The sequence below is a fragment of the Scatophagus argus genome, chromosome 2, assembly GCF_020382885.2.
Source record: "Scatophagus argus isolate fScaArg1 chromosome 2, fScaArg1.pri, whole genome shotgun sequence".
Classification (NCBI taxonomy): domain Eukaryota; kingdom Metazoa; phylum Chordata; class Actinopteri; family Scatophagidae; genus Scatophagus; species Scatophagus argus.
In genome coordinates, this window is record NC_058494.1 from 10,091,534 (window position 1) to 10,163,622 (window position 72,089).

The following is a 72,089-nucleotide window of genomic DNA, read 5'->3' on the forward strand; positions in this document are numbered from 1 at the left end:
AAAGGGTGTGACAAAGTGCCAGTATCTGATGACCTGGGAAGAGGACAAAATTTCCATATCACAGATTTGAAGTAGCCAATCAGGATAGCTTGGGTGCGGGCAGCTGCAAATTTAATGCAGGCATGTTGGGTGGTTTTTGTCAGTCAAGGCAAGAGATGAGTGACTGATTGGACAACCAATTAAAATGCAACTCGGGTGACTCAACTGTTAGGCCACGGTGAAATACTAGTGCATTCAGATAGCAGTAAGACTGGGCGTTTAGCAGATGCCTTTTATAAGAGTGATAAATATAAATATAAATCAAATCAGGAGAACACATAAGTGAGTGAGTTTTACAGGTCAGCATGATATTTGATCCAGCTAAACTAGATCTAAACACAACCTGGATGTATTTGGGTACAGTATACTCTGCTGCTCAAATTCTTCTAATACTCTCTCACTAACTAAAAACTCTTGAACCTTTGAACTTGTGAAACACAACTGGAAGAAAAGTCCTGAGGAAAAGTTAGCTACTCCGGCCCTAATAAAGACTCTTCATGTGGTCACATCAGATAAGGCAAGGAGTCAAAGGCACACCTGGTTGGGTGATAGATATTTGAACCTGCAAGGCCCACAGGCTTAATTGGATTTCACTTCACTGATCTCAGGAGGCGCAACAATTGTCCAAATCCTGCTAGATAAATAATGTGTGTTGCGTGTGTATGTCATAGCTGCACTAAATACCGAGGTCAAATGGCATCCTGAAAAGAAGATTACATGATTGCTGACAACTCCTTAAAACACTGTATAGGTTTCTTCTATCTCTCTCTGTTCTCGGGTCATTTCTTCCTTCCTTTCTTTCTCTATCTGCCACACCCAGTCAAAGAAAAAGGGTGGGGGAGGAGGGAAGACAACTAAGACAGATGCCTAACTCCCTTACGAAGGAGGTACATCTGCCATAAAAGGGGTCAATAAGGTACAACCAGGCTGCTGTGAGTTGTGTCTTGCGGGCTGATCCTCCTCTTTTGCGTTAGCCACTATCTCTACAACACAACGCAAATGGGAGGCTTGGATTTCCCAAAGTGACACTGATAAATGACTGAGAATGTAGGCAGATCCTGCTCCTCCTTTTCACTAGCTTTGAAGTATGAAGTGAAGTGTGCCTTTCAAGGAATGTTTTGACTTTTTGGACATTGAATGCAATAAGCAATAAGCTATGATCACAAAATTAACATCACTTTAGATGTTTATGACAAATGTTTGAGCAAATAGCTTTCTGTTTACACCCAGCAGACAGGCACCAACATTAACATTCATTTGTAGTCGTTTCCAGAGTTAGCGTAAAGTTACTTTTAAAATTCACTTGTTACCTTACAAGATTACAGCCATTAAAAAGTAAGTTGTTATATTACAGCATTACCCACCGAGAAAAGTAAGTTGTTGGCGTATTTTTGCATTACGTAAAATGAAAACAGAATAAAGCAGTAACGTTGTGTACCATAAAATCATGACAATGAGCTGATGTCAGATCTCTTCATGAAGATGAGGGGAACTGTACAGTCAGGTGATGAACTTCTGTGGGTGCATGACTTCAGGTGACACCTTTCGCATTGCACATAATCCCTTCAACTATTGTTAATACAAAAATAATTTTTAGAGCAGCTTTAAAAATTTCCATTGGTGTTTTTAATATTTACGTCCAGCATTCACTCCTGACAAAAATCTCTTACCTGCTGGACGCTTGACTTTCTTTACAAGCTATTACATAGCAATTTTGTTAATGTAAAAATGGACTGATGCCCTTCTTAAAATTCATGCAGAATTATTTGGATACGCAGTAGCCTGTATTTCATTCAGGGATATTTTTTTTTAAATTTTATTTTATTTTCTGTCTTATTGGAACCAAACAAGAGACAAATAGAAAAACTTTGAAGCTCACTGGTATTATTCATTTCAGTTGATACCGATATCACTGGGCAGCATAGACATAATGTGTGTGAGTGTCATAATGCTATTCATTTCCAGCACTTAAGATGTGTGTTATGTACACACAGACACCGTATCGTCCCCCTGGGAGCCGCCAATCGTTTTGTCTGGCCTGGATCACTCTTTTGTCTCTCTGCTTCTCTTTCTCTCTCCCCACCCCTGCCTCCTTATCCTCTCCCACCCCCCCTTGTCCCAAACCCTGATATTAAAAAAGGATTACTGAGAAACAACACGGGTAATTTCCTGCCGCCCTGAGAACTATCCCCCTGTTGAGAACACTCACAAACCTCTCTCACCCTCCTACCTTCCCTCTCCATCTCTCTCTCTCTCTCTCTCTCTATCTATAGCCTGCCAGTAGAGATTTGGAGAGGTGACAACAGTGGGGGGATGGTGAGGTGAGAATGGTTGGGATGGGGGGCAGAAGTCTATTTCTTTCTGTCTGCCTGTCTTTCTCTCTCCATAGTTTGCCAGCAGAGACTTGGAGTGCAACAACAACAGCAGTGGGGGATTTTGAAGGAAGAGGGGAGGAGAAGACAGAAATGTGACTCCCCAGTGACTAACTCTCTGCTTAGGCAAGAAAGAGAAAAAAAATAAGGTGGATGGAGGCAATGAAGGGCACGAGGGAGGAAAGGTGTAGCAGACAGAGGAGAGATGTGAGACATGGAGAAGAGCATGAGGACTGCAGCCAGGGGAGAATATGGATTAGGTTAAACTCTCTGCTTGGTTATATCTTCATGCTATCAAGGAATCCGAGCTGCTGCTTGCAACGTGAGAGGCATCATGGAAGAGCACAGTATAGGAATAAAATTGACAAGGCAGAGGAGAGACAGGAAGATGAGAAATTATATATTTTCTAGAAAACCTGCACTTCTAAATGCCTCACTCAAGAGATATAGATATTTCCATCCAAATAATATCAACAATAACTTGAGCTGTTCACTATAATGAATTTTGCAATTACCACTTTTCAAATAGATATCTCGTTTTGACAGCCAAAGACTCAGAAATGAATACGAATGCACCAGATTCAATTTTCCTCCCCAGTACATTTTCTTGTCAATTATCCTGACTGTGAACTGTTGTGGAGACACCATGATGCAAGAAATATACAGGCTGACACCACAAAGGCAATACAATAAAATGAAAAATATAGGCAGCATTTTTCTTTTTTTTCTGTACTACAGAAAATTTAAATAATACAGAAAAGAGGTTAGGTTAAATAGTTTAAATATTGTAATTGTAGTTACACAATTTGCCTAATTTCATGCTACCCACAGAAGATATCATCATTTACTGATGAGACCACTTTCACACAAAAACACTGTTTGATATGTTATCATGCACAGGCTTTTAACCCACATTTTACCAATCCCACTGTCTCATGAACCGTTTCATACCAGAGCTGAGTGCTTAGTGACCCACATTACACACAGGTGTGAAACACGGTCATGGTTCACTTTGAAGTTGACCCCTTCACACCGTTGTCAAACACTCTGGGTCACCCACTCTGACCTGAAAGTGGTGCAAGAGCTTGCAGGACTTTGATTGAGTGCTTATTGATTCCCTTGACATTTTTAGTTCGGTTTTGTTATGCAGCTGCAAAATTAAAACGCGACATGTTAATATACTGATTATGTACTTACTAAATTTGAGTTTGCATTTCTGTTGGAAGATCCAGCTCACATTTCTGTATATGTGGTGGATCTTTCAACAGAAACTCACAATGTGAGTCGTGGGTAGAAGGTCAAAGTAATGTTATATTTTACGTCAGTTGATTATTTCCAGCAGCAGCAATCCTATCCCTATAGTTACTACAATAATGCAATATAGTAACTTTCATTTAGTTATAGTGTTTTAATGCATTTGTAAATTTATGCACACTGACATGTAGCAGCTAAACAGCAAATTAACAGTCTTCTACTGCTGATCACAGAGAGGATCCAGTCTACACTGCTTTATGACATGGCTGTGGCTGGAGATGAATGGAGTGGAGAGTGAAACGGGGGAAGGGAGGAGAGCGCTGTTGATTCATCCTCTATCTGTCACGTTACTCTCTCTTTTCCCTACTATTCAGGAGTCACACTGACCTCCATTCACCAGCTACTAACGAGGGCTGCACCCCTACTCACTGTAATGCTACACTCTGGGACTTCACACACACACACATATGCACACACTGTACAACTGCAACACTAAACCTTTTCTTACTTGCTTCTACTCCCGCTTTCCAGTTACACACAATGTTTTCACACACACAGCCTTGGCAACAATCCATCCTTCATCCAGCTCAATCTGCAACACACACACACACATATGCATGCAAACATACACCTTATGCATCATACACTGCGTGGTACATAGGATTGCAAACTATCTGCATCTGGGTGTACATATGTATAAATGTTTAATATGTATGGGCATGTCCTCCTTTCGCATCAGCAGAACCTGGTTTAAACAAGCACGTATGGACACGCACACATGCACACTTAAGCTTTTAGACATGTAAGACTTCTCCCTTTTCTTTACATTTTACATACACACACACTCACACAGATGCCCACCGGCACACATTTAGACAGTATATGCTGCACATCACATGCCCCCTTTGACTGACAAACAATATTGTCTCCCTTCTTTTCTTTTTTCACACACACACACACACACACACACACACACTTAGACTTGTAAACATTTTGCCCTGCCTCCCTCTCTTTCTGCCTCCACCATCACACACACCACTACTATATTTTCTGTACAGTGTGTGGGACAGCTGCCAGGGAGCCTACATACATCCCACTGCCCATTATAATGCACACATTGTGGTCAAATCCCTCTGGATCAGGAGTGGGCTGACAAGCGTCTCACTGTGCCTGAGGTCCCTCCAGATAAGCCATTGTAAGCCTTTCAGTATCACAATATAGGCTCCCCATTCTACAAGACAGGATATGGGTCATTGGGTCAAAGGGACTAAGAGCTGTGTATTACATAGGAATTATGAATGTGCCTCCTCTCTCCTCTACCCTCTCTGCCACAGATAATCACCTGCAGATTATCCCTCATCGAATGCTGCCCTTAATCGAACTCTGCTTAGAGAAAGTAGACACTGTATGTTGACATGTTTTGGTGTAGCCTAAACATGAGCAGGATCAGATCACTCCTAATCAGCCACATTGAAACGGTCTGATCGCGTTATCGCAGCTGACCTGGGAGATCTCCTGAAACAAGAACGAGCTATCTGAAGTGGGTTAAATTAACAAAACAGAACACCCAAGTGCTGTGGGTCAACATAAGGAGGGATGATTGTGAAATGAACATGAGCACACAAGAAAGCCAGCTCCTCCAAAGATAAAAAGTGCAAGCATGGAAATGATCTTTCAAATCTTATGTCATTTTTCCTCTTCCTCCTCCTCTCTTTATTGTCTCCTCGAGTTTTTCTCGGTCAACATTTGTCTGCCGTTGCTCTTTGCTGATGCACTTCGTTTGACACACCAGATAATGATTTTCGACATTTTTCTCCTCTGCATTGTGTCATTATTTTGCATTTTTAACTTAGAGCTTCAATAATTTGTTACATGTTGGTTGAGCATACAGACAGGAAGCAGGGTGGAACAGCCAGCCTGGTGGAAGCTCACCATTTAGCGTATTATATATGTATCTTATTGTTTGATTTCAATAAATAAATAAATAAAAATGTAGCACCATCAGCATGTTTCATTAATTGTACATAACTGATGAATAAGGAACTTCTCGAGGACAAGATGAAGTTGACAAAGAGAGTATTTTTTTGTCATTTTATCAGGCTCATATCCCTCTTCCAATATATGAAAAATGCTATTATTAGTCTGGGTCACAGGCACATGCACAGTCTGTCCTCAGTGTAAGATTAGACAAGTTCTTAAACTATCTTGTTTTTAAGGGCAGGCTGTGTTCTCCTTCTTGTTCCTTTTCTGCTTATTCTACTTTGGCATTCCTCACACCTTCGTAACTGTGCATGTGACCTAGTGAGGAGCAAGGGTCATGGGCCAGCGGTGAGGGGGCGTTGGGGTTTTTGGGAGGGGTGGCAGTGGTGGTAGTGCAGGGGTCTCTAAGCCCTTCTTGTTATAAGCAGGGCCCCCCTGTCCGCCGTCTCTTTCAGTGAGGAACTGAAATGAACTCCATGGGAGGGCACAGCGCTCCGTCGCAGGCGTCTGCTTGCACCACCCCACCCCAAAGCTGAGGAGGACCAGCCATCTGCGCCCTTTGTCTAAGGAGGGTGTGTGTGTGTGTGTGTGTCTGTGTGTGTGTTTTTTGGGGGGGTGGCTTCCCCATTTCTTGTCTGTACACTCCATCACACACACAAACAGCTACAAGAAGGAAAGCTACCAAGAGCCAGGAGGAATTACAGATTTTCTTCAAGGCTCAGGAGATCCTGCCCCTCTCTTTCTGTCTATAAGTTTTCCAAACTTCTCTCCATCTTAAGAAAGAAAGACGAATTTACAATGAGGCGGCCATTTCTTTTCCTCTTGCTCTGTTCTGCCCCTCCCCTCCTCTTGCTCACTCAGTATGAAATATCAACTTTTCCCTCTTCTTTCTTCTCCTCAGTGTCTCCCATCAGAGTGGCACACAATGAGAGGCTGTGTTTTCCTGGGAGTTGCCGATTGACTTGCTGAAATTGTTCACATAGCTCATTGTCTCTGCCCAGACTTTTTGGGAAAAAAAAGACCAGCAACCCCCCCCTAAAAGACAATGTTTGAATTATTCAATGGGGGAATAACTTCTCACCAGAGTCATTTTCAAGCAGCAGTGGATTAAGATTTGTACATTTGAATATCAAACATGTTGCAAAGGCAAGAGGAAGAAAGAAACGCCTCCCCTCAGACAACCGCAGGATAACTCATAACTCATATTAATGCCCAGTGAGAAGCAGAATGGATGAAATAGTGGAGAAAAAGAGACATGCGACATGTAATCAGCCATGGAAATGGGATTCTAAAGGCCTATTCCAGTTTTTTCAAAAAACCTCCCTGGGAGTAAAATATGACAGAGCAGGGTTCACGACCAGAGGGTCTAACAATACACATCAAAACACCATTCAGGGGCCATAAGAGTGGGAGATGAATGGAGGAGATCCGTTTGTTTTTGGTAAAGCACAGATGTTCAGTAGGGACATGTATTTAGACCGCAGAGGACCCATAACCACATTTGCAAGGCTTGGCTAGAGAGGCTCCTTCTGCTTGTGCTTGTGAGCGTGATCTTGTGTGTGTGTGTATGTGTGTAGCTCATGCAGATTTGTTGCTCTTAAAGAAAGCAGAGCACACACACCTAAAAAATGTATACATGCTCAGCATACCCATGAAGTCCTCACTCACTCACCCACGCACTTACTCACCCCGATCCAGCCCCCATTGTCTGTGCAGAACAGCTCAGTGAATGGAAGACCTAGTTTTGGCTGTAGAGGTTGGAGGACCCTCTCCACCTCTCTTTCCCTTTGGCTCCCATTGTTTGGCTGGGCCTCCTCCTCGCTGGAGGCCCATCTCAGACCTACTTACCCAGAAACAGCCAAGGTCATCCTATTTTCATTGTAGGTCAGTGGGTGAACAGAGAGTGTCTTAGTCTGTTAGTAAAGTTAATATGTCGAGTCAGGAAAAAACCCTTACAAATTAAGATACTTAAGGTATTACTGCTGTAATCAGTCTCTGTCACTTGCATAGACCACAGAAACATTATCTTTAAAATAAAAGGTATCTTGTTTAGTTAATATACTATCGACCAATGTTCCTACTGATGGGACTACTACTGAAAATTGTGGAAACAAGGACAAGGCTCTCAAATTTGGTTTTATAAATATCAGATCATTGTCTACCAAACCCTTACTGATAAATGACCTGATTCTTGTCTATAACCCGGACATGACTGGCCTAGGTGAAAGATGGCTGAAATTAAATGCTCCTCTATTAAATGAAGCCTTTCCATGTAACTTTAATGCCCATGTTGCTCAGACTACTAAGCAGGGTGGGATTGTTGCCCTCATCTATAAATCTATTTTCAATTTAACCTTCCCACGGGATATTAAATTTAATTCATTTGAGTCTCTGGTATTAAAACCATCTCTATAAACTACAAACTGCCTTGTTTTGGGAACTGGATTTCAATGTGTGGAACTCTAGAGACCACCAGGCCCCTACACCCAATTTGCGTTTGAAGATTTTATCTCAGAGCTTGTCACTCATTCTGATATGATCTTAGTCATCAGTGATTTTCATATTCACCCGAATAAAACAACCCTCTAAGTCTTTTGGCACTTTATACCTTTGGGTTCACTCATTTTATTTATGAACTTACTCATTCCAACAACCTGGACTTGATTTTCTTCCAAAGAACAGGAGTGTCAGCTCTGAATGACCACTTTCTAATTCAATTTGAAGGGACTGTAGCTTGTCTGTGTAACGACAGCACCAGTCTTTTTACAACTCGTGACTTTAACTGTAACGTTAACTACAATTAGTGATCAATTACCTGTGGTCTTGGCTCCTTTCATGACAGAGCCTGTGGAAAATTTCACTGCAGACTTAAATTCAGAGCTTAACCATAATTAGACAATAAAGGAAGCTGGCACCCTGGTTTACAGAAGAAACACAAGCCGCAGCACACATGCAGCAGAGTGGAACATAAACACCCAAATTAAAACTGGTATTTTTCTCCCTGTACTGAATGATACACGATGTTTCTCCCATCTAATCAGTAACAGTAAGTCTAGAACCCTCTGGTGAGTGAGGCATTGTGATTTTAAGTTATACATAGAAAACTGACTTGACTTGTCTCGTCCTAAAGTACATTTTACATTATCATTTTGCAAATTGCTATGGGTCCTAGTAAAGTTCAGTTTCATTGTATCTACTTCACACCTGCTGGGTGTTGGTGGGGATCCAAGGAAGTGCAAAACTGTGCCAAATTTGGTGCATTTTGGACACGACACATCCAGTATTAATAACCTCTACGTAATATCTAGAGGTTATTAATATTGAATTGTCAGCACGAGCACACTGATTATTATACGCCATATGTATTCTTATTAATTGCGATTCAGTGTTAATATTTTGCTATGCATGCAGTGTGAAGCAGTTTGGGTGAGTCATGCTCAGGAAGGCTGCAAGCAGCAATGCCTGAGGCCATGCAACTGCATATTTTGAATGTGCAATGCAATAACAACAATTAGGAACTTGCTCTCATTGGCTGATAGCAAAGCAGGTCTAATGGCAGTATGATTAGGTTACAAATGTCTTTATAATTTCAGTTAGGTTTAACTTTTAGCTTTTTAGCCCTGAGTTGGTCTCTACCGACGCTTCAGGGAAATGCCTGGCTCTTTGGCAGCTCAATGCTCACCAGTTCTTGGTAAAATAGTCTACTTGCTACCTAAAATGAGGTAAATGACAGCTTCATTTAGACTGAAACAAAACCTAAACACCAAGAAGACAGGTGCTAAAACACTTCAAAAAATAAGGAGAAATGCTTTGTTGGGAGTTAATTCTTTGTGGGTTCACCACTAGGAGTTGTCTCATTCACATTACTCACAGTTACTTTAGCAGACATTAACCCACACATAGTCCTTCCCAAGTGACAACCACATATTTAATTAGTAAAAAGGACGAGCCCGTCGGTAACTGGGTTTATGTGTTTTCTATTTTGTCATCAGTTTCAGTACAGTTAGGATTTGGGGTTGTGGTTTAATTCTGACTAATTTATGATTTGAATAAGGGTTTGAGTTTTAAATGTAAAACTGATGGTTGAGGTTTTTAGGGCATATGTGAATGAGTGTCATCAGTTAAGGGTCCTCATAAGAGTGGACATTCCTGGTTGTGCGTGTTTGTTCACATAGTTGTGACACTTGATCTTAATCTCCATGGTTACCAAGAGGATAACAAACAGCATGTTGCAGTCTCAACTCTAATTTCATTACTGAGCTTTTATCTGCATGCAGCACCAGTCTTTTCTGTCCTATTTGTATATTCTCTTGGACTCAGATATCACACTGAGCTTGACACAGCAAACACATATTTTCCTCTGATCATCACTTGCATGACACAGGCACCATGTAACCAAGTTTGTGGCAGGAGGGTCATTTATTTTGCTGACAACAACACCAAAGTATAATACTTAAAAGGATTTAGTTTCTGCAGCCATGTTTAGGGGGCAGGACTCTGTTTGTGCCAAAGGCAACTATTGGGTTTATGTGTGCATATATGTGTCTGTGGTAGTGAGGTTGAATATGCCTAGTATGTATGACTTTATCTAGTGCATACATACATGTTTAAATGAGCCCCTCAGCCCTTCATCTACTCCTGCTCCCCCTGTACACATGCACACACACACACATCCTACAGAAAGGGCACTAAATGGGGCATTAAAGCTGTCAGGGTAAAGGGTGTAGGGCGGGAGTTCGGCTCCAGAAGATGATGTTGTAAGGAGCCCCCCCCACACACACACACACACTTTCGTGATGAGTTATTGCCTATTGCGCTCCTCTGCTCACTCTGAGCTTCATCAGAGACATGACTGAGCTAAAAGATGTGGTTGTAAATGATAGTTAAGAGAAGAATTAGCATTGCGTGCAAGAAAATGAAAATAAATATTGTTCACACTTTGAGCACTACAGTTGTGTTATAAAAATGTTCTGAAAAATTTGTTATTTTTTTAGTATAAGACTAGATACAGTGCTGCTAAGACATATGGACCAGAGAGATGGTTTATTAAATAAGATATTTCAGATAAACTTTCTCACCATGAGACATCATCAGATGACAGACAACAGGCATGTGCACTTTATTGTATGCTGCTGGGTGAAAATTCATTCATGTTAACTGAATTTGACTGACCTGTCTTGTCAGATTAACCTAAATGCTTTTCACCTGCAGCCACACTGCTTTTTCTGTTCTCTTTTCATGGGCACCATGGAGAGGCTCTGACAGAGACAAACTGGCTGTCGAAGAGATTGTACACATATCTGTTCATTTATCACATACCAAGTTGTACTTCAACCACTGAGCCAGCCATCAGTGATTAAGAGACAGCCATTGGGAAAGCATACTTGATTCTCACCAGCTCATAAAGGACTTCATCAGAGGTGGTAGATGGTATGTGGTGGCATCGCTGTTAAAGGTCCTGCACACCCAGGTAGCTGTTTTTAATTACTTTGGCTCATTAGACGTCTTAAGTTGGGTGGAGTCTTGTTGAACATTGTGCGATGTCACACAACTCTACACATGATGGGATGACCGGTAGTCCTGAGCAGATGTCTAATCAGGTAACATAAGTGAAAATACCTGTGTGTGTACAGGTGTGTACCGGCTTTAAAATGATGACTTCACGAGTATTTCTCCAGGTCCACTTTTAGGACTAGGTTCAGGGACACTGAAATAAGGATCAGCACTTTTTGTTACTATGGGGTTTTAATGTGTAATGTTATGGTCTCTCTAACCCAGCTTTCATATCGTGATGATGAAAAGGTCACCATGAGTCCGTTGATTTTCATTTATAGAGCTGACTAACTGGGGTTGGTCAATAGAATAAAAATGTTCAAGCTGAGCATTAGCAGCTGTGGCTCAAAGGGGAAGGTTGACAGTTCGATCCTGTTGATGTGTCAAAGTGAGCAGGACACTAAACCCTGAGTGGCTTCCGATGGCCCGGGTCAGTGCCTTTCATGGCACTGCCTTGATTGGTATGTGAATGGGTGAATGAGAGACAGTCGTGTAAAGTGCTTTGTCTGGTAAGTTAGACAAGTGCTACATAAATGGGTCCATTTTATCATTGTCAGACATCAACAGACAACCAGACTGTACTGACTTCCTTCTTCTTGTCTGATTTGCTCTTCTCAGATGCAATCAACACATGGGCCCCAGTGGCCCCTTTGTGGCCTCACACTTTGTATTTTGCAATGCAAGCTTTAAGGAAGAAAAGCAAAAAAAAAAACATTACACATAACACATCCAACAGCAGACTACGTCTTTGAAGGTATTTTTGTGATCTCATGGATGTGTATCACAAGCTTTTAAATCTGACATATTAGCCACGGTCTGTGGAAAATGCTGTTTTCTACAGCAGACATTTTGACATTCCAAAGCAGGAAACTCATAGGCGTCTCAATGATCACTTAGAGCACATGCTGTTTTCGGGCGGCACGGTGGTGCAGTGGTTAGTGTTGTCACCTCATAGCAAGCAGGTTCCAGGTTCGAATTCTGGTCTGGGCTCTTCTGTGTGGATTTGGCTTCCTCTCACAATCCCAAAAACATGCACATCAAGTAAATCGGCTACTCTACATTGGCCCTAGGTGGGAGTGTGTGGTTGTCTGTCTTTGTGTCTTTGTGTGTTGGCCTTGCAATTGGCTGGCAACCAGTCCAGGGTGAACCCCACTTCTCACCCGCAGTCAGCTTGGACTGGCTCCAGTCCCCCCCGCGACCTTGGCGGATAAGCGATATAGAAAATGAATGAGGTGGTGTTTTCATGCATGCTGGTTCACTGTCACTGTTATTGGGACACTTAATGGAACTCAGCTGTCATTAGTGTGATTAAGTCCACCTGTGTTTCTCTTGCTGTGACAAGTCAGAATATCTGCTCTACAAACACTCCATTTGTCCACTTTGTTGTACAGGTTTATAATAGTGTGCCAGCACAGTGGATTTGCTTAGTGGGACACTAAATGGAACAGAGCCCTTCTTGTGTGAGACTTGTACTTTTCCTGCTTTGCCAAGTTGCTTCTGAGCAGAAAAGCAGAAATCTGTAAGATCATAAAAAATTTGCTCTGAATAATAAGCAATCTGTAGCAGGAAAAGAGGTTGAAAGGCTTTTCTCCTGAGCTTTGTGTAGGACTCACATGACTGGATCATGGAGGAAAGTACAGAAAGCTGAGTTTACAAATGGAGCAAAAGTGACTGACAACCTCTCAGACAATTAAATCAGTTTCTTTTACCTATTTTCCTTCTACAGTATACTAATAATACTTCATAGGTTTTGCAAAAGTTTCAAACATTAAGGGAACTCTAGGACTTTCTTATAACTGCAGCTGATGTCATTTACACCACTGCCAACTCATCAGAGAAGTCGATTAAGTAGCTTGTAGGAACACAAAAAAACCACAAAAACAAGTATGCAAATGTCAGACTGGTTGCAGTTTCAGTTCAGAGTAATCAAGACCGAAGCCACAAGATGCAAAGATGTTTGCCGTTAACTCACATCAGATGCAAACTAGTCAACATGAAAAGTCACTAGAGCTACATGTTTAATGCTTATGTTTAGTATAAGTTTCTGCTTATAGATTATTGCATTTGAAGAGACTTATTGGATGCATATCTCTGAATTGTCAGCTAAATATAAACGTATGTATCAGCTTGTAGTGCTTGACTAAACTTTGAGTTATTACGTATTCAAGTTGGTCATTTTGATGAATAATATAAACAGTTATTTAAGTTGAACAGGCAACTATCACAACTGAGACATTTACAATCTAGACCCCCTGACAATCCCGGTAAAGCAGGCATTCTTAAGTTTAGTCTATTATCCTGTGGGACCCCCACCCCATAAACTCACATACACACACACACACCAAACACCCCCAGGCAGCATGCCCTCTCCTGCTGGGCCCCGTCTTATCCTAATGGGATTGCCACGGTGGAAGTCTCCCAATAATGAAAATAATGAAATCAGCAAGGACCTAAAGAAAGGTTACTGCTCCTCTCGCAGGCAGCATCCCCAGACAGACTGGAAGCCTCCCCCATCTTAGAAAACAGACAGAAAACCACAAGAGAAGGAGGGGAAGAAGACCAAGAGATTTGCAGACAGACCCTGGGGGAGGAAGTTGAAGGACTAGAATGGAAGAAGTAACTGGGAAAACCAAAAAACAGAAAAGGGAGAGAAGATAGAAGTAAGTGAAGGGAAGATAAGATAAAGGCGGGATGTATGTCGTTTAGTGTCTTAAACCAGTCAGATCAGTCATTTGTTCCTGCAAGGCCAGGCCTTTTGATTGGCAAACAAGAAAGGCAAGTGAACAAGAGACAGGTCAAACATGACTCCTTCAAGACTTTCCTGTTTGTTGTTTTACCCACATTCAGACATAAATGCCACAGGTATTCGCCTCCTTAAATAAAAAAATGTATTTAGCAGACCAGGAGGGGACACAAACATAAAGAAAGGGAAGAAATATGGGATGTGAGAGCAGAGGAATGAGGCGTTCCTTTGGGACAGGAAATGGGAGCAGTGACAACAGGAAGCCAGTGTGAAAACGACAGAGGGAGGATTTCCACAGCATCCCCTCTTCTCTGTTTCCTTGTTGCTTTCTTCCTCTCCTCTGGATTCTCTTCTCACCTCCCCTTTAGCTTTTCAGAATGCACACAATCATCACACAGGGTTGTCTCCAGGGGTCTGAAGCTACACGTCTACAGCTTCAGGAAAGAGAAGAGCACGAATGTAATTGTGCCTGAGTGTGTTAGAGGCAAAAGCCATGTTTATGGTTTGTGCGTTGGCACTTGATGTTTTTTTGAGGATAAGCTAAAATAAAGAAATGCTCTTGACCATGTAATCAAAATCAAAGATTTCTGGTTGACAGATGTTTTACAGACAACATTCCAGAAAAAGAAAGTGAAACTGTTTGTCAGGCAGATCATGCAAAGACTCATGTCCAAAGCCTATTGAACAAATGCATCTCCAATTCTATTTAAGGCATAATGTCTTCATTTTTTAAATAAAAATCTCAAATCAGGGCTCTGCATTCTCTAAATACTACTCCAGCTCTATATTTTTCTTTGAAATATCCCATGAAAAGACCAAAACCAAAAATTGTATATATCCTTCTAAAAAAGGCAGTCGGTATAGCCAAATCCTCACATGCATTATTCTTCTATGCCTTACTTTTATCCAGAAACTATTAAAAATGAATCATGTAGCCACTCTGTTGTACTGGCTGACATGTTCCTTCATTACAGTAAAAAAGCGTAGTTTATTCTGAGTCAACCCCACATGCATTGTCCTGGTGCTAACAGTTGCTTGAGTTCTAAATATGTATTAATCCGCTGCTGGAAATAGTCCCAACAAATGGACTATTTACTCAGACTCAGATAGCAACAAGTCCAGACTTGTCTGAACTCACTTCAGATAAGTCTGGACTTGTTGCTGAAAGACACATGCATCAAAGTCAAGTACTGAGATACAGACTAATACATTGTTGATTTTGGTCTTTTAATGTGGTTTGTTGACAGTCTCAAAACTATTAAATATCACCAGGATTATCATTAAAGATGAGTAGTCAACATTTGTTATTTGATAAATATTAGCTAACTAGCTTTACGGTTCAGTGCCTTTCACATTTATGAATTTGGGAGCGCCTTGGTAGCAGAGTGGTTACAGTATGGAGACACGATTGTAGCCGCTGCTGGTTTGGTTCCAGCAGGTGACCTTTGTTCGTACAGGTCATACCCTTCTCTCTTGCCCATTTCCTGTCTGCCTCTCCACCTGTCACTATCCAGCAACAACAACAAAAAAGCATTCAGTCAATCAGTGGATTTTTGAGGTGAAGTACATCTGTGCAGTTCTAACATAGAGGAGTTCAACTTTTGTGTAGTTTGACACACAAAATCCGGCATTTGATGCTGCTCAAACTATTTTGACAGGTTTATGTTGGCAATGTCACACCAAGAAATGTGATGTGGTTTGCAATCAGTTGTGAGACAGAAGTCACTGCATCAACAAGCTTCCACTGCTGTTGTGTAAGGATGCGCAAATGAATGGAGCGACACTTTCTGGTCTGATCAGGCTAAACAAGCAACAGGGATGAGGTCATGTCTCTTTGTCTCATTCATCCCCTGACTCCCTTTGCTCGGCTCCCATTACCGCTCCCCTTCTATGCAGGTCATTAGCTCTTTGAACCTGCAATTTCTGTCTCTCTCTTTCCCGCGCACGCCCTCTCTCTCTCTCTCTCTCTCTCTCTCTCTGGTCTTTCTTGCTCTCTCTCTTCTCTCTAATTTGCAGAGGAGACACACTGCCCCAAGGCCCTCCTAGCTAATTTGGCAGCAGCATCCCCACATCAGAGGCACTGGATATAGGCGGGTGGCTGGAGGGGGAGGCTGTTGTAATGTTTAGGGGAGTGCGGTGCCACACCTCCACTGGGCCTGAACAAACACAGAGACAATAGTCTGAGGCTCCTGTAAATAAATGACAGGTTAGCATGAGACCTGAAGAAAACGAGATTCTCACTGGTGTGACATCGCTGCTTCCACTGACAGCAGAGAAGGGACATGCTGGATGTGTATGTCTGCTCATCTGTCCAAATTTCCCCTTTAAACGAGTGTGTGACAGTGCGTGTATGTCTTTATTGTGCTATTTGCTTTATCCCTTAAACTCTTAATAAGCATTTTCTTGTCTGAATTATTTTTTTAAATGTTCATTATTTTGTATGGCTCTGCATGTGTGTTTATATGTATGACCCTGTCAGCCAGTGTGTATCTCGACCTTCCCATTCCCAGGCAGTGTGTCTGTAATCATCTACCAATGTGTCTTTATTTATTTGCACTAGCATTCATTTTTGATTCAGTTCTTGGCCCAGAGATTAAGTTTACTTTCTTGTCTGTGTTTATTTATTAATTTGTATGCATGTGCATTTGTGTGTTCACTCAGTTTTTCCCATTGTGTCAGCTTTGTTTGCACCCAAGTGTGTTTTTTCTCTGCAAATGTAAGTATTTGTTTGTATTCATTTGTGCAAGTGCATGCTCGCAGGCTCTCTTTTCCCCATCCCACTGTAGCCATTGTCACCAGATGTCAGTGCCTGGGAACAGAGGCGAACAATGGTCACCAAGAGCCAAAGGGCAATCGCCTGGGGAGGGGCAACACCGGTCTGTCGCCTAACAGGTTTACGTTTCAGCCGCACTGTCATTTCATCAGCATGTTTGTGAGTGAGTTGGTGCTGTGAGTGTTTCTGGTGTCTTCTCTCACAATGGGACACTGAAGTGAAATTTAAGAAAGAAAAGTGAAGAAATGCACCAGGGAGAGTGTTGAGACAGGAAGTGAGAATTGAGATAGAGAAGTGCAGTAGTAGTCGCATCAGCAATGCTCATTTGAGGAACAGGGTGGGGTGCTGCTGTATAATGTGTTGTTTTGATACTGTATCACAAGGAAGGGCTGAGAATATCCTGGAGTAGAGATAATACCCAGGAAGCCTTTCCCCAGCGGCAAGCATGGTGTGAGCCAAACAAAAGAAAAGTCCAACTGCAATCTTGATTGAAGGCAGATTAGTATCTTGGCCAGAAAGCCCTGACAAAGCAGAGACCCACACAACTCAGGGGCTCTTGGGAAAATAAGCACACTGACAGTAGCGTAGCCCGCGGTGTCAACACGAGGTCAGATGAAGAGACTCCCACGAAAAAAATGCTTTGTCACTCTCACCCAGTCATTTTCTACCCCCTTTATCTGATGGACGGTGTTTTGAGCAGACAGCAATTACACCCAGGCACCTGTGCTAGCTTGCTGCTAGTTTGCACAGTGAGTTTTGTAAATAAGATGTAACTGAAACACAGTGGAAGCTATTTGTTGTGTAGCTGGGGCAATTCATCCTGGGATTTGCAAATTTGTGTGCGTATGTAAAGAGCCACCATAGGTGGTTCACATGTAAACCAACAATTACAATAAATGATGTGTGAAGGAGAAAAAAACAGCAGGCTGGACATGTATATGGCGTTTGTGTGATCAGGCTTGCCCTCCCATGGAGAACAAACACCCATTGAGGCTGATGAGCAGAGGACATAAAGGTTGAGGATGAGGGTCTCTTTCTGCACCCTTGTTAAGCACACCCAGTGGACAGAGACCAAAACAAAAGACAGAGGACGATTTAGGGTGGTGCCACCCTGCAGCTGACATTCATGTGCTCTATCTTCAATCTTGAGTAATAGCTGTTTTGATATATTTTAATATGCATCTTTCAATTTGACAAGCTTGTAGCATGCTGCTGAGTTTTTCATGATTCCTATAGTTACAATTTAAATTCATACCTTTGCTCGTTCACCGTGTGGAAACAGCATAGGCTGAGGTCAAAAGGCAGACTGGGGTGAATGGGAAGCAGAAGGGTGCTTCTGGTGTTTTGGAAAGCTAAACATACAGGAACACAAGGCTGCAAAAAGGTCAGCATTATGAATGGCCACTTTTCAAATCTGTGCACCCCACTGCCAGGACAAAGGTTTCTCTCTGGAGGGCTTTGTATGTTTATAGTGAACTGATGAATGATATTCTGTCAATTATCTTCTACCCTTCTTTTTTCCTCTTTCTATCACTCAGTGCCACATAGTCCCGGTCTATCTCCCTAAGTACAGAGGTGCACATGGTGGACGTTGCCTAATTACCCATGAACACTACCAGCTAAAGTGGTCCTCCGAGAATGATGTAAATCTGTGACATTTACGAAAATGTCAGTGAGTTTTCAGAGGAAGCAGTAACGGCTGAGAGAGACCCATTATAGCCAAGCATTTTTATTGCGTCAGTGTGTCTCCCCTCCATTCTTTAACGCCTTCAGAAGATTTGAGAGTTTCATTTTGCCATATGTCCTCAATCCACAGAGACTGAATAGATGATGTTGACTGTGGGATGATGCAAAACAAACTGAAATTTCTCCCAGGCGAAAAGTTAGATCATTATCCTTCAAAATGTAAGACATGTGTGGTTATGATTAATTATGGCCTTGGATTGTCATTAGCATCACATTGTAACCTTTATTTCTGTTAGCTGCAACATCAGCTTCACCACCCTCATGTTATTTCTGATGTTTACCAACACCCATTCAACTTTTATTGTACTGAAATAATCGGTTGATCAACCAAAACATTAATTTTTAGGACTTCAAACAACAGGACTCAAGGGCCGTCCACACTAAGAATTAAGTCTATGTCAACAGCACATATATTGTGGCTAGCCACAACCCTCAGGCTTGGAAAAAATTGATGGCATTTGGTATCTCACTTGATGTGAACTCCAGGTCTTCTGGGTAAAATTTGTGTGCGTGACCTACCACTCAACCAAGACCTCTTCTTGGGCCTTTTTGACTTTGTAAACTACATTGCAGTTGCTCTGATTACTCGATATCGAGCAGATGTATTTACATTGGAGATAGTTGTCTGGATGAGATGAGACATGCAACCATTATGAAAATATTAACTAAAACTGCAGAATGTAAAGAAATAACAGTGATGTTATGGTTCACTGAGAGGCTGCTGAGCCTGATTCCTTTGCCTGCTCACCGGGCTCCGTTTCTGGGGTGCATTCTGACTCTGCTCCCAGCCAGCATTCCCCTCTGCGTTCCCCCTGTCCAAGGGGTCAAGGGGTGAAAAACCCAAACCCCCAGTCCTGCGTGTTCTGAGAGATGATCATTAACTACATTAGCCCTAGTTTTTACAAATAATCAGTAGCCATTGCATTTACGTGACAATCCTTGTTGCAGTACATCATTTCATTTGCATTTGAGAGATGTTTCGTTTTCCATTTAGCTTCTTTCCCTCCTTAGCTGTTGTGGTTTAGCCCTGAAGCTGAAAAATGAAATTGTCTTATTGAAAATGTTTGACCTCTACTCTGCTCTCTCCTCTGGAAGCCTGTGTTGGTTCTCCATGGCTTTATGGATGAGCTTGTCTCCTTGTTTTGACATGGGTGTTGCCTTTTAACTTCTTAAATTGCAGTGATGGGGTGAAGAGGAATGGTTTGACCTGTTTGTGTTGGGTAAGGCGACAAACAATGTGTCTGTAGGGCATTCATACCCCTGAGCTAAGTCTTTACTTTCATAGTGTGACCTGTGTTGCCTGCTGGGACACATGACTCCCTCCTGCTTTTCATCATTCCTGTTTTCTCCCTCCCTGCAACATGTGACCTCAGTGGTTCATTAGTGGTTTGTGACCCGGTGGGCTGGTGACTCCCTGTGACCTCTAGTGAGGAGTAAAATATATCATAAAGCCTTCCTAACTTCTAATGCTATACTTTGAATCTCACATTGCACAACAGAGCACAAGTGCAACCTAAAAAGCACAGACCACAAAACTGTACCTAGCGACCTAAAATGGGGAAGCTGGCCTGAAATCTTAAAGAGGATGTGGCCAAGAGCTTTTTAAAATCCACTCATTTTATCAGTGTGCTGGTGGTGGCATCTTCTAAACTCCAAACAGGACTGCTTTCAAATGGGTTTCCTTCCTCTACAGCCACCCCTCACTGAGGTGGAGAGGTGGGAGCAGGGCGGCGGGAGGGACCTTCAGAGATTTCCCTTTGCGTTGGACTTGAAAGTTTCTGTCTCTGTGAACTTAACATCAAACAGTCATGGGCTGCCTCTGACTCTTTGAAGTGGCAGAGGGGGGGTATCACAGTTGAATACAGGCCTCTGCCTCGACATGTTACAGTTCAAAACGGACTTTGCCGCAGTGCAAAAACAGCTCCGCTAAAGGTCTTCAGAGAATGGCACAAGATCAAGGCTAAGGCCTTATCTCTCAGTCACCATTCCTATCACACAATAAAGGATTTACACACTCACTGTAGTGTCATACGACACACAGTTATTAAAGTTCCTCTCTCACCTCTCTTCAGGACTTAGATTAATGTTTTTTCACAGAAAAGGCATCTTGTGTTTGATGTCCTACAGGTCTAAAATGTAAAAAAAAAAGCAAACACTCGGTGATCACATCCACTGCTTATACTGCCTCCTCTGCTTACGACTGCTGCAATAATACTAGCATAACTACCGCTAATATTACTCATACATTAGTTGGCTTCTCTAAGCAAATTGTCAGTGCTTAAGTAAAATGAGGAAGCAAACTTCATACGCAATAAAAACAGGGCATATATGACAGCATTCGCTCAAATGCTCATTCAGCATCCAGGTTTTACTGCTGCTGCTACTTCTTCTGTCGCCTTTTACTTCTGCTTCTAACATCATTACATTGTACTTGCTTATAGAAAGAATATCAAATGTGAATATAATATAGCACAAAATGCGTAATCATTATTCCACGCTGACTTAAGAATGTGGATATTGTTGTTGTTGATGACCATGATGTCATATTTCTGACTTTTATTCGCTGAGCGCTGACACTACGGGCACAAGGACCAAGCGGTTTCCTCAGCCAGAGAGGGGCCGGGCTCTGGTTTTCCCTTGCACCACCATCTACTGACATTGGCCGCTGCTCCACATTAAACACCCCGCATTCATAAAAAAGAAAAAAAGAAAAAAAAGGAAAGAAGAACCATCTGACAAGAGCAGCATCCACTGGTAGATGCCTCACTGTTTATTTAGCTCAGCACGTCGACCAGAGCAGAAGCCACAAAAACCAAGAGGAAAAATGGCCAAAAGTGAGAGGCAAAGAAGAAGTTTGAAGAGTGAGGAGTTCTTTTTTGATTCCGAGGCGTCTCTCTTGGATCAGCAAGATTTCGATATGTCTAGTTGCCCTTTCAATGACGTCTTCAACTCCAAAGAATCCCACATGGAGCAGATCAACACTTTTCTGAAAAATGTACAAGTTTTGCTGGAGGCTGCTAGGTTTCTTGAGAGCGCCGACAGGAAGGACGGAAGTGAGTTTATTTGTGCTGCGTTTGATCCTTTTCATTTGCTTCTGAATTTCAGGAAAACAAGACTTCATTGTCAACAGGACTCAGACAACAAAGGGCTGAATTCACTCAACTAAGCACCACTGCCTGCTATAAGCACAGCCTGTGTCTGCGCCAGACTAATATGAGTGCCATACTCAATGCAGTTATGAGAGAGTATAAAAATATGTGCTTTCATTATTTTCTGGACTATTTTACCCGCATTACCTGCATGTTGGGCATATGCATCGCTTTGCGTCTACACAACTCTCGTCCCATGAATCTGTCTTTTTTCCTCCCTACAGCAACGATAAAAAAGTATGACATAATGATTTGGTGTGTGGGTGTGCATGTTGGCTACCACTCCGATATGATAAATCTGACCACATTGCAGCGCCCTCCAACTCAGTTTAGGATGATGTCATTGTGCCCCCGCAGACTCGATCGAAAAACCGAAACTTTATATATAATACGCCGAGGACACAACCGAATGGTGAATCGGACATTTATAAAACATTTTTTTTATCTGGCCTGACTGACTGATTTGTCTGTTTATAATTTCTAGCCTATGATGAATTAACAAATGTGATATACGATTGATAGTATACGGCATTGTCAAATTTATGATTTACTTATTAATTTAAAAATTTACGGCAGATCATTTTTAATAAATGAAATATTAAAAAAGTATTTTGTAAAGCAAATATTTATGATGCCATCGTTTCCTTTTAACGAGTCGTGATTTAAAAACACTAGGATGTTTTTTCCGATTGCTTCCGTATGCGTCGGCCGCGCAGGAATATTTTGTGCATAAAAGGAAGAGCGTATGGTGCTGATGCGCTTTACAGAAGTCCTCTGCTATAATATCTGCGATTATAATGTAATGTGGGAATTTTGCAGCAGCAGGTCACAGTGGCTCAGCGCTTCTCTCGATTGTTTGCTTCCTGCTATTTGTGGGCGTGTCGCACTGGTTTCCACATGGCGCAATGCTCCTCTGCGGTTGGCCACGAGTCTGGCTCAACCCTCGGAGCCTGTCAAAGCCGTTCACCAATCAGACACCGGGTCGGTAGCGACGTCATGTGTTGCTGGGCCTGGCTTCAGCCGGCAAGTACACACCTACGGTTCTGTTGAATCATGGGACTTGTAGGGGTTTTTTTTATTTTTTTCCTGGAACGAAGGCAACTGGTTACAATGACCGTGAGAGTAATAAGAAATATACAACGGCTATTTGTGTTTATAGTCGGTAACTTATTAAATGCCTTTATGCTATCTATTGATAATTGATTGCCTAAAAAATAGCTAAGATGGGCGTTTTTGTTTTTGCTAGAATTGACCTATTAACAACAAGCATACAGTATTTTAGGTGAGGGATCTAAAATAAATGTGAATATTTCTTTCATCTTATTTAATCCAACATTATTTTTCTTCATTGCTATCATTAGCAGCAATAACCTCGAATAAATTTAGCAAGAATAAATAACCACATTATTTTTAAATAATTCATGTTGACTTGGGGACTGCGGACTGGATGAATTCACTCATTAATTTGACCTATATAATTACAGGTAGCTCATAGTATAACAACAGACAATGTCTTACTTAACAAATAATAGCAATAGCAAATAAAACGCAGGCTTAATTACTGAAACAAAAGGTATTTTTCATGTTTCACCGTAGTTTCTGAATGTACAGAAAGACTATATTTCCCAGAATGCACCACGATAAGACCGGCCTCTCCTTCGTTAGGTCCCCGCCTCTCAGCTGTGCAGCTAGGTAAACAAACAGGAGAGGAGAGGAAAAGAGCAGCAGCGGACACCGTGCTGGCTCCAGGCCCTCTCTGGGAAATTTTATATAGTTTATATACACTTTTTGTAATATCGTGTTTCCTACCAACTTTTAGTACTTTGATACACTGGTTTTGACATTTTCTAACAGCGAAACCTGGCAAGGATTGGCTGTAGCTTGCCAGCTTGGAAACACTGGATTTTTTTCTTCTCATTTCGACAAAGGCTGCTGATGAGCCAGTGAGGACATTGGGCAAGATAACAACTCGCCGTGTTTTTTTTAAGTGTCATTCAGTGTTGTAATAACCGATGCACTGTCTTCCCTGTATTTAAACCCGACCTGTCGCCGCTGCTTTTTGTGAAGCTAACGTTCAGTTAAACTGAAGAGGGGCATAGCTAACGTCAACGGCAGCCAGTCTCAGGAAAGAATGACGGCGGTTCAGCTAATAAATATCCAACGTTTATTGGAAGCTGCGGAATATCTAGAACGGAGAGAAAGAGGTGAATAACTCTTTAAATGTGTGTAAAGCCGAGGAATAAGTATTTGTCAACTAGCAGCCTTTGCATCTGCGATACTGACTGCTTTTAAAACGAGGTAACGGTAATTGCTGTGTTACAGTTAATACCAGAAAAAGGAAGTGTTGTCAGCAAATTTCATGTGGTCTGATCTGGACAGAAACACAAACGTATTACGTGCATGTTCACGTCAACCTGAATGATTGTGGCATGTGTTGAGAAAATGAAGTGTTCAAACTAGCCTAACTGTGAACCACAAATTGTCTTTCAACAGAGTGTGAACACGGATATGCTTCGACATTTCCGTCAAATCAGAACACAAACTACCAGAGGCAAAGAAAATTCCGAAATAAGAAGTTCAGCAGTAACCACAATAGGTAAGGGCAACTACTTTTTTGACTTTCATTGTGTGATCTCTTGTTAAATTGCTGGCACTGTTTACACTAGCATATATTGGCTTTTACTGGTAGACGCTCGTAATTTAAACTGTCTTTTACCTGTGATTTACATATACTTGTGTGATGAATTGTTGCAGATAACGTGTGATTTTTCAGCTGCTGTCATATCTATTGTAAAATCTAAGTAAACAAGCGAACTATCATTCAAGGGTGAATACAGTTTCTGGCAGCATTACCGCCGTCCAGAAAACACACATTCCTTTAAAAATTATTTTGAATGGATGATTCCTAAACTTGTATAAACGTGTTTAATCCGTACGTGCACATGTGACGGTCCACGCCGCTGTTTTGTGTGCCTAGGGGGAGGGGTTAGCACCAACGGCTCTGCTAGCTTTTCATCAGCTGATTGTCAAACGGACTGCAGTGGATGAGGTTAGGGATCGTGGTAAAAGAGACGGCTTGCAAACGAAAAAAGTAATTGGCAATCGTGTGCGTACTTCTCACCCCTCGTTAAATAATCCCGCAGGCTTTATGCTTTATTTTCAAATAAATTATTTCTGTAAGTTTTGGTGCTCGTCACTCTTATCTTTTCGCAAGCCAAATATATTCTACATTGTGGGAGAGAGGGATAGTTATGTCTTATGCCCTAAATAGGACAAGCTGCTATTTATGGATGGTGTTGTTTGCAGACAACCATAGGTGAATAAGTGGAGCCTTTTTCAGGACTAGTAATGTTTAGAGTCCTCGGTAATTTGCTGTTTCACCCTTTATATGCAACAACACCTGAAAAATAAATGCATGAATACACTGGTCATGACTATCTTTTTGTAGCCTATGCGTCAACAAGCATACAGAGCACAGATCAAGCTGTTGATGTGTGTTATGGAACATAATATTTAATATTCTATTCTGTTGTGTAGCTGGGTGCAATATTGATAATGACAACATAAGCTGCGACAAAGACTAAAGCCCTTGTCACGCACAGTGCCTTCAATGATGACAGAAACTTTCATTTAGTAGAAGGAGAACAGGTGAGAATCTAACAAGTTACACTGTTGGCATTGTGCTTTTTCTTGGTACTAGGCTGCTTACATTAATCTGTCCATTGACAGTCATACATCAAATGCCAGCCCCCTCCCCTCTCTGTCTCTGAGCCTTTTAATATTAATGTAAGAACGGGCCACAAACAGGAACTGCGCATTACTCATCATGAGCGCAGAATGCTGCCTGTTCTGCATGGCAACAGTCATGATCTTATGTAGGTCTGAGGCCATATTCATAAAGCTTCCAATGAGTTGGCTGTAAGAGGGAAATTCTTCATGAGTACATAGAACAATGATGTTTTAAAGTGTTAAAATTATATCAATGTAAAATTAAATCCTCTGTAAACTGAAAGCTTTTTATGGCTCGCATGCCTCTGAATGCACTTCCTCTTGTACACAATTTTTAGGGAGTAGGAGGGGTACATTTTTAGCAAGATTGAGAGCGAGATAAACCAAGAAGAAAGGTGTTTGGACCTGTTCTCTACAGAGACATGTTCACAACACATCGTTTAATATTTAACACTATTTCCCCACTTCATGTTTTGATGCTTTTTCATTTCATTCCCACAGGATCTGCACACCTTGCAAAACCAACTAAACGGCATTATTTGGATATCCCTAGTGCTTTCAGGGTCACTGATGGAGCATGCCTGCTTCTTTAGCGTTCTACTTTAATTTAACAGCCCTATTTACACCTGCTGACTTAGATGAGACATCTTGCTAACTAGTCAAAGTTGTGAACCATTTTCGCCACCTCGCGATGTCCGCGCAATATTACAATGTCCACAAAAGAAAAGGTACAACTCAGCCATTGACGTTTGAACAAATCATTCACAGCTCGCATCTGCATCATTTTCAGTGTATGACAGACAAAAAGAACTGAGGATTTTATGACTGACCAATAAGGCAATATGATACTTACACCATGGCCATATATATGTTCTCCTTTGTTTATCACTTATAATCATGCACTTCAAAATTAATCTTAAACAACCTTTTTTGAAATTATAACTATAAAATGATTAGATTAACAGTAACACAGTTTTTAAGCACAGCTTGCTCTCTGGCATTACTTTGCTCCAGTTGTAGCCACCTTCTCGGTGGCGTGTTGAGGCTTATAGTGATGGGCTTATCTGACTCTGTCCTCCCTTGCCTACCGTTTATAGCCGAGTTGCCTTATCTCCTTGACCCACTCTGTGTGTGCCTATGCCTGCATATACATGCACACACACACACACACACACAATACAGATGCATTCCTATGGAAGGAAGTGTGCCGCAGTTGTGTGTGGTCTTAAGTCAGCTTATAGTCTGCATTGCATTGTTTGTTGAGCTACTGACATGTAGATATGTGATTGATGGGAAAGCAAGCCGACTTGGACTGGTCTCTCTGAATGAGGGATCATACTAACATGTAGTGTGTGTGTGTTGCTTGAATATAGGGGGCTTGATCAGGACTGACCTAAGGCCTATCTCATATTCAGAGTAATAGACAAGTGTTAGTGATAACAAAAATGGCAAAAATTGATCTCTAGTTCAAGAGTTATTTCTTTATGGGAAAAATAAGTGAGGTTTTCACATAACTTTCTTCATCACTGTTGGTATTATTACCAGCTTCTGAAACTTGGATTGAGTTTTAACTACAAACATTTGTATCTCAAGTGAAGCTGTGCCCTTTGTGCTTTTGACTTCCTGTTGTCATTTTCAAGATGAAGCAATCATTGTTGCATAGTGATAAAAACCTGACATTATTACACCTCAAGTCTGATTGTGGTGAAATGCTTGGAGTTAGGAAAAGATTACAGATCAGGATGAGGCTTTCCAAGCAACACAGACACAGTGCGAGCACAGTGACAGCTGATGATACAGATTATGCACTCCAAAGTATTCATCTTCTGTTAACAAAACTATCGCTCTGACTCACACACAGTTATAGAAATCAGTGGATCCACTACTATTAGACACTAAATTGTATGTAAAAGCCTGCAATAAACACAAGATTATGTCTGTTTCTTTCCCTACGAAAGAAACCACGTTGGAACTGTAAGGCCATTTTTAAGATCACTTTTATGAGGGTGATGGTAGCCGACCAGAAGAGATCAAGCTGGTTTAGACTTATCAGTTATGTGATTTTTCTTTTTCATGTGCAACTGCCTCGTTGGCTGATGAAAAGCACAGCCATGCGTGACTACTACGGGGGTGTAAAATATGTACGTTGAAACCTGTCAAGAATGCCCATGTGAGCACTCACAGGTTTTCAGGAAATTGCCCAGACCAGCTTACTTGTGAGCCTTGTGTTTTACTGTAGTAGCAGCCACTCAACCTGGCCATAGACCATGTCATGTTAAATCAAACATATTGCCACAGTTGACTTAAGATCCAGTCTTGCATACCCAAATACATGAACAGTAATGTATTCAAACAGAGACATCTGGTCTTTTTATTGATGTAAATAATTAAACTTGGAAAAATTATTACCTACAAGGCAGGGACAAATTTTTACAGAACCGCAGCCTTGGACAGTCGCAAGTCCCTCTGTCTTATCCCACTCTGCCTTCTTTCTCAGCGGTTCTTATCTTTTGTTTCCTCCATATTTCCTGCTTCTGTATTAAGGCAGCAGTTTTGTCAGCTGAGCTCGGTATTATAAGAAAAACATAGCCTCAGAATGCATATTGCAGAATTGATAACCCGCAATATAGAGAAGTGCCGTGTAGCTGCATGACTCGGGAGAGTTGAGTTCACCCCCCAACCCCAGTTTGTGTGGATGGGAACTTGGCCGTTCAAGCATCAGCAGGAGGGCTTGTCTCCCTTCAGTATGTTGCCACACAAAGAGACTCTTAGGAACCAGCTGATTCACTTTACATTATTAACACAGCACTGAACTCTGACTTGCCCAGCAGCACTTGCACATGTGCACACACACACACGTATACTCCCAGAGTTGTGCTGTGCATTTTTGAGGAAGAGGCTATAGAATGCCACAGGGAATGCCTGACTGTCACAGTCATGTTTTATTGGTGTAAAGGCTCCCGTGCACTGGGCCTAGGGTTGGTCCCGTTCACTCCCAGTTTCAGCCCCTGTTTGGCTTGCTCATATAGTTGTTATCTTACACTTTATTTCCCTGAACTGAGAGCATTACCCTAGAAGGAGCAGATACTGCCGGTCTGTACTTTGCTTGTTGAACATTCATTATCAAAAGTCTACATTTGCTTTTTATTTGACAGCTTTTCTTTTCTGTCTTTACAGGTCCACACATAATGAGCTGGAGAAGAACAGGTAAGTTGGCACTTGCACACTTGCTCTTCAGAAGGTCCTTAAAACCAAAAGTAAAGAGTCACCCAGTTTGTGTTCCTCCCTGTCTTGCACACACTGTTTACACTTATTTAGAGTTATGCAACAGTTTTGTTGCTGGGCTAAAGACTTTGACTTACACGGGCAGGAAAGGGTCCATGCAGGCAAAGCTGGAAGTCAAAAGTTCAGTTCTTGTTTTGATACAAAGATATTTTTTGATTGGTTTCATAGTGGCAACAATGTCCGTCTTACATCGGAACACAATGTGCTTTCAGTGTCTTTCTTGCCTGAACATAGTTCTATACTGAGTTATATCTCTGCGTTCAAGATAGTATCTGCACTGGAAGAAATGCAGGGCGTTCAGGAAGACCTTGGCTTGTGATGGTTTACCACACCATCTTCTACTGAGAGTGGAGGCTGGTTTGTCAGAAGCTCTTATCAGATTGAGTTCACCACCCACACAAGGTGTTTGCTGGTGTTTACACTCTGTGACTTTGCAGACTCCAAGAGTCAAGCTGTGGAAAGGGTTTTCTTCAACACCATAAATAAGAGCGGCTAGACTTGCAGGATTTATGGTAAATGAAAAAAAACAAGGTTGTCTTCCATTTCATTATCTCTGAGGGTGTGGGTACAATGAAAGGATGTGGGAGGCTGGATCCATTCAGTGTAATTACATATCACCTCGGCCTGTTTTTCTCACCATTCTCCCTGGCAGCCTCTTCTGAAACGATGGGAACATTGGAGGGAGAAGCGTCCAGCGAGTTAAATATAGACAAATGTCGATGTGTCATCTTGGTGCTCATATGCGATGCCACACAAGGCCAGCCGGTCGGCTCGCTGGCCTCGGCAGATTGCTGGACCCATGCAGGGTTGTGTTTTTTCAGTGTTCCACCCACACAAATACATTTGAAAAAAAAGGCTGTGGCTCAGATGTTTGTTCCTACAACACAGTGTGAAGGCTGCTCATCACTCCTTTCACATTCTTGCTGCCAGCTACTTTGTAGTATGGCCTGTTCCTATAGCCATGGCCAATAGGCATCTCTGCCAATCAAAGCAGACTAGTGTAAAGCCCCTAGATGGCAGAACAGAAGGGATTCTCGTTGGTTCCAGTCAGATGGTGGCATATCACAGAATTATCATTACTGCAGAGTTATGAACCATTAGAGAGATAATTTAATTAAGGGAAATGAAATCCCATGCATAATAAAACCAATGTAGTCAAATGTAAAAATAGACCCTCTCATTTGTGCATTTGGCAGCATTGGAATTGCATCATTCCCGTCATGAGCACAACATCTTTCTCTTCGTCCTGGCTCCTCCTAGCTAGTTCATACAGGGCTAGGAACAGGCCATCCTATACCAAATCCAGGTACTGACACCCTGTTTTTTTTCCGCTCTTGTCTTGACCATTTCACATTTCCACTAGCAAAGAAAGAGGGTAAAAATTAAAATGGTAATCCATCTTTTTTAGAAGCACTCTTAAAGTCAGAATCGTTTATAATCCCTCTTTTTTTGCCAGCAGTTAATCCAATTCCCTTTTAGCGCATTCCTCACTGTAAGCTATATGTATCAGGCATAGTTGTTCACCCAAGTGTGTCAGGCTTTTACCATGATTCTACAACAGCAGCAGTAGCAGCAGCTTTCGTTCCATCCCAGCAGTCTTCCAAGTCGTGTAAATTGGAGGCAGCTTCTTATGGGCCAGCCTGACTGGTGCCTTTTTTCAAGACATATCAACCCTGTTTATCTGCCGCCGGCGAGACGATTTGCCTTGCATGGCTACCACAGGTCTTGATAACCTCTGTGACAAGTAGACTCTTTGTGACAGCAGAGACCACAGGACGCGGATTAAAGGGGCCAAAAGAGGGGGGAAAAAAACACATTCCAGATGCTCACACTGTGCAGCAGGACCAGATAACGTGGTGGCTCTGCCGCTTTGATCATGTACCTCCTAATGGCCTTATTTTACTTCCACATGTCACTACTAAATTGCACTGCCCCAGAAAGGTTTGACAGTAAAAAGCCTTGTGTGCCTGCACGTTGTTGTTCCACTGCTTTGATCTCACAGCCTTCTGTCTATTAGTCCTTTTCTTTATAAACATGTTGATAACAAATTCCCCAGCTCAGGTTAGTTGTTGTGTTATAGCTGTTTGTTATGGTGTTTTATAGTATACGACTAAGGTATTCCGTGGCTCAGAGTCTAATCTGGTGTTATTCAACCGGTTGTTTTTTTTCTTCCCTTTAGGATGATGACTCTATTTATGGATAATCAATACAACAGGCTTTTACTTGCTACATTAAATCCAGTAGAACCGTCGCTTATCATTTACCCTCCTCCTCCACTGCGACCTATTCATTTTAATATTGTTTATCAAGACCAGTTGTATAATACACTTGGCAAATAGTTTTCCCCTCAGTGGCCAGGCAGTGGAAGCAATATTAGCTTTTCTGCTCTATACTTTACGAGGGCAGCCAGGCAGTGTGTGTGTGTGTGTGTGTGTGTGTGTGTGTATGTGTGTGTTAAACACCTTTAACTATGTGCCTGTGGAATATCAAAAATGCTCGGTCTTGCCTATTAGATTCAGAAGCTTGCTGTCCTTGGGTGACATGCAAGGAGCAGCTGTTAGATCCACCCTCTTGATTTGTTTTCGTTTAGTGGCATGTGACGTGGTAAATGGTGTGTGTGTGTGTGTGAGATGGTTTCTGTTATGAGATTGTTGCAATATATGGTCAGATTTTAGTGTTCACACCTCTTGTAAAGTAGTAGTAGTTTAGTAACATGTACTTGAAGCAAGATAGTGAAACTCACCTCTGACTATCCTTGGTGTCACATTTTTCAAATGGCACATATCTCTGTTGGAACCGAAGCCCTTCGTGTATTTCCGTTCTTTCTAACCAGTGGGCTATGAACTCAGTGCTGTTGTTCCAGCCTTGGGGTTGGATGAGCGGTCAAACATGAATAAGTCTGGCTACATTTTCTCTGGCTGTGCTGATGCTCGATAAAGAAAGCCAAACTCCCTCACCGGTCTTTCTCCCCAGTAAGTGCAACCTATTCTCAGGCTTTGCTGCAGGGCCTAAAACTGGGACCATTTGTTCTGATCAACGTGACGACTTGTAAGCTTTTCTTGGCTCAGAAAAGCAGCTTAAGGGACTTGATCTTTGGTCTGGTGAGCCCAGCTAGAGCATGCACACGTGCTGGAGCATGCCCCCTCACCCCCACCCTCACAGGCCACCCGGTTCTGGTCTTTGATAGCCTAGCATGACTGTGGCTTAGCTAACGACTGTGTTAGAGGACTAGGAAGAAATTGACAGGCTGACGGGATGAGCAAAGGGATAAGGCAAACACACCTGACTAAGGGAAGCCTTGAGCAGCACGCAAGCCTGATGCACACTGCCACTGTGTCAGTGTGTGCACGGTGAGCATTTCCGCCCTGTAATTAACACAGTGAGACATGAGCCAGTAACGGGGTGGGACTAGCCACCACAAACAGTCGAATGGTGACAAATTGTGGCTGTGGCTAGAAGTCTGTGTTCTCTAACAAGCAATGTGGCAGGTGTTCAACTACAACGAGGACATGTGCTGTTTAATGTTAAAGTTACATTGGCCCATAGGAAGGTGAAAATACCTTGTTTAAGCTGTGTACTGTGTACAACAGGAAAGCGTTCACTCCCTTAAGCCAAGACAAGATACTTGAGTTTTCACTTGAGCCATGTGGTTGTTGTGCTCTGAGCTGAGTGGGAGTGAATTACACTTCTTTGATTTACCTTTCAATTGCACCTGCGCCTGATGGGTTGCCAGGTTTCTGATATTAGAAAGTTTTCACGGATTGGAACTCTTAAAGAGCCAGTCACATAAACATCAACATCAAGAAATTGAAAAATCCATACGCCTAAAGAGAGAGTGCAGATTGTATAGACCAGTTTTTCTTCCTAATGAGCCAAATTGGGCTGGAAATGCAAAAGTGATGCTGGGGACAAAGCACTGCTAAAGAATAAAAGAAAGTGAGTAATGTTAGCACCTTGTTAACATAAAATTGGAACATCCTGTAGCTGCTTCTTGCAGCCAAACCAAAGCAAAGTATATGGCAGCTTTTAGAGAATTTGCCACATTGTAGGCAGTGGCGTCGTTTTATCTTGCATCTAGTATTGTCTACAATCAACTTAACTCTTTTTTATTTGCTGTAATTTCTGTATTAAGTGCTAGAATTTGAGATTGATATCTGCTGATAACTGCTTGAGTTCCTAGTGAGAACAAGTGAGACTGTAGCTCTGCAGGTGTAAACAGGCCCCACACACCGAATGGAATGGGATCAAATGTCAGCACTTGAAGGCTCAACCATCACTCCAATCTCATCTCGCTCTCTTCTTACCCTTCACATATGTTATGTTGGCGCCTTCTTGTTGTGCCCTTATCCTGCAAAAGTGCATCTGGAAGGACTGGGTAACCAAATGGAACAAGGCCGGATGGACATACGGGTTGAGTCAGCGGGCTTAAAGCAGGGCTGTCTGGGCTGGATTTCTATTTTGAATGACCGAGGTGGAAAGTTTGTAGTTTGTAGTTCATTTTGTTTGTGGGTGCTGAAATTAATCAAGTTGAAATAAGGACTGCCTGTTCAGGCTGTATCGCAGTGTTCAGTTCCTCCCACATGGTGTGTTGTTCAACCTGTGTCATTAACAGCATTGTGTCGGGCTTTTTGATAAGCCCACTTTAGGCCAAATGGAAGAGGCTGCTGTTACGTACTGTTCCAGGAAGAAATGCTCTTGTTTTCCTTCCTGGAGCAGCTTGTCATGTTAGCAGCCGAGTTAACTTAATCTTACCTTAAGAAGAGAAATAGAGAGAGAGAAATAGAAAGAGAGAAAAAGAGAGACAAAGACAGAAAGGGGGAAATAGAATGCTTGTTGAAGACACAAGACAGACTCAATTGGGCTAAATGTGACCATGACTTCTATTTTTAGCCATACAGCTGGGGGAAAAGGGGGAAACACAACTGCCTCCTGACCAATCATAGAGGTTAGGCTTTCACCAATGAGAGCAGTGGCATGAAGAAGCAGTGAGAGGAGTCCCCACCTCTTATTCTCTCAACAGCGGTGCCTCTCATCCTTTGTCATCATTGGTTCGTACACGTCATTTCCGTGTTGAGAGCTAAAGTCTAGTTGGTTTAGCCAAGGTGAGTGAGAAAGGGAGCACGTGCCACACATGATACATATATTTGCACATTAAAGTTGATGTTGAATATTTGGATTACACGCCTAGCCCACCCTCTACTGGACGTATTAAAACACATCCACAGCTGTAAATAGGATGTGGTCTGACAGGGAAAATACCCTTCCACACACATTCACCCATGCACACCACCCCTCCCCGCCCCCAGAGCTAACATCTGGCTGCATCTCTCTGGCTTTACACCAGATTTAAGAAGCCAGGCCATATTGGAGTTTTAATCCAAAGCCTCTGGCCTTACCCCTTGTGTTACACAGGGCTAAAGGGGAAAGCGAGGGTTGTAGCGGAGTCCGTGATGCTAGTGTCATGTGGGATTGATTGATACATCAATGTCATGTGATCTGTCTATGTGTGTTTTAAAGGGATCTGGGCTATTTACCCAAGACAAGTGTACTGATTACATTGCTTGTTTTACTGTACTAGGTGGTGTGATTCTTGTACAGTGCACCTAAAGGCATGTCCCCTCTTCCATCTCTTTTTCCCCTCTGTCCCTAACTCCTTCTCTCCTTCTGGCTCTGTTTCTATGGCCATCTCTTTCATTAACTCCCTCTCTTTGTCTTTCACCTTCTTTCTCTCTCTCTCTCTCTCCTCCAACCTTTGTCAGTGGAGCAGATTACAAGGCAGTGTGCACGTGTGAACTAATCCATGTGTTATGGATGTGCTTCAGTCTCTTGGCCCTGCTGCACAGCTCACACACTCCCCCAGTCCCTCTCTACTCCAATGAACTCTGCGTGTGTGTGTGTATGTACATATGTGTGTGAGCACGTGTTTATGTCTGTGGCTGCTTCTTGAAGAGGGCACATTGCTGTACTATTCTTTCATCCCTTTTCTTTCAAACTCACTCGTCCTTTTCTTCATCTCTGTCTCTTCTCTTTCCACTTTTCCCCGTCTGTCCTCTGTCTGTCTCCTGCACTGTTGCTATGCGTCATGGCGCATCCTGTTTGTGGCTGGACTGGCTCCAGCAGATTTAGCGTGACAACAACGTTGGTCTGCCTAGTAAGCAACTGTATTTTACTTTATGTACCACTTGTGGCCTTGGGATTGGTTGTGCAGGAGTGGGGTAGGATCCTGCCAGTCCAAATTGATTTCTGAACTCCCATTTACGTTTTATAGCCCCCAGTTGTGGTTTCAGCTTTAAATCCATATGCGTTTTTACAGTGAGCTTTACTGCCAATCGGAATGCTACTCCTTCCTCCACACACACTCTCTTTTTTTGGGATTGAGGTCACAACTGCCTGAATGCTCAGAAGTATCAAAGTCGTCTTTCCCTCCCACATGTAGCTATGCATTTTCAGTCTCCCTGCATTTCTTTCTCCCCCTTACCATCCTGCCATAATATGGGTCATCATCCAACATAGTTCCCAGACTCTTGTTAGTCGTCGTTTAATTCCTTAATGAGAACACGGCTGTTGTGTGTGGGAGAGAGATGAGCATTCTCCTCATTCCTCAGCCCTGTTTGTCAAACTTAACAATTGACTGTCAGTTTGGACACCCGAACTGAAACCATTCAGTTGCCCACTAAAATCCTCAGTGGATAACTGAATGGTTACAACGTGAGCCACAGACTCATACCTCACAGAGGTGGCAGAGGTTTTTTTGTTTGTTTGTTTTTCTGAAGAGCATCCTAACCTGCCATTCTGCTTGTTTTTAAGTATCTTTCTGTCACTCAAAGTTCTTCATGTTCACTGTCAGGTGAAGGACACAATGTGGAGATTAACACAAGTTTTCCTTCAGTCAAGGTAGTCTCATGAGTACTGCTGTCACTCATAACAAAGAACATACTATTACTGACTTAGTACACTTAGTCACGTGTCCTTTGTAGCTCCATGAGGAGAACATAGCTCTTAATCTTTCAGATTTAGGTGTAAAATTTCCACTGACGCCACCCATGCATAAAATATACACACTCGTAACACTTTGGATGAATGTGTTTTGTAGTAGTTCATAGTATTTGGCCAAAGATGTCGCACTGGGTAGAAAAATTTGAGTCAGAGCTTGAAACGGGCGAGTAGATTTTAGTCATTTGCCATTGCTAAACCCAGTGGAACTCCTGACAGACTGCATCTTGTTTGTGCCTATGGCTAGTTTCTGGGCAGATTACACAGGCAGAACACTCCCCTTCCTCCCCCTCTCTCTATATCTCTCACCCTCTCTATCTCGCTTCGACTCTCTGCATCTATCCCATCTGTCGGTGTTTCATAAAGGAGATGAGGAAAGCATCAGTCTGTTAGAAAAAGAGAGTGTCTACAGTTGCTGTAGGGCAGAGATTGCTCTGATCTTAGGAGGAACGTGACGCATCAGCAGTAGATGGAATATCAGCACACAAGCTTAGATGTGCAGCTCCCGTATTTGTTAATAGTCATGTCAGTAACAAGAACATTATTGAAAGTCAGATAGGTTCCAACAGTTAGTGGTGGTCCAATGCTTTGTCCAGTGGGTATTAATGTCTCACACGTTACTCGTCACGTGCCATCCATGGGCTAATGTTAGAACCATCTGTCTTACACACAAAGTTTTCACCAAAAAGGGTATCACATAATTACAGCTTTGCCATACTAATCTACACCTAGTCAACATATAAGCTTGTCTCCATCTGCATTTGTCATTTCCTGAACCTGCCATTTATAGCTCAGATAATAAAGCTGTAGTTGGCTAAAGCACATATGGTGGGCGCCAGTTTTGCAGCCAGGCTGTTGGCTCTTTGATGACTGTTCCAGCAGTCAACCTAGTGAGTGGTAGTTTCCTATTTAAAAAGACCCATTCAAGTCAGGTGCCACAGTCTTTATGGGTAAAACATGTGACGTTGCCTGTGAGACCCGACAGCAATCATGTGAGAGAGGAAGAATGACACTCTCCCTGTCCACTGAAGAGAGAAAGACACAGAGGGCACAAAAGGCAGAGAATCCTACAAGAGGCATCTTGAGCAGAAAAAACAACTCTGCTCTTTGTGTCAGCTCAGCGAGCCAACAGACAAAGGTGGTGAGCAAACACGGAGAATCGTTTGGTGTGCGTGTTTGTTTTACTTTATATGCTCCTGTGCACCGTGTGTGTCATGCACATTGCAGGTATTTCAGGCACATTTCTTCTCCTAATGTAACAATTTCACTACAAATTAAGCCGGTTGCAAGTGCTTTGTTTCATTGTGTTTTACAGTCAGGTAGAATAAATTTTGGCTGAAAATGCACTAGGTGTTGATGCACTATTAGGACTGTGTTTTCCTTCATTTGTGATCATCTGCCCTCAACAGTTTGGAATATTGCTCATTATCTATAAATCTACCTATTATTTTCTCCATTAGTAGATTAATTATTTAGTCTGAAACATATTTATAAAATTGCAGAGAAAGCTCGTTATTATTTCCCAAAACTCAAAGTGACATTGTTACTGTCGTATGTTCAACAGCCATTCCTACAGACGCAGCAAAGCATTATGGGTAACAAACGTATGGGCTGCCATGCGGGTTGAGACCTGTCCCTCTCCATTTATATTGTATGTCACCATCTGCAGAGTATGGATCCATGTGCCACATGTTCACATGTTGTTTCACTATGTATGATCTGGGGGAAGTTGTGCCACGTATGATTTGCCTTTTGCTATCAGACTGCACCATTTAAACGGCCCGCATCTCACTGTCGCTATATTTAACCATGAAATAATGGGTTTGGAATGTTGTGGAAAATAATTCTCAAAAGAAAAACAGCTGTGGTCACATCGCCTGTGTTTGATTTAATGGCTCTCCCCATTATAGTGAGATAATTTGCCGTTGATTTGATGTAGTGCTCAGCGGACATGGCTTAGTCTACTTTAAATGAGGCTTTGCATTACAAAGTACTCTAATCACTCCAATAATCTTTGACATCACTTTGAATCATGATTTGCGGCTGCTTTAAATGAGCCTCGACACTGGAGGAGTAAGGCAGAAGAGGAACAATGGAACTCCCTCTCGAACGCCCTCAAGTTTTATTTTTTTTTTTTCTCACTAAGAGGATCTCTGTAATGATGTCTTAATTTCCTTTCGCATGTCAATTTAGGAGATTTTGCCACTGAGACGGTCATTTGTGATGTGTAATTAGTGTAATAACTGGGTGAAGGGTCAGATTTCCTCCCCCTCTGCACGTATTAGAAGTAGGTCAAAACATGTGTGTGTGTGTGTGTGTGTGTGTGTGTGTTAAATGGGTTTGAGAGTGTGGGATTTGCCAAAGTGAAGTGTATTGACTGGTATCTGGGCTGGAAATCTGACCACCCCCTTTAAAAGCACGTCCAGTAATTATGTCAGACATCTTGGACGGCCTGAGAAGTTATCCATTATTTATGTATTCACAAGTTTGGAATCTAGGGCAGCCATATTTTTTCCCCCACTGCTCTTGCTTCGACTAACAGCGTTGGTTTCAGAGGACTGAAAAATAAGCAGAAAAGGTTGCTTTGTCAGTGCTGTTTTCAGCTGGCACTGTTCTGTCCATGTTACTCTTCAGGCCCAGGTGTTCTTTTATTGACATTTGTGTTGTCACATGAATATTAATTTAGCTTTTTTCTGCTCATTCCCTTTCAATACACTGCCCAGAGAAAACATCAGAGTTGCATGGGCTTTTGAATTTGCAAGTAACAGGAAAACAGAGTAATTGTACGTGTGTGTGTGTGTGTGTGTGTGTGTGTGTGTGTGTACTGGGCAGTACCTGCAGTAAAAATGCAGGTGAAGTTCCTGAGTTTAAGGAAAAAAGATTCCTTGGCTTGTGGAAAAGTTCCTGCAGTTGAAAAAGCTTAGCTAAAGTTAAAAGCATGAAAGAGAGTCTATCTTTCGCTGTTTTAACAAAACTGAAGATGTGTTCAGAGGAGAATTGAAAATCTGTCTGTGTGATCTTGTGATTGGTTGATTGCTTGTACGTCTGTACACAGCAGCCTGATTACAATCTCCTCACGCTTCTCTCTTGAGTTATCCTTTCCAGAGCCACTGGAATGTTTTCAAGACAGTACTGTGCTGATTGCTCTCGTCATCTTGGTGATGTTGGAATTGCAGCTAATTGGTGCCTTGATACTAGTTTAGACGAACGTTTAAAGGGTTGTTTGTCAGTGGTAGTCTGACGCTAGATTTTACAGACTACAGAGATATGAGATATCAAAATGTGTATGTATGCATGCACTGGGGTGTTTGTGTGCCCTTCATCCAAAGGCACACCCACTCTGCATGTGTGTGTGTGTGTGTGTGTGTGGATAATACAAGGACGAAAAGGTCGAGTGCAGAGCTGCTGTTGTTCTCTGCACTGATGAGAGATGTACATATGATGTGCGTAGGTTCTGGAAGAGCTGTGGTGGGCAGCAGGGAGAGCTTCAGAGTGCTTCTTTAAAAAGGACTCTGCTTCAATCACATTGGAGGCAGTTTGACGCATTTCAAGAATAAGCGAAACAGCTACGATGAGAGGAAGACTGGTACAGAAATGATGCCAGATTTGTTTTAATATAAACACTGGTCTATTACCGTATCATGATCATAATTATTATCAGACCACTTCTCCAATTTTCTCAAGAGTATTTAACTGTACACATGAAGCACAGCTTTGCATTTGAAGTAAACTGAATTGAAGCAAGGAGAAAATAAAGGACTGAAAGTTGATGGGTTTGGGATGAAAAAAAAGAAAGCAGAGTCCTCCACGTGATTCATGGGGAGTGGAGATGAGAGAGGAGGGAGGATGAGGAGGAAAGGTGTGGTGCAGTGACCCGAGGCCGACTGGCTGCTCGCTCACATGTCAAAGCCAAAAGGCAGGAGCTGCCTGCCTGCGTACCCATCTGGGGCCCATCAGAAACACGAGGGTAACCATGCGCGCACACACACACACAGACACACAAGCGCACTCTGGTAGAGAGGAAGTGCCCCATTGTCTCAGGAGGAAGAGGAAGGCCGGCTGTGTCTGGTGAGCCTGCAAGTTGTGTCTTCAGGATTTTGCACTCCCGTTTTTCCTGACAGGTGTGCAGCAGGATAATAAATCAATGAAGAGTATAACTCATGAACACAAATTAGTTTAAATGGACAACCTGTCGATTCCAGTTGGATCAGGCCACTATGTGGATTGAAATGTTGAAGATTTGACTGGGATTGAGACTTCATTGACAAAATTAAATGATGATTAGCTTGTACGTTCTGAGGAACAGATGCTTTGAAAGACACAGTAAGGAACTGCCCACAGTGTCTGTGCCTCCACAAATCTCTGATAGAGGCCCCACAAGGGACAGTAATCATGATGAAGTGCAGATACAGTGGGTGTGCTGCTAGTTTTCCACACAAATGAAGATGTGATGTGATGCAAGATGCAGACACATTCAGTTGTACTGTATTTTATCATTGCAAGGTGCAATAAAACTGAATATGAGTTGCAAAAGTATTACATAACTTGTAATGAAAAAAAAACAGACAATTGCTTTACATCTAAATTTGTTCAGTAGTGCAGCACTTACCCCTGCATACCCCTCACATACCCCTAAACCACAAGGGCATATTTCAAATGAATTTTATGATGTTTTGCAGTCATTTCTGAACCAAGTCACCAAATGTGAAAATAAACTGACCATGTTCATAAGTGCAAGCTAAAAGCTCCTGTCTACACAGCTGTTTTGTAAACACTGTGACAAGCTGCTCCTATTTACATAGTGAGTTCCAGGTAACTCCCCTGGACTCGTGGTGGATGAGCAGCAGCTTCAGATGTGTTTTCCTTTGAATAACCACTTCCATTATAAAATGATCTGTATTCAGACTCCACAGTCCACAGAAGCTCACTGCCTCACTGGCAGCCAGCGAGAGCGTGGGATTTCAAAAGCAGCTGTTTGCTAAGGCATACCCGCAAGGCAGCAAATAAAACAAACTAAATAAAAACAAAATGAAATGCGCTATTATATTCACTTGGTTTCCCAGGAATCTCCCTTTGCTGAATACAAGGAAAAACAAGGCTTTTCTGTCTCTGTTGTCTTATCGTCGCCGAGGGATTTGATATCCCTGCTGTGCGTGACAGCTTGGAGCACAGGTCCTGGTAGCAACTGGCCACGTGTTATGTAATCCACCACAGATGAAGAGTTCCCCATTCAGGCAACGCACAGCTTGCTGTGCCATTCATTAGACACTTTAAATACAAAGTGCAGAGCAACGGCCCTCACTGCTATTAGTCTGCAGTCTGGATATTTTAACTTATGATTACTCCTTTGTCTCTTTGTTGATCTTTTTGACCTCTCAACTGTTTTCCACCTTGTCTGCTGTCATAGATTTTTGTGTTTTGCTTCAACTGATTGTTTTGAGTACTCAAAGGTGTGATTTTATAATAATTACATTGTGTGAGCGCTTGTCTCAAGAGAGCAGTTTAACCCCGTGATTAAAGCAGTGCAACATTAACAGCAAATTACTGATACTGCCTGTCTTCCTGTGATGTCACATCCTTTAACAAAGTTTACCTAACCAAGCAGCTCGAGGACATGAAATTATGGGGCTCCTCAGTAAATCCATAGCTGTTTATGTAACTAGCACCAGTCTTTTCCAAGAAGTCAGCCGAACAGTAGGCTCTGTTGCTGGTTGCTGTGTTGCGTGGCTACAAGAGGGCGGAGATGCAGAGATCCTGGCTGCAGCAGGCAGGTATTTATGGTCACAAGCCACCACTCATATCGTAAGCTGCAAATGGTTTAAGCTCTTTGGCTGTGGGTCTGCATGGTAAACAAGCCTTTTCCGGGATTAAGAACCTGTCTTGGGGGCATCACCCAGTAGCTGTTAGCTTCTGACCTTTAACCTCTTAGTGAGACAGTTAGAGATAGTGCTGGTGGTAGGGCCTAACATGATAAACCAGCCGCCACCGTTATCTTGAGCTGCCTGCCAGGGCATCATTGGTCGATTTTCATCCCAGAATATTTTCAGAAATACTTCCCTTTTGAGAAGAACGGCAGGTTGAATTTACATTCTCAGACAGTCCAGTGTGATGGCTATGAATTACACAACCTCTCTCCTCTCTGTCACTCACTGTTACCCGGACTCTCCCTCATATAAGTTTTTGGTGCTTCTGTGCCGTCTGTAGTTATCAGAATGCGTCATGTACTCAGAGATTAGGACAAATGTCACGTAGACGTCTCACATGTCTGCCTATCAATAAGAGGCACAGCGAGGGTGTCTGACAGCTGCCAACCAGCAGCATGTGTTGCTTTAAGAGGAGATCACAGAGTACATAAGGGAGCTGCAAAAAAAAGGACAGAACCAGGACTCGACATGCTGAAAGAGGACAGCCTCTTCTTCCTACACCCCCTCCTCATCATCCTGTGGGAGTGCAGGGATGTTTGTGGTTTCTCACTGACTTGGCAGAAAGTGGTGATTCAACAGCCCCGACAAGCGACGCCTTACTAATAGAAGTCTTAACTCTAAGGACCATAATGGGATATTTCGGTCATAGCCGGAGCCAGAAATCCAGTGATACTATGCGGCGATATGGCCAGTACCCCCTCCTCCAACTTCAACATGTCACTTGGGTCAGGGAGACGGGAGGGTTAGGAGACGGGACAGGAGTGGTTCTAAGTAGGAGTCATCTTGGGTTGCTTGCTGAGATAGTTGTTTTAATCTCGATGGGAGTGGAGGAGAAGATTGTGGTCACTGGTGTCTGGAATTTGTTAACTTGAAGTGTGACAGGCTAGACAGACATGATCAGTGTGTCCTGTGTGGAGTACGATTTGTATTTATGAGAGCATAACAGCGTACACGTGCAGGAGTAGTTAAATGATAAAAAAAGTGCGTGTTCATGATGTTCGTCTTTGCATGTAATATGAAATGATATCTGTACTCTTCAGCTACAGCTGCACAATAAATAATTTAGTGGCATATCAGCAGTGTTGAAACATTATATGTGAATGGCCTACTTAATTTGAAAATGACTGTGTTGCAAATTGCAGTAAAATACACCTAATGCCTTGTTTCCACATGATCGAGTATCTGAGTTGCATTGTTGAACAAAATGGTCGGGGAGGCAGATACTCTGCCGTGTTGTCTGTAGTACGTCCTAGACGATTTCCCAGGTGGAGTGCATGCACCCCCCCATGCTGCTGCCAAAGAGTAGCATGTGATTAATTGCCAACTGATGTCTGTGTTCATATATGTGTGTGTGTGTGTGTGTGGACACATATTCCTGTAGTTGTGGGGGCAAACATCTCTTTACACAGTCATCATATTGGGGGGGGGGGGGGGGGGGGTAGGAAATGAATGCAAGTCTATGTAATGTCCCCAAAAGTGATGGAAACATGACTGTGTGTGTGGCCTTGCAAGGCAAAGATGGTGGTGTTGGGGTTCAGACGAGCCAAATAAAGAGCAAATGTGGACTCTGCTGTCTTCTCTTAATTCTAATTGTGGAGACAGATGAGCTAAGGAGGGCTGGTTTTCATCATCACAAACTCCCAGACTGAAATCGTGTGTGTGTGTGTGTATGTACTATGTGCCCTGTGACTTCTAATTTTTAGCACTTAGGACTGAACTGGGAAGTCTGCCCTTTCACTCCTCATACATGCAGCACTTGTCTTGTTCGTGTAGTTTAAGTACACTCTCACTAATACTGTACTAGTACAATGGCTTACTCTGCTCTCGTGTTCTTATCAGCACCATCCATGCATAGCCGATCCTCCCCTCCTGGAGCGCACACACACACACACACACACGCTCACACACACACACACACACACACACACACACACACACACACACGCTCACACACACACACACACACGCTGACATGCACTCAGACAGATATATTCTTGCCAGCACTCACACGGTTCCACTGGTCTTAAAGCAGTGCTACATAGCAGGGAGCAGTCTGGCCCTGCAATATCAGAGCAGTGAATTCCTGCTCTGGCCCCGTGGGATTGTCTCCTTTAGGCTTCCCTAGAGATAGGTCCTGAGTCTGGGTCGTTCCACTGAGTCCACTCACTGTCTCTTAATGTCTCTTCACTGTTCCCTTTAGGCTAGCTGAAAGGGCAGCTCCTGCTAATGGAGCACTGATTGTGTTATAGCCACAATTATCTTTCTTTACCTCTCAACTCCGGGCCATTAACAGAATAGATAGTACCCAAGGCCTGTCTGCAGTCACAGAATAAGGGACTGTCAGAATGATGGAGCGTACGAGCCGAGCAGAGTCCAGGAAATGCCATTACACCTTTCCTCCCTGCCCCACTCATCCACTCAGCTGAAACTTGTTTGTAACGTAGACTGTGTTAAAGGGAAAAAACCACCAGGAAACATAAGCGACTTAGAAACGTATGGTTTATGACAAGTAACTTGGGTGAATACTGGTTTAGTGTGAGTTTTGATATAAAGTTGCAATGGACAGTAAATGAGAGAAACTGGTTGGTAGCCAGATGGTACTGGTTAGAATCACCAAACAAGTCTGACAAGTCTACGCCACCGCAAAAGATGTTTAACTACCAGCATGAAATTCCTCTTACATGTCTCATTTTACCTTGCAGGCCTCTGTTATTTGTTTATCAAATGTTTGACTCTTTCTGTCTGTCCCCTGCAGACGAGCTCACTTGCGGCTGTGTCTGGAGCGGTTGAAGGCCCTCATACCCCTGGGACCCGACTGCAACCGCCACACTACCCTGGGCCTGCTCAACAAAGCCAAAGCACACATAAAGGTAATTAGACATAGCCCTTCCAGAACTGGTCCCAGGTGCTTATTTTGATAAATAAATGTCTCCATCGCAGGATGACAGATGAATTTAAGCCAGAAAAACAGCAAGAATATAGGTGGCATCTGAAATACATTTGACCCCCAAGAAATAAAAAAAATGTGATGATCATACACTCACACACACGCAACAGATAACAATAAATGGCAAGTTATGTTTATAATATGTTGGTATAAGTGCAGTAAGATGCACTGCCATGCATAGAAATATATCCAAGATTGGATTTTCTTTAGCCTTTTTTGCCAGTTTGAGCTACCTAATGCTGAGATCACTAGTAGTTCGTGTGTTTCTGCAGAGGCATCACGTTTTTTAGATGAAACTGATTACATGTGGTTAGTGATAACATTTTTTATTTCAGTTTTTCATTCACAAGCTGTTTTTACCATAAACCCTGACACCAGTCATTTTAGTTTAGAAATGTGTAAGTGGAGTAGATCCAGTGAAGGAGCACCAGAACTGCAGTGTATCTGTAGTGAAGGGATTTGGCTGTAGATGATTTGTTTATTTGAAGTGAACAGAAAGTGAATAAGCCTAATTTCTTGGATGTTTTCTGAGGCTCTTGGTGGTCATCTTCATTACAGGTACAGCCGTAAATAATTCGATCCAAATGTTTTGTCAGAAACAAACCAGTATCCACCAGTAAGGATTTCCCTGCTTGATCACACTGTTTTGAATCCTGCCAGCCCATCCACTTTAAAAGCAGCCATGTGACTGCCTGAGATTGAGCAGTGTGTGCATGTGAGGAGCCTGGTGTAGCGTGCATTCACGTAACTGAGCAGGGAGGCATAAAGCTGACATTGTTGTTGTGCCCTGACCCGCCACCCCCACTACAACTTCTACTACTGCCAACACTCTGCGCTTCTGCTGCTGTCTACTTGAGTGTCTCCATCGTCTATTGATGGCCTATTGTTTTGGTCCGTCGCCGGGAGTCAGGCTCGTCACTGTTAGTGACCGTGACATGAGGCTATAAGGTTAGAGCATGACACGGCCCCATCAGTCCCTGCCACAGCCCCTCGCTTATATGGTGCGAGGCATAAACTGAGGCAGTGAGTAAATAAGTCGACATGGTGTTAACAAGGCAGGTGAGAGAAGTCGTTTAGGGGTCTCATGGCTGGCAGGAAGAAAATCCAAAGGACACAACAAATTTAGTACCTAAAGTTTAGTGCTAAAACAGGTGCTGAGGTGTGTTTTGTTTGTGCTGTTGCTGCTTTTCTCTTCTGACAGCTTTTTGATATGGAAGGCTTTCCTCTACTCTTGGCCCTTGACCCTGGTACATGAAACTAACATTCTCTCTGTTCCCCACTACCCTTCTCCTTCTCCTTCTCCTGACCAGAAACTTGAAGAGACAGACAGGAAGAGCCAGTACCAGCTGGAGTCTCTGGAGCGCGAGCAGAGGCACCTTCAGCGCCAGCTGGAGCTGCTGAGGGGAGGCAGCGGTGCTGCAGCCCAGAGCAGCCCAGGGGAGGGGGAACGGATACGCATGGACAGCGTGGGCTCCACCCTCTGCTCCGACCGCTCCGACTCTGACCAAGGTGAGTGAGGCTGCAGTCAGGAATTTAATTTAGTGACTACAAGGCCACCAGACCCTCCAGCTGCTCTTGGGCTAATTTTACGATATTAGGGTTGTAAAAGTCAGAGTCCCTCTGGGACTGTGTGTGAAGTGAGGTGTTGCTGAAAATGATCAAATCAGATTTCCTGGATAGAAGTTTAAAATGCAAATTCTCCCTGAAGGGATTTAAAGTCAACTTTGGTTCTTTGAAGCAACCAACAGCCTTAATACATGTATGAAGGGGATCTCCATCGGAAATGAAGAGATTTTATTATTGTCAACAGATTTATTGTAAAGGGCTAATATGCTGTTGATTTTGGTCTTTTCATGGGATCAAATAGAAAATCTCTCTCTCTCTCTCTCTCTCTCTCTCTCTCTCTCTCTCTCTCTCCCTCCCTCTCTCTCCTTCTTTGTGCCTCTCCCTCCATCCGGGCTGCAGAGGAGATTGAGGTGGACGTGGAAAGCACGGAGTTCTCCCATGGAGAGCTGGACAGTGTGAGCACAGCCAGCACCAGCGACCTGGACGACCACAGCAGCCTGCAGAGCATGGCCAGCGACGAGGGCTACTCCTCCTGCAGTGTCAAACTTGCCTTTTCCTCCTAGAGCTCCACTCCGCCACCACCTCCCTGCCAAACTCGCCTGCCCTCCCCATCTGTTTATCCATTCGACCATGCCTACATACAGTCACCTCCGACAGTGTCCACGCCTCCGGCTGACGGCGTCCCTGTTGCTCCCGCCTCTCAGCAGCATCCCCTCTGTTCCTAGCCTTTAGTTGCCCCCCTCTTCCTCCTGTGCTGCTGAACCCACTGTTGGAGGAGCTCCGCACAGAGCTCTTCCTCACCTCTGAATTTTGAGCTACCCTGACCGACACCAGGGATCCAAACACAGTGATGTGAGACTGCCAGTTGGTTTTAATATTCTTCTAACAGGAGATCATCTTAATGTTGAATGATTGATTTTCCTTCTTCTATTTCCTCGAACTGTCAAATGTCTAAATTTTTTAAAGATACACAACCCCTAATTTAATCCAAAATGCACTTAAATTCTTATGATATTGAAATAAGTCAGAGTTTCTGTTTGGGTCTCTCTCCTGTGTGTGCACATCTAATCTGGACTATAATGAACACTGTGGGTGAACTTTGCCATATCAACACAGCTTGGCCCTGATAAACGTCCCCTCATTCCTGAATTTAATCCTTTGTCTTATTGTTTTTTTCATGACCTCTGCTCGACACTGCAAAAGCTCAAACACTTGAACTGGTGCTATTGTGAAACAAACCAACGGGGAAGCAGATCAGATCCACCACAACTGAGCTTTTAAAGCAAACAAAGTGTGTCTGCCATGATTGTTTCCAACCAAGCGTGGAAGAAAACAACCACAAAAATGGAGGTTAAAAAAAAACAAACATTCCTGTCGAATGTGGGTGCTCAGTGCATTTTCAAAGAGTGGAAATTGTAATGTGTGTGTGTGTGTGTGTTTTGTTTTGGTTTCTTTCCCCGTCGACAAGCAGCTACAACAAGCTATCCTGCACTTGCCTACTTCAGAGCTGTCCATAGAAACGGCACAAATCAAGAAGTGGAAAAAAGAAAAACAACAAAAAAACTAAACAAAAAATAACAAAAAAAAAACAGCAACAAAGAAAAAGTCCAAACAACAACAAACTTTGGAGTAGATGTCCATACTCTTTCCAGCAGTAACAAGCAATAACTGTAGTTGTTTTTGTCTCGTCAGTTTTAACTCCCTTCACAATTTTTTTTTCTCCCTTAAAGACTGTGTGACCGTCCATAAAGCAAATTTCCTTCTTTTTTGTACATACAAATAGTTTAATAAATTAAAATTTAAAAATGAGTTTAAAAAAAGGTAGAGCTCATGGATAGAACTATCGGCTCTGTTGCTGTTTGATCTGTGTTTATTGTGCTTTTTAAATTAATTTTTGGAAAGATTTTATCCTCTTCAGAGTGGCAGCGGATGCAGCATGGGCCACTGTTGCTTTGTCCAGTTTTGCAGGTGGAAACATTGGAAAGTTACTCGTTTTGTTTGCTGCGCTGACAAGGAACAGAAAACTCTTCAACGTGATAAAAACAATAGAACAACTTCCCGTTCAGCTGCGCAAAAAAGTAAGCCGGTAGGACTTCTGTTGGAGAATGCTGAGTCTGTGTGGCACTCTTTTATTTATTAGCTTTTTTTTTGTTTATGATGTTAATGAATGGGGAGGGGGGGTATGTGGCATTCCACTGGTGGTCAGGTGATCTGTGGAGGAAAAGTCTGAAGTGTGAGAAGAAGCAAACGGGTTTTATGATGTCAATGTTCGCCATCCAAACTCCACTGGCATTAAGAATTGCACTTCAGCCACAGTTCTCTGTAATTTTTTTTTCTTTTCTTTTCTGCTGTCATGTACTCTCATGGACCCTTCATGAATCCTTTTGTATGTGGGGAAAAAGAAAGAGAAAAAAAAAAACATCGGCCTTTTAAATATTTATTTCTCAATTCTTCAATGAACACAAAGAATGGGGAAAAGAAGTTAACTTATTTTGTTTCTGTCTTATTCTACTCCTCTTTTTGACATTTATTCCTCATTCCTTATTTTAAGACTTGTTGATTTTATGTTGTTTTTTTTTTGTTTGTTTGTTTTTTGTTTTTTTGGTGGGGAGGGTGGGAGGGGATGAGAAATGTAGCCATTTTGTTTTCATTTTTCTGATGATTTGTTCAGTGGACACTTGAAATGTAATTGGCCCCTAAGCTGCTCCTAGTGCTGAGCCTCGCCTGTTTAGAGTCTCCAGCCTTGTCCGGAGTGGACTCCCCAGCAACACGCTGTGACGAGAAATACAGGCCTGAAACACCTGGATAGGCTCATAGACAAAATGGCTTCCCTCCATATCCGGCCTTTGGACACAAGGTCAAAGAGTCGCCATTCTAACTCCTAAATGTTTGTGTCCGGTTGTTTTTGGGGGGGGTTGAGGGGGGGTCATCTCTGCACAAGGCTTATTGATGGCCAAGACTTTACTGGCAGATACTGAGCCAGCTACTACAAAATAAAGGGGGTCTAAAACTCCACTTTCCTCTATTAGGAGGATTGTAGTCTCTATTAGACTTGTGTTTAGTCGACAAAATGTGTCTTACATTTACAATACAAGGTCTCTGACTGAGGATTTAAAGAAAAGAAAATAAAGAATAAGAACAAATCCTTTGGTTTCTCTGAAGGACATCATTAAGGTGTAGAGTTTGTAAGTTCTCTGCAGAGCTATGATGAGGTTGTTGGACTTGGCACTGAATCAGAAAGTCACCACTTTTGGTGCTTGACTATAAAAACACGAAAATGCCAAAACCACCTCAGAACACCTCAGTGTCCTCTCTCTTTATCTCTCGCTCTCTCTCTCTCTCTCTGAGGGACAGTTTACATTTATTCTTCCCCCGTTTAAGTTATTAACCTTCAGCTTCTCTTTGCTTCTGTTTTCGTCTTCATATGTTGGTTTTATGAACCTGCACTGCTGAGAGGAAGAAGGTCCTGTGTTTGACGACTATGAATTTCACTCCCTGTGCAGACCTGGGTCACAGCGCAGTGGTGTTTTAACCTGCTTCAAAGTACAATATATTTTTACTACATTGGGATGGTTCTGATAGTGTTAAAAATGTGTGAAAACTGTCTGGCACTCGTTGTATTGTCTCATGTGGCAAACTGCTTTGATCTTGTATTCCAAGAAGGGATAAAACAAACTATAAGAACTGATTTTACTGAAGCCAGGTCTGTCTTCTCTCGTGTGAGTGTTGTGTGTGTGTGTGTGTGTGTGTGAGAGAGAGAGAGCGAGAGAGAAGGCTCAGTCACATCATTTTGCACTGAAAGTTAACTGAGCTTAGCTGTCAGTTCAGTGCAGACTGATCAGTTGGTTGGGAGATCTGACAAAGAGTTTCTGGCTGTGCTGCAGATTGGACACAATATCATATCTTCATAAGCTGGTGATCACAAAGCTATATTTTTACCTCTGCGTTTTAAGTTTAGTTTCAGACATGCAGTCCTGACTGTGGTTCAGGTCACAGTCAGCTTTCTGGGAGGGTCGAGTTCCAGTTTCGCAGCTTGGCCAGAAGTGCACCAGCCCGACAATGTGGACGTTGCAGTTGTCTTTTGTAACCCCACGCTCCATTTTGGCGTTGGTCTCACAGGAGGGTTCATGAGGTCAAGTTAGCCCAGTGAGTCGAGCAGTCCCGCGCAGGGAGTCCTCCCGTTGTTCTGAACCTGTGGCCATTCTTTGTAAAACATGCAGTCTGATGATGATTCTAGCTGTGTAAGTTGAGATGCAATACTTACAATAAAAACAAGATTTTCAAACCTGAATGACTCAGCCGGCCTCTTCATACCATGCAAAGTCTCACCTCTGAATGCACAGTAAAGCAATACATCCTAACATTACTTGTGTACTTTAACATAGGCTGTCATGTTAACCGTTTTTCAGAGAGGTACACGAAGCAACGAGTTTCTTAATTCACTCAGCACTTTGTGCTAGAATCTCAATATACTGTTACAGAGCAGTGGGTCCCAGCGCAGAGGTCGGGACTCTTCAACAGGTCGCCAGGTGATCATGTGACGTCATGACGTTTCTTTTTTTTTTTTGAGTTTTCTCTGATCAATGACCATATGTATGTGATTTTTTTTTCTGCATATTAATAGCAGCATTTAACAACAACAGAACAACAGCGACACAAGTTTGCATGTCTCAGTACTGTCCCTTGCAACAATACAGAGTGTGCAGCTATTATCACTTACTGTAAGGGGGAGGAAGTCCTGTTTGAAAGGCAGGTGTCACGCCAGTCACCAGTGCGCGTTCGTCTTCCTCCCGCACCCTGGACGTGGCGTAAATCTGTCCGTCTGTCACGATGTCTGTGTGATCAAAGCAGTTTTGGGGGGTGTTTACAGTATTTTTTTTCTTTAACACACCACATGAGCATCCACCACATGAGATGGTCTTCTCCTGTGATCACAGCTTGTGAAAAATGGCTACGAGGCTCGACCTCCCAAGTTGTAGCTACAGAACCACCATGTCAGACCGCCGTGAGAAACTCACTGATAATAACGATGTTGCTCCCGCAGTGACACGAAAAACTCATCATAAATAATCTGGTTTAGATTACAGCTGCGCATCATCTGTCAGAGACAAGTATTGTGCTGTGTGCGTGTGCGATGCGAATAGGATCTGACGTGAGAAAAGTCTAAAAGAGTCTCTAGAAACAAAGAAGTGTTGAAACATTGTTTTAGGACGCGTGTAAACAATGAGACGTCTCATTAGAGAAAGTAGTAAAATGGTCTCTTTGTGTGCAGTTGAAACACCCTGCATAAACAACATCAGTATCAGTACATCTTCCTGTGCTCTCACAGGCTACTTAATCTCAAATAAAAACACCAGTAAAGGCTGACTAAGTTACATATCTTTTAGAGCAGGAATTAATTGATATTCGTATCTATGTGAGGATTCTTCATCGCATACAAGTTAGTTAACATATAAAGAGAAAAATCATACACCAAGCCCATGCTGATGAACATGATGTCCCTTCCGACCTCTACAAGACTGTCGCAAGTCTTTCACCAGAGGGAAGGTGATGATAAAGCCTTTAATCGACGGCGCAGTAACAGTGAGGGGCAGCGACAGGATGCGGCCCGGCTGCTCTGTCACAGTGTCGTGCAGAGAGCTGCTGCCACCTACAGGACAAAATCAGTCACTGCTTCATGTCGGTAAGCCTGCCTTCAGCTGACGTGTTTTGTCGCGAAAGGAGGGGCTATGGATTTACAGCCGCTGCCTGTATGTGTGTCAGTGTTCACAACTATTCAACTGGCGAAGTAACAGCAATTTTAAAATTTAAAAATTTTATAAAAGTCACTTTTAGGAGGTTTACAGTGTATACCTGTCTACGGTGGCGTCATTATTTCAGACCAGCACAACTCAGCACAAACCACTGGGAGGCACAAGAGTCCCGGAAATGATCGGTAACACACAGTCTCATCTGTGTTCAGTCACAGTCCACTGACGGTTTGTGATTAACGTCAGCACGCTGGACCTGCTGCTGTCAGTGTGATGGCTCTGCTCTGAGCTAACAGCGTCAGTGGTTTTTTTTTCTTTTCACAGTAACTCTCTCGAGCCCAGCACGAGCTCTCAAAGATCTCCACTTAGTCAACCTTCACATAAATATTTTAGGGACCAGAGGTGGAGCTGCAGCGCTGACTTTATGAACCTGACGATGAGGCGTCTTCTGCTACATTTTATTGCACCCCTATTTTCCACAAAAGCGCTGTGAGTGTGATGGCTGCACATCCTGAGTAAACTGTGAGCGTAGAGAGCGAGCGAAATCATATATATATTTTTAAAAAAACTGCACTTGTTTTATGACAAACAACAATGTAAGTTTGTGTCTTCCAGACAGAGTTTCAATGGAGATCAGACATCATAGGATGACTGAAGGAATCTTCCTTGTCAACAGAAAACCATCGAAACAGAGAATGAGACATCAGTGCATTCAGTGCATAAGTATCATATTTGTTGCAGAGGTTGAAGTTTGGGAAGACACCATTGTTGTCATCTTCAGTTTAAACAGCTCTGAATTAGGTTTTTTTTCGTGTAAAAGGAAGCCCCGTGTTTTTAGTCTGACAACACACTGTACCTGGTTAAAGCTGCAGGGAATCAGAGTCATGAATTTTTAATTACCTGTTAATTGTGCTGCTGATCTTGTCATCAGCTTTGAGAAATGTCATTTCTAATTGTTGTTTCCCTGCTGTGTTTTCACTCAGCTGAGAGCTGCAGCAGCAGCAGCTTTAGTCATACCATGTGTTCATTGTGTTCATGTATGACCATTACAGCATTCACACGCGGGACTGAAACTATCACAACTCAGAGACCGATTACACCTGAGACACCAGCTGAAAGCAACCAGCTGTGCTCGGTGATGGTTCAAAGAGGACCAGGAATGAGAACCTGTCCGAAAGGTGCACTGTGTGTACTGTACTGTTACTGTGTGTTTAAATGTAGACATGTGATTTTTGGAAAGTGTGGCTTTATTTCCCAGTGATTTGTACTGTCGTCACGGTCACCTCTGGCTCCATCAGCAACTCAAGTCCTCATGTCCTTTGCATAGCCTGAAGTATGTGTTTGTCCACTTTGGATATATAAATACTGAGGCAGCTTTGGATTGACTCAGCTTGAATTAGAGCACCAGAAGGTTTGAGGGGGTCAGCTGGGTCAGGTGTGTATGTGTGGAAAACTCACACAGCAGCTGCTCTTCACTGAATCTCTGGTTATGTTCGAAGGCAGAGGAGAAAGTAGAGTACAGTGCCTAATTAAAATGTTTCTGGCATGCTTTTGGTGTCCTGGGTTGAAATAAAAGAGAGCGACTGTTGGCTGGCTCTGCCGCTTGTGAGGAATGTCACAGGAGGAGCTGTGCTCTGCTTTCATTCCCTTCATGACTCATACTCTGGGCCTCATCTCCATATCATAGTTGTTGTTATTTTTTTCAACCCCCCCCCCCTCCTCTTTGCTTGCAGAGAAGCAGATTCATGCACCCAATTACTGTGCTGAAAGTGCAATAGTGGGAGACCACAGGGAATATGAGGAGGTAAAATGAAGCAGTGTGGGGATATGCTGGTGATGGGTGGGGGGAGGGTGTCCTCCTGTGATGTGCATGAGTCATCGTCCCTGTGGCGACTGGACTTCTGACATCACAGCGGCCTTATCAAAGCAGGAAAGCAATTCCCCACAAATGTCCTTCACTGCTCAAGGAAGCCGGGGGGCCGGGGGATCTCACAGCACAACAAATTATGCATCGAGTCTCAGAGGTGACTGGCAGCATCCAGTCAAGACCGGAGGTGTGGTGTAATTCTGAAATGAAGAGGCAGGTGTGTGTGTGTGTGTGGCAGTATGCCTTTGGGTATCAGTGTGACAGACAGTGAGAGTAATTGTACTTGCAGTGGGAGGAACCGGTTTGGAGGCTGGTCAGCGTCACGCCCTGAGCAGCCCCCCCTTCCCCCTCCAGGGTGAGGAGACCCAGCAGGTACGTAGGTCCCCTCCCTCACCTTATGTAGTCCAGCCTTATTGAGCCCTTGGTGGGCACAGTTTCAAATGCCTGGTCGGAAATGTGACCTGTGAGTCATCATGACATGATGAAGTGAGATTGTCGAGAGTTTTCAGGCGAGGTGCTCCTCAGCAGCTTGTTTGCCAGTTGCATTCGAGCGGCTAATCGAGCGGGAGGAGAAGGAGCTTTGACACACGGAGAAGGTGTTGGACTAGATTTCCCCACAGTGTCTCAGAAGTTGGGAAAGGTCATTTATGCTAAAATACGAGTTGCTGGGCTTCCAAATGATAGAATAATTATTTGACTTGACTTTAAAACCCAGTGCAATGACAGATTTACCAAAAAATTTAAAGAAGATTTTATTAGTAATTAGCTCCTGGTCCAAGGCGTGACAGATACTACACTAATCATTTTATTTTCTAAATTTAATTCAATTTTTTTTTAATTTCATGCTTTATCCTCACTTTTTGAGTCTTGTGTTTGCTAAATGTATTTCTTCAGTCAATGTGATTTCTGTCCTTTGAGCAAGTGTTTGAGGAGGCGCGTGGCAGCTTGGTAGCATAACAGCTGGTCCCTGTGTCCCATTTACACTCCCATTACTACCTTTCCTGTTTAGCAAATGAGGAAGCCTGATGAGACAGGTGGACTGTTTGTACTTTGTGGTTACGTTTTGAAGATGGGGCTGTAGAATATGCAGGAGCAGAATTATCCAACACGTTATTTTTTTTTCCGTCTCCCTCAGGGGGATTTAGTAGCATCTCATGTATATTTTCACCCTCAGTAAAGAACCTCTACTCTCATACCCACGAAGAAGCAACATATTTTGATTGAGGGGAATTTTTTTTCTCGTCTTGCTTTCTGTCAAACACAAAGAAACAATTTTGGTATTTTCTTCAGTGAGTTGCCAGGTAATTTAACAACTGTCGGGTAGGCCTTGCAAACACACACGGACAACTAGAAGTGACAGCCGCTTCCATAATGTAATGTGGTGGAGATAATGAGATCAGTCACAGATGTCGTTTCACAGCAGAAATGATCGTACATCACTTTCCGACACTTTTTGAGTCTTTCTCTATCAACACTGAGACTTGTTAGTGAATGCTTGTCTTCTTATTCTCTTCTGAAGTTTTTATAGAGAATGGCTTTCACAGGATTTTGTGCTCAGGAGAGCAAAGACACAGTGCACGCTTTCAGCCACGTGATCACGTATCATTAGCATGTTGTCACCTACTTCAAAACATTGTGAAGATTCTTTACTTATGTTCGCTATGCCAAAGATTTTTTACATAAAATCCAAAAGAGGTGAGATTGCCCGGCAGTGGCAGTGATGCTCAATGATGCTCACTGTGCCATTTAAAATTGAAACTGAAAATGTCTGACTCTTCCAGTGGTCGAGGAAGAACTCAGATCCATCCGTCCATCCATTTACTATACCGCTTATCCGTCAGGGTCGCGGGGGAGCTGGAGCCTATCCCAGCTGATACTCTATTACAAGTCATGCATTGAAAATATTAGTGAAGTAAAAGTATGTCAGTATAATCAGGAGATGTGCTTTAGATAAAAAAATTAAAAGTACTCAGTGCAGTAAAATGTCCCCATGTCTGTTATACTGCCATATGATTAGATTATTATCAGTCATGCATTCGTGTGAATGTGGGATTTTCCTGTTGTTGTTGGTTGAGGTGGAGACCATTTGAACTATTCTGTATAGGACTGCAACTAAAGATTATTTCATTATGGATTCATTTGCTGATTATTTTCTTCACTGCTTGATGATTTTTGTTCAACCAAGAGAGCAAATCTCTAAATTATTAAAAAATAAAATGAAATAATTAAAAGAAAAAGCAAATGCTCACCTCCTTGAAGTTGAAACCATGAAATGACTGGAATGATTTTTAAAATGAATATTCCATCAACTGTTTAATCGATAAAAGCTACTTGTACTTTTTCTTATGCTTTGTGGCAAAAATAATTAATTTGATGTGTAATTAAAGTTGTCAAATAAATGAGGTTAGTGGTAGTGGAAGGTGGCAAATGCTAAAGTACAAGTTATGTACAAGTACTTCAAATTTGTACTTAGGTATAGTACTTCAGTAAATGTTACCTCAGCTTCAGAGGTAAGAGTTGCTTTGCACTCGAAGTGGAAACACTGGACCTCATAAAGACATCAGGTGTGGTGTCATTTAAAGCCAGGGAGTTCACTCCTTTCTTGTACAGCTGGCCAGTCCCAAGAAGCACGAAGTGGTGTGAAAGTCGGACTGCCGCTTTCGTAAAGTCACAGAGATGAAAGGCGTGTGAAGAGGCTTCAGAGGGTATCAGAAGTGCTTGTTAGCTATCTCCCATGTCCTTCTGATGGGGTATACTGGCTGCCGCTTTTCTATTTGTGTTACATGTGTCATATGTGTAGATGTCTGATGCGAAGAAATGCAAATGAGCGAGTGAAGCTCGTTGGGGTCATTCAGGTTACAGGCGGAGAAAATCGGGAAGTTCATATGTGACTAACAGCCAGGGCTCACTACCTTCCTGTGTGCCTCTCAGCGTGACAGACGAGTAGCCATGACGAATCTTGTCCCTGCGTGGTTAAGTAGGTCTTTGTCTGCTGTCACCCTCGCTGTTTTGCTGGGCATCGTCTCTTTGAATGTCGTTGTTGCGAAAATGGGAAGTAGCACTTCGCTGATAGAGTGACATGTCATTTCCACTTTCCAGCTCAACACACACAAACACACACATACGCGCATCTACATAGATAACAATGACTGATACGTGTATGTCATACACACACACACACACTTCCATTACGCTGAGTCGGTCACGATGTCACCCGCTACACAGACAGGCTGACCTTGTCGAAAAGTCAAGCTCAGTTGTATTTTTGTCAAGCAGTCATTGAAGAAAAGACTGATATTTTTTGTAGATTCATTTCTCTTCTCTGCTCTTCTCTTTGGCATGATTTCGTCCACTCCTCTTTTTTTCTCCTCACTTTGTTTCTTTTCACATCTCTCTCTCTCTCTCTCTGTCTCCCTCTCTGTGTCATGCAGTGGGACTCGTCACTGTCGCCTCTGGAAAGGTGACAGCCACACAGCTTTTGGTTAAAGGCTGCAGGGATCCATCCTCCTGGCTTCACTTATCCTTGAATGTGTCTCCTCTCCTCTCATTGCGCTATTCCTCACCCACACTGATTCAATCTGGGACAGTGAAGCATGGCAGTGGGCTCATTTTGAATGGGAGGATTTATATTTGAGTCGAACAAATCAAAGGGATTCAGGGGAAAGTCCTGGCATCTCATGATTCATCAAGTAGGCCATTAGTCTTTTGCTATTATCTTCTTCAAATGAGGAGGCATGGCTGAAACAACAGGCCTTTCTCTCGATTTGACAAACACAAGTCTAACTAATAGCATCGGTTATGGCTGTTTCCCACTTAGGTATTCAGAAACAGAAACTACATTTTTCTCTGCAGTTTTAGTGTCTTTCAAGGCACTAAAACTTGGTTTGTTTTGGTTTTACAGCCCACAGCTGAACTGCTTTTAGTCACCCTCATCACTCTCTTCATGTTGTTTCTCATAGCCAGCAGCTTTGTCTCACTGAAAAAGCTTTAAAACCAAACTGAAGACCCTCTGTCCAGCACCATGTGACAGACAGCGATACTGACAGCGACAAGATGGTGAACATTTAGCAGTTAGAGAACAATATATTTTCATCAGGAGTTGGTGGAGACCAAAACAGAGTTAAAAAAAGAAAAAAGAGTGAATTTTGGAGAAATAAAATATTCCGGGTGGGCACAAACTTTAAGCAAATGCTAACTTAGCTCCATGTCAGCTGGATGTGGATGTGTGCAACTGTTTGTACAAGGTTCAGCACATCAACTTTATAAGGTTTTAGCATGTCAGTATTGTGTTCACTTCTTGTTGCACTGTTCCCAGGCGCCCAACAGCTCAGCTGATGAAGGCTGAAAGCAACACTGCACAAGATTTCCGACTGTAAAAATATGATAACATTGGTTAACTTTACAGAACAGTGAACCACTGCTGCGAGCAAGAATTACATGCTGCTTGTGCCTGTCGTGTGTGTACTGATCTGTTTATGCAATGTGTTGTTCGTGGTCTCTGCGATAGTATAAAGATCTGATGCGAGTGGGAATGCTGATGCGGAGGAAAGTCGTGTAGTTTTAAAGGGCATGGCAGGCAGAGGGGACTGAGCCAGTTGCAGCAGCTGCCCTGGTGATGTCTCAGATGATAATCATCCAAACTCATCTAGTTGACTCAGACATTTCAGGGTTTGGCAGGTGATGTGTGCAACCACAAGCCTGTTTGGAGCATGAACAGCACTCTGTCAAACACATCATGTCACACAGATTTTATTATTCCCTCTTGAAAGAACACAGTTGATATGAGCACAAATCTTTTCCTTGCTTGGCCTCAGGACCTTTTCTTTTTTTAAATTGAATTGAGAATGTTCAAATTCAAAAGACTGATTTATTGAACACTTAAATCTTTATCTTAGGCAGAGCAGCCCTGCCGCCTCACTTGTGGTCATGCTGACGCTGATTCACCAGTAGCACACCTGGTTTGCTTTTATGAAAGCAGATTTATGAATATACCTCTGTGTTTGCAGTACAGGGAATGAGTGCGTGGTGGTCTGGTTACAACAGCTAATGTGTCAGCGCTCAGACAGGAACACATCATCCACAGGCATCTGACTCTGTGTGTGTGTATGCGTGTCTCGACGTATGTGTTAGGAGGTGAATGAGATGGAAATGGAAAGGCAATATAAAGATCCACATGGCGCATATAAAACAGAGAAAGTGAGAAAAAAAGCATACAGCTGAGAAAATGTTATACTGCCTGGTAGAACAGGAACGAAAGAGTGGGCTGATGAGTCACCGGTGTTGTTGGTATGTATGACAAGACACAGATTGGCCCAGTCATGTCTCCATCAGCCTGTCTCTCCCAGGCCACCAGCAGAGCCCCGATGTGACCCAGTGAAGGCGGCAGGTGGGATCGCAGACGTGGACGTATGGATGTCCATAACGTACTGGATTTATATACAATGTTGTTCTGAATGGTTGATCATTCAGTATTATTGAAACACACATTGACTTCAGCTTGTTGAAGACAGCATCTTTTTTTCACTGCTAACTATTTGACATATTGTGAAATTCTGTAAATGTTGTGTGGGTGTATTGTGTGTTTTTGATAGTTTCTTTTAAAAAGGGGTGTAAATATCCCTGTATTTTTTTTTTTTTTTTACTTTGCATATTTTTTTTACTCAGTTTACCTGCACTTTTATTTTTGCTATCCTTGTGCTGCTGTGACAAAGTGAGTTTCCCCAGTCTTCTTTCCTCTCCTCTCCTCTCCTCTCCTTACATTTGCTGTTCCGTCTTTATCTGTTATACTGTGTAGTCTGTGTAGTAGTGTCTCGCACATTCTCTCTGTGTCTTCACAGATTTCTCCAGAGCTCCATCCACCAGCACCAACCTCCACCTGCATCACTTCCTTCCGTCTGATTCTACCCTGCCTGCCGCCTCTGCTCATCAACCAACCTGCTGCTCCAGCTTTCCCTGTTTTACGGCCCAGCCTGCCCACCAGGAGCTGCCTCCATCAGTTCTCCGCTGACTGAACATTCTCCATCTATCCCATATCTCCTGTTGTAGTATGAAATGAATTTTTTAGATTTTTTATTCAAAGTTTGGACATATTATGTTGCAAAATATATTAGAAGTATGCAATAAAAAGACAAATATTTCAGCCAAGGCTACATTAAGTTATTCTAATTAGCTGATTTTCTTTCAACAAGCCCAAGTTTTCTTTTTAAAATAAATGAAAAAGCATTAGGTCATTTTTCTGACACATTCCTGTAATATTATCACCAGCACATGTTACATGGAGCAAATATGAGCTAATATTTGTATTTGAGGTAATTGTGGGCTGAAATTATGTTTTTGGACTTATGCAGGTAGTGTAAGATATGATTTATGTAGAAATTTGAAAAATAATGTTTGGATGAGGGCAACAAGGTGGTGTGGTAGTTAACACTGTCCCCTAACAGCGAGAGGGTTGTGGCTGTATTCAAGGTGCAATAAAATGCAATAAAATGCAGTGGTGTATTGAGAGTAAGGTGAAGCAGAAGATCTTTGCATCATTATACGGAGCTGCAGCTCGGTGGTGTTGCAGGTCTTATTCTGTGTCTAACCACACTGTCAGCTGCATTTTGCTTCCAACCCTTCTATTAACATATCTGCACAGCAGATGACTGGTATGATGATAGAGATGACGTTCAGCAAAGGATCATGACTAACTCTTCTTCTTCTGCGCACTTAATCTTCTAGGATTGGCTATAATACTGGTGCATGAGAATGATTATTGCTACGTCAACACCAGCAGTAGCACCCCCCGCACCCCACCCCACCCCTTACAGTAGAAGGAAAAGCTATGTGAGAGGAATTCAAATTTAGTTGTCTCTGTGCAGAGCGCACAGAGTAATACAGTGGTGCTGCTGAGTGTGTGCACATGTGTGTGTTGTTATGTGTTTGTATGTGTGTGCTAAAAAATTTGATCTTGTTCTGGTGTGTGCCTATGTCTTCCTGTGTGTACCCTTCTGTGCATGTGAGCTTGTATCCAAATGTGTGTGTGTATTTGTGTGGGTGGGTGAGATAGAGAGAGAGTGTGTGTGTAAGTGTCTACAAGGCTATGTGGGTTTACATTTTTGTGAGAGAGTAGTAAAGACATTCCTTTGTTATTACATGCTTCCCTCTCTAAGAGCATCCTCCAACAAACTTGCCTCCTTCAGCAGCAGCAACAACAACAACAACAACAGCATGAGTAAAGTTGCCACCCGTCCAATTAGACGTGAGGCTGTGACAGTGCAAGATCTAGTGAGCCTGACACTCGGCGTCATTCACGCCTTATCATACCACACGCTGTCACTAATGAGAAGTCCGCCTGGGTAATGATGATGATGAAGGAGTCACGTTTTTGCTGGTTCTATCTGCCTCGATCTGCAGTGGTCTGCTTTCTGCCCGTGTTGATCTGTGTGGTGCTTGTGGCTCCCTGACTGTGGTCAACAGGAAATGAGGAGGGGTGAGTCACACTGGGAGCACTGCAGTGTCCTCACCACATGTCTTAATAAAGCCTTTGTGAGGAGACCTGATGTGTTTTCCTTGAAACTCTCCACTTCATAATAATAAACACTGTTATAGGAGGGGTGGGTTCTTATTATGATCTCATTATGTTTTAGTGTTCCGTGTGTCCATCTGTGTGCCTGTAAATCCCACATCCACTGGGATTCAAAACTGAGCTGATTTTGGTGGTAATCCAAAAAACATCACATCAGTAAGGTGCTGATGTCGTCGTTCAAATGAATGACACATTTGCATTGTTCATCTTTAGCAAAAAAATTACATAAATAAAAATGCAGTGCAAATTTTCCCTGCTGCTATTTTAAGTTGCCGAAAACTGTAATGTTGGTTTATTAAAATTTGAAACTGTCATTGTGCACAAAGCAGTTGATTTTTTTTGTGCAGCTTAAAATGTAAAATACCAAAATATTTGTCTATGTAAGTAATTAAAAACAGTTTTTTTTAACATTAAGCCTTGTTTATTTACAAAACTATGAACAAAATTACACTATCCATTTTACATGCAGAAAGAAAAAAAAACATATACTAATTACACAGAATAAGTTAATTTTAAATATCAGATAAATATTACTGTTATTGTCTATATAATGAAAAACTGCATTTTTAATTTACCAAGTATCCTGTATTACAAATACACGTGTGGCATTTGTAATTAGACAAACTCCTTAAAAATCTGTTGAAAATTCAGCTAGTGATGATTTTTATTGTGCACTGACCTGCTGCCTCCACAGAATCACTGGCCTCACTGATGCATCGAGCATAGCAAATACTCTGTGTGTCACAGTCTGTATAAACATCTTCCAGAACTTTCACTCATTATGAGTGTATTGACTCTGTTAACATATGGTTGTCTCATTTCACACAACAATCTGGCCACAGGATACTCATGCTTTCCCAATTAATCCTTTCATCTATTCACTCCAATGCAGTCATAGACTTCAGTAATTAACTGCTCTTCATTTCAAACAAAGGACTTTCCAGCTTGGTTACCTGAGGACAACCGCCACATAATGAAGCTGAACAGGTCACTGGGTTGCTCAAAGCTACAGGTAAATACTCATACTTTCCTGTTTCCCATGCTCCTCTGTTCGACCTTTTAAAATATACAAATAAGGTTGATCATACTGCTGATCCACTGTCTTAAAAAGCTGTTAACGTGCTAATAAAGTACCCTACTGTGTATCCGATTCAGCCAACGATAACAACATTATCATTTATATTACATCATTATCAACATCCTACTCATACATAGCCTTTTTTAAAGTCTTCTTTGTCAGAGGTTTTGGAAAAGAGAACTCCTGACTAAATACAACTTGAATGAATATGATTAACTAACTAAATGTTCTAAACTGACTTGCATGCATAAGAAATTCATTCTCAAGAATTAGGAAGTAGTGATAAAGAAGTGCTCTGTAGCGGACACTGTGTCACACACACAGTACATGGGTTCTCCAGCTTAACTGGGACATAGCTTGTATGCTAACATCAGTGAAAGCTGGGATTTCACTGCTCTGTATGCCCTTTCCAGTACCTTCTTCATTTCACACCTGCATTAATAATATTAAACACATAAAAAAATCTCATTCATAAAATAAATGTCAGCCATTCATTTTCATATCATTGACCTGACAAAAACAAACATACAAATACTGAAGGGAATGCATTAGTGTATGAGAAGCTGCATCAATCATGCTGAATAATATGCTTTCATCTTAATGAATGGCTCACTTTGTTTTGTTTTGCTTATTTTGACACTCATTGTTTAATGCATTGATTAAGAAGTATAACTGAACCCAAAACTCATGTTGCTCTTGTCACATATTTTGTTCGTGTTTCAGACTGAAACAAAATGGAGTGTGAATACAGCACAAATGGTTTAACAAACACACTTTGCTTTGGTTAAAATAAGTGATTAAGTAAGACAGAGAACAGTTAAAGTAAACAGGCCCAAAAAAGAGCCAGTGACTCTCTGCTCCTACCCAAGCAGCCAAACAGACGATGCTCTGCCCCCCAAAATTTTGTCGTTTGTGTTTGTTACAGGCAATGTAACAAACACCACATTTTGTGAGGACAGAGAAAGATGTGCAAAAGTGAAGCAGGGTTCTCAGTCCAGTGGGAGACACTCTGAGGAAGGTTGTGATTTGGGAGGGTCACATCCTGTTACATCAAGCCAATTTGGGGTGGTGGGTCACCCTGCCATCTCAATCCCCAGAGGCCTGCCTACTTCATCTGTTGTTTGAAAAGGCTGTGTGTGTGTGTGTTTGTGTGTACATGTGCATGTGAGTACTTTGACAAAAGAGTATGAGTCACCACTTGATTATATATTAAAGCTTCTTCTTTGTGTGTGCTGCTTCTCTTTCTTCTGTTTCCTTTGCCCTGTGTTTGTGCCTGCAGACACAGACTGTCTCTCTCTCTCTACAGCCTTATCACAGTCTCCCTTTCTTTTTTTTTCCTCCATCTGTCTCACTCTCTTTTTGCTTTGTATCTGTGTGTTTATGCCCATAGGCTTATCCGTCTGTGTGTGTGTGGGTTCCAGTGTGTCATGATTCAAATGCGACATGCAGCACCACCCATTATGATATGTTTCACGTCACCATAGACCTTTAACCACTGTAACTGGGTTTGACATGAACCACTATACAAAAGGATGAATACATTGTTTATAAGTCTCTACATTCAAAGCACTTAAAACAACTCTCTTTTTTCAACAGTTAATCTTTTCTGTTCCAAAATAGTATTCATTTCATGTGTTGCATATACAATAAAGATTAACATAGTTTTGCTGAGTGTGCTGTGCAGCCCACTACTATTCTGCAAAGACACACACACTCAGTTGTCACAAGCACAGTCGTCATGCTGCTTGACGTCAGTATTCAGCCAATACATGTTTTGAGACAAAATGCCTCTAGAATGTAATTAAGAGGCAGGGTTTTGATGCCTGGCATGACTTGTCATTACACTTGTCATAAACTGTGACGCCAGCAGGCAGGTGTCCGTGTCACTGATAACCTTGCGTCAGGCCAAGTGAAGCAGGAGGAGGCTTTGCTTTCAGATGCTGGATGGTGTGGAATAGCTGCCAGGCTGCTGGTTTGAGCCAATAGTTTGACATCTTTGAAGTGTTCACCGTGTTTACTTTAAAATATCAAAGAGAAGTGACTCTTCCCCTCAGGAAAATGTATACTGCCAAAGTATTTGTGGCTCAGAAATCCATATTAGATGGGAATACTTATTGTTCTTAAATTTGTAAATTGACCTGTGACCTCTCACAATTAAAAAAGTATATTTCTTCTCTAGGGAAGATATGAAAGTATAGTATTTATTTTATGGTAATATTTAAAATGAAATATTTTTTTTTTTAAAAAATGACAAATCTTAACTGCTCTGAGTTACCACCAGCAGCTTTTGTGCCGGCTGAAAATGAACACATGCAAACAAAGATAAAAAGCCTCACAAAAGGAAGTTGGCCAGCATGAACACAATGCAAGTGAAAATAAATGACAATTCAGTCTGATTTGAACAGGAACAAATGTTTTCAGCCTTCTGTGTTGTTTTTCACAAGGTATCTTCTTTGTGTTTGTTTACAGCACATTTCTGTGAAATTACTTTGTCAGCCATTTACTATGGTATGACATTGCCCAATGGGTGTGTTATTGTTTTTGTGTTTGTGACGCACTTTTGTGCAATGAATAAATGCCATGTAATTTACATAACAGAGGTAGTCTAGCAATAGGATACCATGTTTTGTTTACTGTCAGTAAAACTGTAGGAAGTCTGCCTTTCAGTATGGGTTCTCTGAAGCTGAAGACAACATTTGGTTAAAATTAAACTGGACTTTAAGGTTATAGTCCTGTAATCTTACTGTGGTTACTTCAAATTCAGTTTCAAAATCTCTTTCAAACAAAAAGATAAACATAATCGTTGTCTTTTTAACAGTGCAGCCAAACAAACTTAAATTATTAAAAAAAAAGAGGTCAAAGTGATAATTACAAATGCAGTCTGACTTTGTTCTGCACGCAGTGAGAGTAAAGAAAAATTACAGGTGTGTGACTTTGAAAAACTAGAAACACTGGGTTTAAATTAATTAAAGTCTTACAGATTGCAGCTTTAAACAAAGAAACACTGAAACACAATAGCTATCTGCTTAACTTGCTTACATTCTTTTTGACTAAACCACTTCAAAAGACACTTACATCTTTCTGCTCATTTCCCAATATGACATAGACTGTATTCATTCACTTTTCTTCAACATGAGTTTCCACATTATGTTCCACGACCAAGAAAATACAACATACTGGTTTCACAGTTTGTAAATTATTATATGTGGAGATGCCACAAAGGCTCCTTCTGAGCTGAGTGCTACCTGTTGTGATGTGCGTCATCCAAGAACCTTTTGAAGACTTACGCAGTTCATGCATTGACAGAGAGGCAGGAATCACACCCACATGTGCACACACGCACACACAGAAATACACACCCTCCTGCTCTTATCCCTCACTATCTCTTTCACACATATTTTGATGCATGTATGCACACACACACACGCTGGCTCTGTTCTCTTATCCACATCCACGCATGCAGAGCAGCCTTAACTGCAGAGGTGAGAGTGTGTTTAGTGGCATATGATTCAGCCAATGATGCTAAACAGAGCTTTGCTTTTCTTTGTCCAACTCACGCTGCCAACTACATGCTGCTTTAAGAGACGATACACCTCCATACTCAAACAAAGAGCTCAAAATAGCACCCTGCCATTCATATCCTGCTACGAGATCTAACTTTCATTAAAGGTCCACCCCCTCCAAGGGCTCATGGGAAGTTGCAAAGCAGGGGTGATGATGATAGTGGCCTTAACCAGGGTGCTCCCAGGAGAGGCTGAGATACCAACACTCCCAGCAGGAAACAAGTGTATCTGGGTTTGAGTTATTGAAAGGCCTGAGGGAGAAAGTTGGTGCTTTGGGGTGTCAGAGCAGGTTGTCGGTGTTGCCAAAGACAGCACAGGAATGACACTGGAATCTGAGGGTGTGTGTCTGACACACTATGACTAGATGTTGTGGTCAGACATTATTTTGTCTGTTGTTATTTAGATAAAGACACTATTATGACTTATTATAGACATCACCACATCTTTTGAAGAGGTGTTTTTTTTAACTATCATGGAGTTCTGGTTTTCCGAGCCTGGAGAGGAGAATGAGGTCTATCTTAACTGTTTAGAAAATGTCATAGAACACTACATGAAAAGAACGTGTAGATTATTTCTTATATTGATAGTGTACAGTCAAGAGGAGGAAATGTGCTTGGAGGAAACTGATACGCACCAAGAGTCCTCATCTTTGACGCATGTCATCGAAACCGCAGGCTTGGCCATGTTGTGACCCATAGCCCGCTGTGACAGCCCCAGGTGCTTTTGTAAATTTCCCTGTTTAGCGAATTACCAGTTTGTATTTGATTTTTAAAACACTTTTTCATATTTTAAGAACTGGCACGTTCAGAGCACATGTCCAACAAACAGTTTCACCATTTGAACAGATTTTTAAAAAATTTTCTTTATGTACTTTTATCATGTTTCATCATGTCTGTATAGTGTCAGTGTTATTTGTTAAATGAGTGTTGTGGTGGTATTATATATGTGATATAATATATGATATTATATATGTGATGATAGATAACAAGGCCGCTAACAGATTCATTGACTTGAAAGAAGGGGTGGGAGGGTGGGGATCATGTGCCTTCTGACAAATCAAGTTAACCAAAAAACACAAACACAGGTGACTCATGAAAAATGTATGTGTGTACACAACTCAAAGGGTGTGTCCAAATGAAAATTTGAAAATTTGATGGACACTCTTTATGTTGGCAAACTTGATTCACTACAAGTGTGTTACATTACAAATCACTTGTTCACCCTGACTGTTGGAGCGATTCATTCAGACTGAGCTGACAAAAGCCCCGTCACCGAAACACAATAGTGCAATATTCAGGGGTGAATCTGTTCTCCTAATGTACATCTACATTAGCATAGAGTATCACAATGTTACTGCACCAGTACTATGACAGATTGAAACCAGAAGACAATATAATATATAAAAAAATAAATTACACTGAATAGGTCAATTAAATAGTCATGGGAAGTAAGGTGATTTGTAGGAGTCCTGTTAACGGCACAGAGCTGTCATGACTGAGTCACAGATCTCAGCCTCGCCTCTGAGCAGCACTCCCTCTGTTGTTAATGAAGGTGTCATCGCTCCTGCCTGCAGGGTATGAAAGTAACTGCCTCATGCGAAACGAAACTAAATGCATACTTCAATCTTTTTTTAGCTGGGGATGTTTTCTGAGTACACTCTCTTTTTTTCCCTGGCAATAAAGTCATCCAACAAAGTCCCCCAAAGCTTTGTGAAATGAGAAGGGAAAATGTGAAATAACTTTGCGATGAAAAAAATTATGTGACACTTGTTACCAGAGCAGTTTGACATTTTCAGAAATGTGCTTGCTTGTTTTCCAGCAGTTTTTCGAGGAGAAGAGTTAGCTTAGCTTAGCTTAGCACAAGGACTGGCATCAGGGGGAAGCAGCTATCCCGGTTCTGTCCGACAGTAACCTGAAGCTGCCGGACTTGAAGGCTGGGTTGGAAATCTTTTTCAGCAAACGGCAAAGAGAACAGAAATTATGAAATTATGACTTGAAGGCGTCCAAAGGGTGTATTATTTTCAAGTTAGTCCTGAACTTTAACCTCCTTATGTGTTTCTCTCACTTTCTTGTTTGTGGAACACATACTCTGCATTTTAGACAGACACCGAGAGTTAGGATGACCATGTTTATTTCAATCACAAAATAACATATCATAACAGCAAACAATAGATAAACACTGTGGCCCGTGGGCAGCATGTGAACCTGAGAGTAGTCCACTGACCACTGGCCAGAACCTTGACCACTACCAAAGCAAAGGGAAATCTGCCCCTCCCCTTACATCAAATATTACAACACACACACACAAATACAGTAAAATACATATACCCTATACTAGTATGAAACAGCCTGTCTGCTCTCAGCTTATGTTACAAATTGCAATAGAGTTATAGAAACCTGGAAAAAAAAACCCCATTAAAATACATTGTTCCTGTTCATTAATTACCACGTGGTAGCTCCCAGGGAGAGTCTTCTAGTTCAAACACCCTGGATGGGAGACACAGAGGTAAGTAACCTGTACACACTCTTATTGCATAATCAAGTAACACATTCTATCCAGCATTTTGGAAAAGGTTATATCACCAAGACCACATGTTTAGGTAGCCATACTAAGTTCGCCTGCCTTTGCAGGTTAAGCTTCCATTCAGTCCCAGCTGCAGTGAACACATCCACAAAATAAACATCATTAATACAAGCCACAATTCCACTAACACATTAAATGCTTCAGGACCCTCTGCTGTAGAGAAACCTGTTTCATCTAATAGTGCTACAAAATGAAAAGAACACCAACTTCATTTCATGAGAAAATGACACTCATATCACACCCGTTAGCTGCCACAGTAGAACCACATCCCCTCTTGGCCACACTGCTGTTCAGTACACACTGATGTTCCACTAACCCAGAGTACAAGGTTCATGTGTCAAGATGAATTACATAAAAAAAACAAAAAAAAAACTTGCTAACGGCAAAACTAGAGCTCTACTGCAGCATCAGCCAGCCAGCCAGCTCCAACTCTAATCAGCACTTCTCCCCAGATGGGATTCCATTTGCTGCAGCATATCAGCTTCGTCATCCTCATCTTCACTGTCACCAGTCCCCGTTTTCATCATCCTCTCAGATCACACCTAGTTTAACAGCCGGTTCGGCTGCATGCGCACACAGTGCACCTTCCTCGAGCCCAGCAGCTCTGCGTGACGTGAGTTGAGCTCTTGGCTCTAGGCTGCGGCCTGCTGGGAGGAAGCAGAAGCCAGAGGAGTGGAGGAACAGATTGGACAAGATTACTCACTGTTGTCTGACTCTGAGGCAGGCCTGTTTGTGCAGGATGTTGGTAGGTAAACAGGGAGAATTAGAGGCCTAGAATGTTAGACCCAGAGCCCCCACCCCACCCCACCCCACAATGTCTGTTTCCTTCCCTCCAGGAACCAGACAATTTAACAGGGAGTGTTTACCATGCAACAAGAGATCTAAAGAAGACAGAGTCTTCATCTGGACAGACGCTATTAATTTGAAAATCAGCAGATCTTCTTCATGACCGAAAGTAACCAAAAGAACAACAATAGGGCCGTTATAACTACAGAGTCAAATATAACACGGTCCATTCTTCATTTTGCATTATTTTTTTTAAATTATTGTAAACATTGGCAAATTTTAGGATTCCCACCATCCACTCTATCCATATCTTTTTGTGTAAAATTTATCTTCAGTATTACTGAATTACTCAGAGTCAAACTTGGAAAATAAAAGCTGTACTTTAGCACTGTTTTAGCACATTGCCATAGTTGCACAGGTTAGTTAGACACACTGGCCTGAGTTTAACACAATGATTAAGTTGAACTGAACTACGTGTGCATTAAGAAAGAATATTCACAAAGCCACCGACTCAGGTGACTACTCTTGTGACTTTCTAGGCCACACCGTTAGAATTTGCATATTTTAACTGATTTTAACAGACTTCTTTGACTAAGCAAGTGTACAAAAGGAAGTTATACTTCCAAAGAAACAGGATTCGCCTCAGGAAACTAAGGTCTTTCCTAATCCTAGATCATGAATGACATGTTTGTCTTTCACTACAAGAGGCCTGTATGTGGATGTAATACAAAGGAACAAACTGACACACATGCTGGGGCTCATAAGGCACCAAGTTAACCCATGTAATACATACTGTAATGTGCAAAGGGTTTCCCATTTATTTCCTTATCATATGCATCCTGTGGGCACACTCCACACACACTCATATGTATATGAAGTCACAGGACTGAGTTTTGTTGCCACAGTCATGACCGTTTCAAGTGTTGTTATGAACGCAGCATTCCGCTTTAAAAACACCATTCATGCTGACAGGCCCTGACGACTTGACATGATGACTCAAATACACCCTGCGGTGGTGAGATTCATCTGCTGATTGCAGTGCAGTTAACGCTGACCACATCCACTCAAGCACATGTACCGCATAATGTGTGTCTCTTACACTTTATTTTCTAGGAAAAGGACTTGATTTACCTTTGACTTGATCTCCTTTGACTCAAACTGAATGTCTGGATTGGTTTCTTGTGCTTCTGTGCAGCATCCAGTGTTTGTGTCATTTGTGTCATTTGATTTTAGCCACAATGAGTAATTTAACTGAACCGATGGAAAGAGTGGAAACTGGTGAACTGGATGGTGATGCTTGGAAGAAGCAAATGAGATGGTTGATCATGTTGTTCCTTGAGCATCACCATCTGCCACTGAGCCCGAAATTAACCTGCAGTTACCACAGTGAAGCTGATCAGGCTGGAAGCAGAAGGATACCATATATTTACTGCTCGGGTATGAACTGGATGTCTTCAAAGTAAGAATCTCTTGACAATATACAATTGTCAACAGTTAAAATAGCAGCAAACCCTGTCTGTAGATAAATAAACATTGTGTTTGACTTTCTGCAACGTACACTAGCCAGTCTCAGTCCTCCAGACCAAAAGTTGGTCCATTTCCTGATGTAGAGGAAGTACATGTTCGGTTACATGTGTTGGGCAGGAAGAGAATGCTGGCCAACAGGAAACTGATCCCTTCTGCATGCCAAACATTGTGCACAACAATGTTTGGACGGTCTTTCTAATCAGATCTGTTGGTGCTGAATCCACAGTTTTGTTTTACACACGTTCCTTCAGTACACATGCAGATGCTCCCACTTACTGTCTTAATGGTTTGTACTATAGTCACCATTAGCAAAAGAAAAAAATAAACATAACCATAACATGTATAAAAAAAGGTCATGTTTTACAGAAGTATTTTGGGATGAACTGGAACAGAGATTGCGAGCCAGGCCTCTTGGTCCAGCATCAGTGTCTGAATTCACTATGGCTCTGCATGAATGGGCAAATATTCCCACAGAAACACAAGACACAACAAGAGTGGAAGCTGTTGTAGCTGCAAAGCTGCCTGTGTATTTAGGATGCAATGGCATTAAAGTCCCTGTTGGTGTTGCAGCCATTTGGTCCAATACTTTTGTCCATATAGTGTATATTCCTTGTTGCCCTGTAAAATTAAAATGTTTGCAAAAGATGATGTGTCTGATCTATTCCAGTCCCAGATAAGATGTTGTTGTCACACTATTCTCTGCCAGAGGAATGTATGCTTCATATGGTTTGTGTCAGTAACTTGTGATCTACATTGCAGACTTCATGTTCATTTCACAAGCATTTCAGGAAGATGTGTTACTGTTGCTGTCGTAATTTTGTGTAAAATACATTAACAGAAATTTACTGTTTAGACAGAAACTGTTTTACTTTATAATTTACAGGAGTACATCCTGTTGTTACAACTTTGTATGGACATAAAAAAAACTGCCAGGACAAAACAAAGCTATGAAGCAACAAAGTGTGAAAATGTCAGAAACATTAAACCCCATTAAAAAACAGTAACATTGTCAGCACCGATGACTTTTAAATTTGTTCAAAAGTTTCTTTCCAATGAAATGTAGACATACACTGTACATCTGTTTCTTCTTCAGAGGAATTCAACTTCAAAACAGAAACTAACACCTCGCTTTTAAAGGGAAGTACAGTAACCACAGTACAGTTTAAGCACAGAAACTGAAAAAGGCTTTTTTTCTGTCATGGTGCATTCCATTACCACAGTTAAAATGATGCAGTTAAAAAAAGCATTGTTAAAAGCTGTTCAGAACAATGATTAATCACAAAGCCATTCATTTAAAAACATTTCTTCGATTTAT

The 72,089-nt window shown here is 42.1% G+C and overlaps 1 protein-coding gene across 2 annotated transcripts; it reads left to right on the plus strand.

The window, feature by feature from the left end:
* Positions 1–21,155: 21,155 nt before the first annotated feature.
* mxi1 (max interactor 1, dimerization protein) lies at positions 21,156–50,344 on the plus strand. Of its 2 annotated transcripts, none has more exons than XM_046408058.1 (6): positions 21,156–21,513; positions 24,103–24,205; positions 28,516–28,545; positions 44,296–44,410; positions 45,798–45,996; positions 46,453–50,344. In XM_046408058.1, the coding sequence occupies exons 1-6, from the start codon at positions 21,219–21,221 to the stop codon at positions 46,614–46,616; spliced, it is 906 nt and encodes a 301-aa protein (XP_046264014.1). In that variant the 5' UTR covers positions 21,156–21,218; the 3' UTR covers positions 46,617–50,344. The 2 variants fall into 2 exon arrangements, with proteins under 2 accessions (XP_046264014.1, XP_046264020.1); XM_046408064.1 differs by lacking the exon at positions 21,156–21,513 and adding an exon at positions 23,233–23,813.
* The last annotated feature ends 21,745 nt before the right edge of the window (positions 50,345–72,089 follow it).

Bases quoted from the DNA above. Each gene is read 5' to 3' on its own strand.
- mxi1 (XM_046408058.1), top strand. From the start codon at position 21,219: ATGCCTCACTGTTTATTTAGCTCAGCACGTCGACCAGAGCAGAAGCCA. The intron at 21,514-24,102 runs GTGAGTTTATTT...GTCTTTCAACAG, and splicing joins CGCCGACAGGAAGGACGGAA to AGTGTGAACACGGATATGCT. The intron at 44,411-45,797 runs GTAATTAGACAT...TCTCCTGACCAG, and splicing joins AAGCCAAAGCACACATAAAG to AAACTTGAAGAGACAGACAG.